The 60948-nt window shown below is 43.7% G+C and overlaps 1 protein-coding gene across 4 annotated transcripts; it reads left to right on the top strand.

The window, feature by feature from the left end:
* Positions 1 to 240: 240 nt before the first annotated feature.
* SLCO4A1 (solute carrier organic anion transporter family member 4A1) lies at positions 241 to 48516 on the top strand. Of its 4 annotated transcripts, XM_034787176.1 has the most exons (14): positions 241 to 484; positions 1547 to 1664; positions 10596 to 10716; positions 23904 to 24841; positions 26718 to 26808; positions 29604 to 29725; positions 30857 to 30968; positions 37102 to 37256; positions 38461 to 38656; positions 39273 to 39435; positions 40799 to 40968; positions 41443 to 41507; positions 42321 to 42469; positions 44360 to 48516. In XM_034787176.1, the coding sequence occupies exons 4-14, from the start codon at positions 24049 to 24051 to the stop codon at positions 44507 to 44509; spliced, it is 2166 nt and encodes a 721-aa protein (XP_034643067.1). In that variant the 5' UTR covers positions 241 to 484; positions 1547 to 1664; positions 10596 to 10716; positions 23904 to 24048; the 3' UTR covers positions 44510 to 48516. The 4 variants fall into 4 exon arrangements, with proteins under 4 accessions (XP_034643067.1, XP_034643065.1, XP_034643069.1 ...); XM_034787174.1 differs by lacking the exon at positions 10596 to 10716; XM_034787178.1 differs by lacking the exons at positions 241 to 484; positions 1547 to 1664; positions 10596 to 10716; positions 23904 to 24841 and adding an exon at positions 25128 to 26366.
* Positions 48517 to 60948: the final 12432 nt, after the last annotated feature.

The following is a 60948-nucleotide window of genomic DNA, read 5'->3' as shown; positions in this document are numbered from 1 at the left end:
CTTTCCCTTGCCCCCAATCCGCCTCTCCTCTCTTCCTTTTCCTCCTGTCCCCCTTCCCTCCCTTCACCAACTTTCTCTTCCCTTTCCCCATCCTCTCTTCCTTCTCCCTTTTCTTCTTCCCTTCCCCATCCTCCTCTCCCCAGGGTGACCCCACCTCACCCCTGCTCACCCACCTTACTGCAGGGCTCTCCCAGGCAGTCACAAGCCCCCAGCCTAGCCCCCACCCCTGGAGGCTTGGCTCGACTTTCCTCTCTCTTTCTCTCGCTGCTACTTTCGGTTTTAAAGTCACCCCTGCGCTGGAGATGCGCTTCTATTGGTCCAGCTGGGATAACGCCACCACCTTAAATCCGCCTGGATTGGTTTGGCTCGTCATCAATCATTTCTAGCAGCCGGGACTCCAGATGGTACTGAATGGGGAAGGAGGGAGGGAGAAATAGAAACTCGTGCACAGAGGGAGAGAGCAGCTGCCAGAGGCCAGGAGGAGGTACATGTGGATGGCTGGCTGGGTGGGGAGGTGGGGAGAATGGGGTATCCAGTACTGTGTGTATAGAATAATGCAGAGAGGCAGTGTAATAGATTGTAAGGTAATAAATTATCTATATAGTGACTATGGAATGATGATTATAGGGATCCAGATTATACTTCCCTGTTTTCATCTAGGTCCCTTTTGTGCTGAGGTTTATTGCAAAACTCAGGGCTCTAAGCATCTGTTCCCTGAGGGCGGTGAATGGTCCAGGTGGGCAGCCTTAGGGAAGTAGGATGGCAGCTAAGGGCTGGCAGGAAATACAGGCTGGGGAGAGGTATGGACTAAGCATTGATGAGTTTATATTTATTCTGCTTTCAATGGCTGACCAAGTGCGTCAGTGCAGAATGAATGGGAACTGTGTGTTCTCATTGTCAGGTTATGCGCAGCAGTTACTTCACAGCATAGTAAGGCCATATAGCACTTAGCTCTGGGGTTACAGACAGACAGACAGCCATCGGCACAGCCTGGGCACCCCGTTTAAATGATGTAGATATAAATAATGTATTAACGTGGCTAGGGAACTGGGGCGGCTGACAAAGTTGTAGTAAAAAACCAAATGAATGAGCACTTGATGTCACGCTACCTCCCTCCCTGTTTTTATGGCAGCATGATTCGGCCACACAATTTGGGCAAAATCCTGGCTTGTTTGGTGTTTATTGATTTTTGTTTTGGTCACTAAATAGCTCAATTTTGCATGTGTCTGGGAGGGAGCACAAAGCACATGGAATGGGCTGAGACCTCAGGGGAGGAGGAGGAGATGTTATGAAAGAGACAGCGGGGAACCCCCCCCCCCACCAGCAGCAGTATTTTGTTATAATTTCTGATCATTGGTTGTGGGTATATGCCGATAGGCATATGTTGGTCTTTTAAGCTTTGCTTCTTTTCAGTTTGCCACTGGCCTGCATGCTGATGGGTCAGTTTTGTGTTCCGCTTGGGGGGCAAAGATGCGGGACGGTGATATTTGAGCTGAATTAATGTTAAGCTGGGTGACCTTATGGTTTGAAATTCACCTCTCCTCAGAAACCTTCACTGAAGCTGGGTGAGGGTGCGTGGGAGACGCAGCACTGCAGCCACATGCTTTGAAAACTGCCTGCTTCTGTAGCGTGCAGCATTGTTCCTCCTACAGCCCATCCATGTGGTAAGTGTACACGCTGCCCAGACCCGGCCCTGGGCCCTGGGGAGGGCTGGGGCTTCAGAGCAGTTTTTCCAGGAGACAAGAGGATGGAGGAGGAGGGGCTGGCGATGGAGGGGCCTAATGGCTTATTTAATTGAGGCAAGGGAGGGAGACTTGCCTGTGCTCCAGCACTCAGCGAGGAGTGTCTGTCGGGTTATTCTCGGTCATGCACCTGCTGTTGCCACAAGGCAATCGCCTGCCTGTGCCTCCATCAGGAAATGAGTCTTTTTTTCTACTACTCTGCAGTTCCCGCCCATCCCCTCCCCCCCTTGAGTTAATGATCAAATTAAACTGAAACACTTCCCATAGAGGACCAGATCCTGCTCTTGCTTAGACCAGCGTACGTTAGGCGTAATTGTGTGGAGCCCAATGGAGTTAACCCAGATACATTAAAATCTTGCCCATAAAGGGGCAGATCCTGATTTCACTTACACCGGAGTAAATCCGGGTATGTCTACACCATAGTGGCACACCTACGGCACTGCGGCTAAGCTGCTGTCGTGCTGCAGTGTAGATGTGTCCTGTCTCGACGGAAGGGGTTTTTCCATAGATGTAAAAAGCGACAAAGAGTCCTGTGGCACCTTATAGACTAACAGACGTATTGGAGCATAAGCTTTCATGGGTGAATACCCACTTCGTCAGACGGATGAGATGCATCTACCCATGAAAGCTCATGCTCCGATACATCTGTTAGTCTATAAGATGCCACCGGACTCTTTGTCGCTTTTTACAGATCCAGACTAACACGGCTACCCCTCTGATACTCCACGGATGTAGTTAATCTACCTCTCAGAGAGGTGGTAGCTAGGCTGATGAAAGAATTCTTCCATCAACATAGGTGCATCTACAGTGGGGGGCTAGGTCAACTTAACCATGTTGCACAGGGAGTGAAATTTTTCACAGCCCTGAGTGAGGTAGCTAGGTCGATCTAATCTTTAAGTGTAGACCAGACCTTAGTTCAGTTCCAGATTAACACTGGTGTAAGTGAGAGCAGCATCCGGCCCTAAATTTAATCCTGTGGCATAAGCAAAAAATCCAGAACATGAATGATCACTGCCCCACTTGGAAACTTTCAGATCTATGATAGGTCACCCAAACCACATTCAAATGTTACGCACCCTTTTCTCTATTTCCTTTAACATTATTGCGGATTGTCAAGTAATATGTGGAAGCTAATGACTCACTAGAGGTCACCTTTCAACTCACACCATTTTGAGCAGCACAGAACATTTTACTACCTCATATGTGGGCTGATACAGTAGCAGGCAAATCAGGCACAATGCATGTCATACCGAAACGTTGTCATGCTTTGAGCTTGGTATTCATCAGATGATATGATCTCCTAGAAAGTAGAAATACTCTAATGCAATAATGAAGGCTTTTTATCTTATTGTAATAATAATAATAATAAATACTTTTCATATAGCTGGTTGACTTTTTTGCATAACATTTTTTAACTTGAAAAATGGCTTCTTTTTTTTTTCAAAAAATTTCTGACAAAAAGAATTGGTCAAAAATCTTGAAATTTTTCAATTTCCATGATGTTTTCTGTGATTTTTGTAAGCAATATTTTTATCAATGCAATGGTATCACAAGGTACCATTGAAATGTTCCAAATTTTAAGTAAACAATAAGTATAGTTAAATAGAGAATAAAATGTGTTACTATTGTTCTTTTATTATTATTATTATCTTTTTTTCCCCTTGTTGTACTTTGTCAGTTAGAGCACAGCACCATTTTTATAATGAGCGTGAATTGGATTATTTACTTTTCTTCCATGGGCGGAGGGGATGCCAATCCAGTGGCTGTCCTGGTGGGCATAAATATAAAACTTCACGGCACCATCCCTTCTTGGGAGCGTGTAGACTCCTGAAGGGGCATGCAGGGACGTAGCTTGATGGGATTTTAGAGCTGCTGGAGGAAGGAGGGAGTGGAATAGTGAACCAACTGCTTTATGCAGTGACATCCCTGGCTGATCCCACAGAAATCTGAGTAGATACCGGATTGAAAATTAGTGCTGTTTCATTGGCTTTAATTCCTTCTTGGCCCCTCTACAGTTGCGATTGACACAAAAAAACTACACTGCCAGGGGAAAATTGGGGCCAGCCTTTCATACAGACACACCATTACACTCTGCTCTGTGTTCCTCTGTCTTGGAACTCAGAATCCATTGGAAGTGGAGGCCACAACTCCTGCCCTTTCATTTCACCCAATACCTTTCTCTTCAAGTATATAATTGACTGTGAACTCCCTGAGCTGAATCCCATAGAGTTCCCGGCCTCAGCCTTTATAATTTTCCCAATGGAAAGGGATAAAATCTGTTGTTATTAGGGCTGGTCATGCAAGAAAAACCTTTTCTCATGAAAAAAAATCAAAAATTTGAAGTTGTTTTTGTTTTAACTATTTTCCAATGTTTTCAGAATGTTTCGCAAATCGAAATCCCCTCCTCCATTTTTATCGAAAACATTCTTGAAATTTTTCTCAGTTCTTTGTAAGTTACTGAAAACAAAATTAAATGCATTTCAATCACATTTTTTATTTTAAAAATGGAAAACAAAATTAAAAAAGCATGATGTTTTTCACAAGAAAAAAGAAAAATGTTGATAATTTTCCACAAAAAAACCTCACTGGATTTTCAAAATAAGGCTCTATTTTCACTAAAATTTTGTCATTTGATATTTTTGACCCACATCAATTATGATGTGTATTGTTGTCTTTTTGCTTAGGGGAATCAGTATGTCATTGTGCTAGGGGCTGTACAAACACCAGAAGAAAAGATGGTCCCTACTCCAAAGAACTTCCAATCTAGGTATAAGATGAGAGACCACAGGTGGGGAAAGGTATTTCAGTGTGATAAGCAGTGATCATAGTACAGCAGCTGCCAAACCATGTTTCCAAATATACTTTGCAAGGCTAGTCTATTTGTTGGGATATTATTAATCATAATTATGTTCATATCATATTTTGCATTCCTGAGATCTCAATGGCATTTAGCATTAGCAAAGTGAGCTCCACATTACTTCCAGTGAGGTAGGTTAGCATTGCTATTATCACCTTTGGACAGATTGTTCATTTTCACCCAGGCATGGGGATATCCCAACATGATCCTCAGCTTTTTTCATGTCTTGTTTCCTGGTGTATACATTGCCGTGTTGGACATGAATTTATGTTAAAAAAAACACCCTTTATTGTGCAGAATCACTCGAGTAGAAAGGGATACAAGTGAGCCCTGTATATATACTGCATATATCTTGGTAATCAGCAATAATGGGAATGGAAGAATGTGTCTGGGGTTTTGGCAAAACATGGTGCTGGGCTGCATGCAGTGAATGTATACGTATACCCAGGGCTCGGTCCCGCAGGCTGCTGAGAACTGCTGAAAGAAGTGCAAAGCCAAAACGTTAGGACTCAGCCCTCAGAAGTGCTGAGTGGCTTCCATGTAGTGTGGGACAATGGGCTTAGCAACCCGAGTTGACACCTGCGTGTGCTCTGAAATGAGAGCTGGTGACTGGGGTGGGGGGGAGTGGGCATGCTGGGGAGGGAAGGTTTAGATGGAAAGCCAGATCTTCAGCTGGTGTAACATAAAGAAGCTTCTTTGTCACTAGAGCTACAGTGATTTACACCAGAAGAGAATCTGGCCCATAGGGTGACCTTGGAAAAGAGGGAGAGTGCAATCCCGTAAGTTCAGTTTCCACGCATAGCAACTAAGATTTTCAATCTCTCCTACTGCCAGCCAGGAGTAGTTGCTACTGCCTCAGAGCTGCATTTAGCAGAGACAGTGTGGGGGTCAGTCACTGATGGAAAAGCACCCCAGGGTGCAAAGAAATTAGCATCCAACCACTCAGTGCTGCGTGGTCTTAGATTGCAAACACACCAAGGCAAGCTCTGTCTTTTTATTATGTGTGTGTACATCAGCTAGCATGATGGGTCACTGGCTTGTAGTTGGGGCCGCTAGGCACTACCGCAGCACCATCAATCAATCAGAATGATTGCTAGAACACAGGGCACTCTTCCCATGCCTAATCCACCCCAACACATCCCCTAGATGAATGAGGGTGGAGTGGATGGCATAGCCATAGCGCTTTAAAATGATCTCAGCTGATCATACTCTTCTTGTCAAGCCAATACGTGGTGGTGATCACTCGATTTAATCATGGATTTCTCCATAAAAGTGCATTCTTGTTGGTTGTTATAACCTTAATACACCTCTACCCCGATATAATGCGACCCGATATAACACGAATTCGGCTATAACGCGGTAAAGCAGCCGCTCCGGGGAGGTGGGGGCCGGGGTGGGGGGGACTCCGGCAGATCAAAGCAAGTTCGATATAACGCGGTTTCACCTATAACGCGGTAAGATTTTTTGGCTCCCGAGGACAGCGTTATATCGGGGTAGATGTGTACATATTCTTCACAACTCAGAGATAGATGAGATAGATGAGACCCAAACTGGGTCTCGTTTATGGCCTGCTGCCATTATAGGTTTTCCCTTCTAGTGAGAGAATGGTATGGTAGGTCTCAAATCAATGAAGGCTACACTCAGAAAGACCTCAAGACTTCTGGAATATGCTGCTCAAATAGTTTCACTTCTGTTTCTACTGCCTGTCCCACCCTTCTCACATTTCTCTCCAGACTTCTTCTCCTTGTCCAGATCTATTTCGTCCCCATCAATCTTCTATTCATTGAACTTTTTGAAACTTTGCACTTTTAGAGATAGGTAAGGGATTGACTCTGTGTACACAAATTTGAAGAGGGACAATAGGGTTGAGGTCTGTTATTTCTCACCTCTATATATCATTTATTTATTTTAAAACATTTTTGCTGTTAACAAGCATGTTGTCTCTGGAGACACAAATCCACAGTTTGAGAACTGCAAAATTAAGCATCTCTGATGGTGTCTTCTAGACTTAGCACTGAGTCCCATTGGGTAGATAGAAAGATTAACCTAAATAATCTATACAGAAGTCCCTGGAACCCCATAACATTGGGTCCCTAATCCATGAACTATTGGAACTCATTTACAAAACTTTTCTTAAACATTACATGAATATATTGTCTCATACTATAGAATTAGAATTTGTAATCCCTACTCCATGATGAGATATCTTTGAGCTATAATGTATCTTTAGATAGGTTTTTTCTTCAAAAAGCATTTTATAAAAAAAAGTCCGATTTAAATAAAAAAAAACCGATTGTTTTGATTTTTTTTTAAAATCATTGATTTTTATCCACCCTGATTATGAGTAACAAAGCCCCATGCTCAGCAACCTCTCGCTCTCTCACAAGACTTCCTCCAAACCCTGCGGGAGTGAGTCTCTACTGTGCAGACACAGTTACTCTAGGCATACAAACTGAGTATTTGGGCGTTGTCTTTGAATTCTGTATCAGTAGCATGAACAGAACACACTGGGGTAGCATTAATAGAACATTGACTTTTCCAGTTTGTTCCTTAACCACTACGCCATCTTCCTGTCAGTGAGGTGTGGAGTAAGATTATTATGCAATGAGAGAGTTTTTCCATCATGCAGAATTCTGGTTAATATAAGAATATAGTAATGCGTAGTGAGATCCTGCTATGCAAATATTTAGCGAAGAGCTGACACTGTATTAATTCTAATCTGAAGAATCACAATGCTTGTATTTAGTTTGTTGCAGGCTTGGTGGTTAGCCAAATAGAGTCTGATATCAAAGGAAAGGTTCCCCTTTTAATGCTGTCTCTCCCTTCATAGCCTGATGCCTCTGCAGCCTTTACCGTATGTAAGATCATGTCCTTCCAGTGGTAGTAGGACCAGGCCAGTCGTGTGCTCCTTTAATATCTTTGAACCACTTTCTCTTTCCTGTTTATTGTTATTCTTGTTGTTATTAAGGCAATTTAGAGCCAAATGCTCAGGTGACATAAATTGTCATAGCTCCATTCTGGCCTTAGTGAATTTAGAGCCCGTGAAAGATGCTGGAGTGACAGCATCAGAATCTTAGTATCGGATCCTCAGAGATATTTAGGCTCCTAACTTCCATTGATTTCAAAGGGAATTAGGCACATAAATGTCTGTGAGGTTCTGGGTCTTAAGTCCTTTATCTTCAGAGTGAGATGTGCAAAAGCAATGACAGTTCAAAGCTCCATACACTGATCTGCCAATGTACCTCAGCTACCATATTGGGCCTAATCCAATGCCCATTAGTGTCCACAGAAGGATATTGGATCAGACCCATTGTTATGATGGTTTCTAGATGTGGACATCTGTCCATTATAAATTAGATGGAGCAACCCCCCGTCCCCAACTCTTTCATGCAGGCCACTGAAGAGCTATTAGCTAGCCATGATATTCAGTCATTACCATATTCATCACCATATGAAACAATGACCTACTAGGAGTCAAAGATTCCATCCCATTACAGCGCCCAACCAAACATGTCCATCCTGCTTTGGCGATCATGATAGGCATTGTAAGGGGGGAGGGATAGCTCAGTGGTTTTAGCATTGGCCTGCTAAACCCAGGGTTGTAGGTTCAATCCTTGAGGGACCCACTTAGGGATTTGGGGCAAAATCAGTTCTTGGTCCTGCTAGTGAAGATAGGGGGCTGGACTTGATGACTTTTCAGGGTCCCTTCCAGCTCTATGAAATAGGTATATCTCCATATATTATATTATTACTGATTTGACATAAGAACTGATTCAAAGACCGCTGAAGTCCATGGAAAGTCTGTAATCGACTTCAATGGGGTTTGCACTATGCCCTTAGTTCCTCAGTGGCCATTGCATTGGAAATACCTAAGAGAGAGGTAAGTAGGTAGACTGTTTAAGCAAAATGTTTAATATTTACACAGAAGAGTTTTTCTGATGTTAAACCTCTGTTTGGACAGAGGCTAGCTAACCTTTTTCACAAGATTTCCATGTTGCTGGTGTCAAAAAGTAATGTCATTATATTTAGCCGTCTCTTAGGGGTTTAATGAAGTTTAAAAACTATTGTGATCCGTAGTTGGAGCGCAATATAAGTGCAAAACATCCTTTTATTCTAATTTGATTGTGTTTTACTTTTCAGTAAGATGGCAAGCATCTAGACTAGTCTTTGAAATTCCCATTGTAATTAAACACATTAGGCCAATTCCATCCTTTGTGTAATGCCACTGATTTACATAGAGCTATCCCAGGGATGACTTGGCCCCTAATTTTAAAATATAATGTATATTTTATATGTGGCTTGAACAACTTTTTACCATGCAAACTTGCAGAATGGCAAATTGAGGGAACTGAATACAGTTTCTTCTGAATGATAACAGGTCTAAGCAGAAATGGGAACTTCTAACACTCGAGGGTTTTTTTAATTGATTTTAAAGGAGGTAGGAGGTAATTGTACATGTTGAGAAAACAAGACCCTATTTTCTTTTTTCAAAGGAGATACATAAGGATTTGTTATGGTCTGTCTGAAGAAATTCCTAGCAAAAATATTTTTCTATGTTTCCAGAGATACAATTTCACATTTGTGAAATACATCTCTCTGGACACACTGTGGCAATGAGATAGGACTTTTATTTTGCTAGCTGTCAAGGATATAGAAAAATAAATACAAACTATAGAGGTCTGATTAATGAGCGTAGCACCTGATAAAGAAATATAGGGGTTCCCAAAAGTGCTTACTTTTCTGTTCCTACATATACCCTTCCCAGAAAACTACCTCAAGTCCAAATTTAAAACATTAAGATATTCTAAATATTGTTGTTTTAAAATTTCTTCCATTTGGGGGGCCACATAGAGACCATGGACTCAACCCTGATTCCTGGTGCAAGTTAGAGCAGGTGCAGGGTTGCTGGAATGGCCCCAGAGGGGTCATTCTGCTGGCCCAGAATTGCTAACGCATAGTGGATTCTTCCCATGCCTAGCACTGCAATACATCCCCTAGATGAATGAGGGTGGAGTGGGTGCCATGGCCCTTTATGCTACCAGGGGATTCCCCTATAACAAGGGAATCCCTAGCAGCCTCCCGAAGGCAGCGTAAGGCCTCTTTGCGCTGCTGAAGTAGATTTACTCTGGAATGAGGATCTGGCTCCTTGAACCCAGATTCTGATTCCATTTACACCAGTGTTGATCCAGAATAACTCCTTTGACATTAGGGTAACCAAGATCAGGGTGTGACCCATTTGGTTGGACTTTTTGTCCCTAAAACCCAAGGGAAAACATTGAAAGAAGTATTTTAGGAGGAGATTTTCAAAGCTACCTAAAAAATCAGAATGACAATGAATGTATATTAGGCAACTGTGTTCACTAGGCAGCTTTGAATATCTCTGCCTTAATTATTTTTTTAAACAATGCAGTTTTTTAAGTGCAAGTTTTTCTCACACTCCATCACATAGGGGGCCAGATTCTTTCTTCCTTGAGTATTATTTACTTACTGTGAGAAGTTGCATTGACCTTGACTGGACTTCTTGTGTGAATAAATCCTACTCAGGGTGAGTAAGGGTGGCAGAATCAGACCCATAGTTTGTTAGGGAGAAGGAGAGTAGATCAAATTTTGCCCTCTGTTACACCCATCCATGTTCATAATTGAGGGCAGAATTTCTTCCATTGTATTCATCTCCTTTAACACTCTAAAGGCTAAGGGGGCTGGCAAGATACAGACTGGCCCTTTGTGGACAACAATAAAATTTTCTTGAATCATAAATGAAAATCACACGATTGTTTCATGGAAGGCAAGAATCCTTTAAAGGCAGATTTCCAAGTAAACGTATCCTCCAACAGCTGCTATGTAATACTATAATTTCCCATGTGTGAGAGAGAGTGGAGACTATGAACTACAGGCTTTCTCACTACCACACACGGACAACAAACCACTCCGAATTCCAGCAGATGTTTCGCTTTGACAATGAGAATATTATACACTCGTTTCTTCCTCTATCTCAGGAAGAAATACCATTTGGCAGCAATTTGCTGGCTGGCCATGGGAACGAATCATAGATCTGATCAATGGCTCCGTGACTTGAAAATGCCCTCTGAGAAGCAGGGAGGTTTACAAGCTATCTGGGTTTGTATCTTTTAAGCCAGCGTTCTAGCCCCTGGAATAAAGTTTATTGTTTGTTTGTTTGTTTAAATCATGGATCTGTGTTTGCATACGGTCACTGGTTTATGTGAATTTTAATTTCTTGGAAAGGTTTAACAACACAGCATCATAATGTGCTGTCTGCTCTCTTCTTTGAAATCAAACGGGAGTTCTGCTACAAAATCGATGGTCTGATTTTTATTAATTTAGACTCAGACGACCATCTGTTAAGAAAGGGCAGCTAGCAGAGGGAGAAAAGGGGCATGCAGGGAAATGAAGACAGGGTACGGCCAAGTCAGAGTGCCTATGTGCAACCCAATGAATGCATAGAGACCACACTTGGGATTTCCAATGTCTCCTGCTTCCAGTCCAGAGTCACTGTAGAAGCCTACAGCTGAGGCAGTCCTGAGGCCAGTCACTGACCAAAAAGCGCCCATTCCTGACCCGCTGTTCAGTGTCTCATGATATGTATTGGCCACACTGTTCTTGTCATCCCACTCCTCTCTTTACTCTACTTCACCCTATGGTATTGTGACCTCCCAAATGTCATGCTCAGTAGTCCCTATTGCTGACTCAGTGCTACTCTGTCACAACTCTCACCCCTAGCTCGGCAGGCTGGAGTTCCTAGTGTCCTTGTGCAATTGCTGCAGCTGTGAATGCAACCTGGGGATTTGATATTTGCATTCGGAGGCTGGAATACACCAGAGGTTCGGATCCTCTCAAAAGCCTAGGGAATAAGACAATTATGCAATATGTAGGGGGGTTTTCAGGATGCAGAATTCTGGTTAATGTAATAATGTGGTGCTGTGCAGCAAGACCGCAGTGTTCAAATTAGCCAAAAGCTGACATAGTATTTCATGTAAGAGGAAGAATCATAAAGCTTATATTTAGTTTGCTTTTGGGGAGAGTCAAGAAGAGAGTGATGAAAGAAGAAACTGTTTCCTTTCTGCACATTGTTTGGAAAGCAGTGTACTTACAGTAAAAACAGTGTTAAAATAATTTTAAGGAACTGATTTAAGCAAAGCACGACTATTTCAGCTGGACAGCCACTCCTTGTGTACCTGGCTCCACTGCATGGCATGTAAAGATCACACCCTTCCGGCGCTGTTTGAAAGTGAGATACACCTGAAGAACCCTGCAATCCGATCATCTGATTAACATAACTCAGGCCGTAGGCTTTCATGCAGTGATTCCGGAGTCTAGCCCAACAACTTGTGGTTGAACTAGAGTATCTCTTTTAGAAAGTCATCTAGTCTTGATTTAAAAACTCTCAGCAATGGAGAGTTCATCACAGCCCTTGGTAGTCTGTTCCAAAGGTTAATTGTCCTTTCTGCTAAAAATGTCCATCTTATTTCTTGGTTGAACTTTGTTAACTTTAACTTCCAGCCATCTTGGAATTTTTGGGGGGAAGGATAGCTCAGTGGTTTGAGCATTGGCCTGCTAAACCCAGGGTTGTGAGTTCAATCCTTGAGGGGGCTATTTGGGGATCTAGGGCAAAATCAGTACTTGGTCCTGCTAGTGAAGGTAGGGGGCTGGACTCAATGACCTTTCAAGGTCCCTTCCAGTTCTAGGAGATGGGATATTTCTATTATTTATTATACATAATCTAGTACCTAAAATGCTTTAATCATCTGCTGTGGCTTTCTGTGGATATTGGGTGAAATTCACCCTACTTAGAACAATTAAATATGACTTAGCATAGGACTTTTATGCACGGGGCAAATTTCCCACACTGTGGTCAGTAGTTCCATAGCTACTAATAAATCCATGTGTATAATTATACATGATTATTGCTCCTGTGAGGCAAACATGCAGAGGCAGTGGACTCCAGCTTGAGAGCCAAGAGACTTGGTCCCTGATCTTGCAATGGACTGGATGTGAGCAGACCTCCACTGACGTTTCACCCGGGCACAGAAGTCCATCCACACAGAGTCTGTTACAGGAATGGGGATTGGGTTCCATCCCTGGCTCAGCCACTGTCTTGCCATGTGACTTTGAGCAGGACACTGAACCTCTCCATGCCTTGGTTTCCTTCTCTGTAAAATGGGGCAATAATGCTTCCCCACCTTTCTAAAGCATGTTGAAATCTACAGATGAAAAGCCACTATCAGTGTGCTATGTATGATCATCAATTAAAGACAATGGGCGCTTTGCCCACATAAGAGTTTCAAAACTAGGGCCTCCCTGCTGCTAAGATTGTCTCCTCCATCTTCCAAACGGGGCACATTCTAGACAATGCTGGGAGGGAGCTTGTGCAGCTGGTGACAGCCCAAGAAGTGGGAGTTCAAGAAAGTGATGAAGGGTTGAATGCTGACCACGTTTCCCAGGCAGCCAGTGGCTGAAACTTGGAGGAAACTGTGGAGGTCCCAAAGTACATAAATCCTGGCTTTGCATGTACTGAGGACCACAGGAGCAAATAATAACAATAGAAGGGGAAAATTAATGTAAAGGAAGAAGACAGAACATGATTCTGCTGTCAGCTATTGTTACCCGGGGTTCGTGCAACGCAAAGCGCTTGGTAACTTTTACTCTGGGCGAGGTGGTGTCAGGAAATAAATCAGGGGAGACAGGGCCATCCGACCAATAGATGGCTGGCACAAACAGGACAACACAAGAGTGCTTTCACTTAAAGCTAAACTTTATTTAGTCTCAAGCACTTACACACGTCCGCAACAGGTTAGTAACACACTCCCAACCCTTGATAATTACCGAAGCTGAGTGTGACTCTCGAGTGGCACAGTGGCTGCCCGTCTTCCGGTGGGGAATACAAGATGCATCCAGAGGGAGAGACCAGTCCTGAAGAGTCCACAGACGAGTCCCACTATCTCAAGCTTTCCCCACTTATTTATACATTAGTAATAGAATGACATGTCCCTTAAAGAAAACTTGTTAAGCAAGCAGTTCCAATGGTCAAGCAAGAGGCTCCTTCTGATTATTGATTAACCAGGTGTGGGTTTTTCCAGAGTTTGCAGCCTTGAGACTCCAATAGACATTCCTGGTGCACATCCTGCTCTTCTAAAATGCATCAGCAACTTCAACACAATTCTTATCAGGAAGGACGCGGGGTCAAGCTGCCCTTTCTGTGGCAGCCAAAACTCCCTCCCCTCCTGCCTTGGTCAAGCTGAGTTTGCTACATGGCCACTTTACAGCTTGCTGACTAGGCCGCCTTTAACAATAAGCCATATTGGTTTCAAGCACTTTACTGATTTGCCAAAGTCTCCCTGTACATTCTAGAAAAATATTGGCAGACCTTGACACAATGTCCAGTTCCACTTATAGTCCTAATTTGTGTCCAGTTTACACATCCTGAAAATATCAGTGTTTCTAAAGATCACTAATGAGCTGTTCCTGGATAATCTTGGATTCAAGAAGGACCTGGATCCCTGCCATCTCCAGCCTTCTCTTTTGATGCATGGCTTAATTAATTTTATATCAGTGGATTTAAAGTCGCTGACCCCAGCCGGTAATTTAACTTTTGATTAGATCCCACATTTAAAAGAAATTTATACAAAAAAAAAAAAAAAATCTTGGACCGTCTTGCAATTAGTTTTCTTCTGAGCTAGCAATAATTGTAATTGATAGAACCCATTGGGCTTAATTCAGTGACACCCACATAAATGAGTCACTCCACTGAAGTCAATGCAACAGTAGCAAGATAGTATAAAACCAGTGGAAGTCATAGAAACGTCTGGCCATGTATTTTTGAACAATGAATAAAGCGAACGAATTTGCTGAATGCTTTCATGGTGAACGTATTTCTGACCTTTTCTCTCCAGTGTTGTTATCTTTCTTTTTTAAAAGGGAAAGTGGATTCCAAGATAGACACTGGAATTTAATCATTTCTTATCAGTGTGAAACTTTGCTGCCCTGGAGGAAAGCAATGGAGGTTAAAGATTTGAAAATATGTAACCTAGTGGGAATGACTATTTGTAAGTTTGCTTTTATCTGAGTCTTGTTAAAGACACAGAACATTAAGTATCCAGCAAAAATAAAAAATCAATAGACTTTATCCCAATATTCTGCTTCCATCAGGTGAGTCCCTGTGCATGGAACTAGTATGCCCACTGTATGGACAAAAAAGGTAATCACTTTTGCCTAAGCCACTAATGCAATTTAATGAGCCAGGCTTGTCAAACCACAGCATTCAGGGGCCTGATCTTACTCCAGGATTGGGCCCTACAGGAGATGGCTAATAAATTGTTACTTGTACAAAAAAGTCCTATTCACAAAGAATTTGAAGAAGACTGAAGTTCTTTATCAGTTGTTGCTAAGGTAGCTATCTGGATTAAACTGATGTTTGTAGATGATCTGCAAAGATGCCTGGTAATGATATTTCATTTTACTAATGTTGAATTTTTTAAAAAATGTAAACAATGCTAGAGTGTCTACTGAATAGATGCGTACTTTCAGAGCAAGAGAGAGAGAGAGAGATTTATCTATTTTCTGCTAATCCATGTTTTTTTTTTAAAGTGGTTGGCATATAGTTTTTGGAGTCAGGTTTCTACTTTGGTTAATGAATGTATAGAAAGGGTACAGAAGTGAGAGATATAGTGGTTGGCTTTATTCACAGTTACACTGTGACAACAGTTTGGAAAAGCTGATTTTGAAAGGGTTTATGCTGCAATTTTATTCTGACCAGTGAACTTATTTAGATATGATTAAAGAACCGAACTGCTTGAAAACAATAATACTTAGCTCTTTTTCAGAAATGCATGTGCACAAAAGTCCATGTGCACTGGAGTGCCTAATTTTGCATGGGCAATTATCTTGCAGTACACTCACTTAACATCCAACTGGCCACATTTGAGCACCATTACTGTACAGGATGGTGAGCACAACAATTGAGCACACACTTTTCCATATATTTGCTCAAATTTTTGGGGAGAAAGGCATTAAAAGAGGAATGGTATTAATGGGAGAAGCTTGGGTATTATAATACTGAAGGCCAAACTTTATTTTTGAGTAATGTTTTCTCTGCCAGAATGAAAGTTATGCTGTTAAATCTCTTCCTTGAATTGAAACGGTGTGTTGTTAGAGTCTGTCTAAGACACCTAGATCCATGCACAGGCACTTGGATAGTTGCATGGATAAACTGAAATAAATAAATACACTCTGAAAATCTGGGTTGATTCATCTTCAACGTGTGTTCAAGTAACTAATTGAAACCCATCAAAACAGCATTATTACATGAAAGTAGTACAAGAAAATAGTATTATTACATGAATGGTGTTAATGATTGCAAAATGCATTGAAGAAGTGCAAAGTGCTCTGTAAGTGCTAAGCTTTATTTATTAATAATATTTTATTTTATTATGGAGCCTTGCTAAAGTGATCATTTAAGATCAGATCCTACTAGTCTTACACTCATTGAGTAGTCCCTGCTCCTCAAGTGGTGCTATAGACTCCAGTGCAACTAATGAGGGAGGAAGGGACCTCACAATATGAAGCAGAAGATGGGACAATTGTGATCATCCTGTCTGGCCTTGGAATGGAGTAAATTACATTCATACAGAGGGCCAAATTTTGCCCTTCATCACACTTGCACAGCCCCAATGAACCACAGTGAGCCTTTGTCAAACTGGGAGGGAGGAAGGAGGTTATCTGAAATATACTATTAGCTTGCAGTTATTAAATGGACTATATTTTCTTGAGGCCAGCTCTTACTCACTGTTTCCCGGACTGATTACGAAGTAAAAGATCTCAGGCCCTTAACCATTTTAGGATAGTGAAATTATTTACAGTGTCACACGTACCAGGGAAGGATCCCAACATAGTCAGTATATTGTACATGTTCTTTTTTCCCCATCTTTTAGCTAAATCAGCACTCTCAGTGCAAAAGCCAGTTCCCAGAAGCATCATGTGGATTTGTGACACTCCTTGGGAGGCTTTGCCGTTCATAAACCAATGAGTGGATTACACTTTATCCATATGGAGTTTATTATCTGTGACAGAAATAATATGGATAATCCTCATAACCCAAGTAATCCATGAAAAATTTAATACATGTTACTAAGATAAATTAACCAGATGGGGCCAGAAGAATTTGGCCTGTTCTTGAGTGATGGATGGGCCTGAGATGCAAAATTTGGGTCAAGATCTGAACTTTCCTAAAGTCTGAGGTGTTTGGGTTTAGGATTTAGGTTGGGCACCATATCGTATCATCAGTTGTTTTAACTGGTTCAGGACACCATGCATAAGAGAACAGGACACAATGACTATCACTCATACACTGTATGAGAAGCACTGAAACCAGTACAGTACCTATTACTCTAATTAACCATATTTTGGGGCTATACATACTCATTGAATGTTTGCTCTATGCATCGTATTTCCCGCTCAGACATATGTTGACTAATACATTTGGAGCCTGCAGCAATGGAGATGTCTATCTCACACAGGAGCAAATACAACTACAGTTTTACTACCTGCGGGAGAACAGGTGAGGGGGAGAGGTTACGGATGTGCAGAACCCATACAGGAGGGGTTGCTACAGAGATCAGCTCTCAGCATGCTGTCATGAAGGTGAATTGACAGCCAGGCAAGGGCAGGCCTGCAGGGGGAAGTAAGTGGTTTTGCAGGTTGGTTGATCCACAGGCCATTATTCCCCCAGGGATAGGCTTTGCTGTTGCTATAAGGCCTGGTCTGACCCACCAAGTAGCTCAGCCACCTGGCTCTGTTTTCCCCAATCTAACCTAAAAGAAAATGATTTGGAGTCATGGGTGCTGCTAGGAAGCCATGGGACCAGGGAGTCATGGATGGACGGTCAGAATCAGTAAGCCTTCCTCACTCATGAAAAAGGGGCTTGGTTTTTATTCAATTACTGAGCAAATATTCCTTACGACACTATGGTGTAACACAATACCTCAGCATCTACCCACATAGCGTAAGCCACTTTCACCAATGGGAAAGCATAAATTGTGAAAGAATGTCATTTGCTACAGTAGGACCCTATAAAAGTCCAACCGCCACAGAGTAAAAAGGAAGGTTAACTATTGTTGGGCATGCTTCAGCAAAGAGGATTATGTCAGATGCCGATTATCAGCTAACTCATTACATTCGTCTAACTGAGGTCTGCAACTGAGTTCCAGAGTATTTTTAATTGGTCCTGTGACTTGTGCTATATTCAATGCTAATCCAATGAAAACCTTTGCCATTTTCACTATTGATATAATGCCAAATATTTTTTGGAGGGGCGTGGGAGGATCTTTTATTAATCTCATAATCAAATGCAAGCCAAATACTTTTGTGGCTTTGGTGCTTTTGCTAAATTGACCATTCAGGCCTGGCTGTACAGAAAGTAAGTTTACAAGAAAGAAAGTTTACAAGCATAGTTTGGCTGTGATCTTTCTGAAAGATGGGTAAATGTATAGTTTACGGATAGTGTAATCAGTATGCAAAGCAATCTGGAAGTATTTAAAATAATCTGGAAATGATCAGCTGAGTCATTAAAAATCGAGATCAGTGAAAAGCGATACTTGTGTGGTGCCTATAAACAGTGACAATTAGGAATTGTATGTAGTTAAATCAAGCTCTCTTTTCTAAAGGCTGTATTCTGTCCTCTGAAGGAGGTGCACTTCCCTATGGAAGCGAACTGCTCCTACTTAATAGCCCTATTTTTAAAATTACTTCCCTAGGTAAAAATTGGTTTGCTGGACATTCTATTCAAGCAGTACGGTTTTCCTTCATGCAGCACGTAGGTGCAAATTGAGTCAGTCAGGATATGACTACAAAGGCAGTTAGTGCTGACAGTTTAAAGAATGACGTTTCTCTGTGTGGGAAAAAAATCAGATAAAACATCCTGTGACGGTCCTCTCTCAGGGGTGGGTCAGTAGGGTAGCATTGCCTAGTGGTCAGGGTGTAGGCCCATGACTTGCAGGGGGGTTGTTGGTAAGGGAGCCCGAGGCCCTCCCATGCCACTAGGCTCCAACCCAAAGCTCTTTGAGGGCTATGCCCCACCCCCACCCACCCCCCGCAATGGTCCCACAGTTGTCATCTGCATTTAGGCGGAGTGAAGGGTGTCCACAAACCACAAGGCAGCTTCAGGCGGCTGTGTGTAGCTCTCTACCGCTCTCGTGCAGCAACTGCAACTTCCTCCTTCAGCGGTATGGCCTACCCACCCTCCTGGGCCAGCTGTGTCCTAGGGCTTTCCCCTGCTGGGGTCATTGAAACAAAATAGAGGGGAATGAACAAAACTCGGAGTGCCTATGAGAGGCAGAGGGAAATGCTTCCCTCTCAAGCTGTCTTAGCAGCAGGGCCTCCCTTTCCTCCGGGAGGGACCTTTGGGCAGTTGTTGTGTGGAGAGATTCTGTCTTGCCCTCAGCTCTCTGCTGCTGGAGCTACAGGGTGCAGGTCTGCTCTCTTCTCTGGTCTGCCCCCAATTGAGCTGCTCCGCTGCCTTTAACTCTTCCCCATTTGGAGCATTTCCTACAGGTGTAGCAGGTGGGGCTGGCTGAGCCCAGAGCAGTTCTTTAACCCCTGCTTGCCCGGGGTGGGGGGTTTGTATACCACGACACACATCCATAGTTTAAGAGTTTATTATCTTTAGATTATTAGGAGCAAGTGTAATGAGAATACCAGAAAAATGAGCTCACAAAAATGATACACTCTGAGAGACTGATTTTTTGTATGGCTTCATGCTAAAATAAACTTCAGTAAAGAAACTGGTGCATAGTATAGACGGTCATCTGAATATATTTTCTAGCGTATAGCCTAGATTCTCTCAAAGCAGTAGCCATGTTTTTACTTTAATGTAGATAGAACGTTGATGCATTTTTATGTATTGCTTCCTGTTCTATATTAAAAGAAGTGAAAATAAATGAAGGGTGATGGCAGTACTAAGGCCACTGGGTAAAAAAAAAAAAATCACAGATCGCTTTATATTTATGACATTACCGTTTTATGATGATACTTTTTTTTAAATTAGGCACTGCACTTATATTTCAAAGTTTCTGTGTTAGCACGTGCTAGCAGTAGCCCGGAGGATTTAGAACTGACAGTTCATGAAGAGTACAAATTTTATCTTGGTGAAAATGACTCATGAAATGTGAATACATTCTTAGATTAGCAGCCTGCTGACAGGAGTTCCACTGAGAAGACAAAAAGAATGATTGTTCTCTATTCTGGTCACAAATCCACACTCCACACTCAGTCCCACAGTAGCTGGACATTCCTGGTAAAGAGCTCAGTACAGAAAGTTGCTAGGCACTTTCTGCTGTGATCCAAAAGCACTTAAATTTAACCGTGTGAGTTCTTGAACTACCGAAGACAGGATTGGGGGCCACAGTGCCTAGCAGCTTGCAGGATCAAGCCCCAAATGATCAGCAGTGAAATAGTTAATAACATTGGCATAAGGTCCATACCTCTCATAGTACCATAGGCCTGAATTTTCCAAGGTCAGCATTTGTTTTGGCAGTGTAAAATTGCACACTCAGTATTTGCACCTGTACTCTGTAGCCACAAACTCCTACTTTGCACACAAGTTGGTCCCAGTGGTTTTCTGGATGTCAAATTCTCACTCACACAGACACACAGAGCTGTGAATCTATACCAAGCTGGTGCAGCCAGTATATATAAAGAAATAATCTGTAAATGTTTCCAGCAAAATGCAGCTTAATACTAATTGGTTTGCCGAGTGCTGCTGCTTTCCTCCTGGGTTAAGGTGATCAGAAAGTGTTTTTGTTTTAAAGGGAAAACAAACAAACAGTTTCGTCTTCTCCTTCACCCCTGTTCTCTGCAAGCCCATGACACTGTTGATACGAGGTTTATTGCAGTCTAAAGGGAAACATTTTTATAGGAGCTTCTTGTGCAAGTGTTGGCAGCATGTCACAGGTTTATCAACAGCCTGACATGCAGGGATTGAAATATGGATGCTTTGAAAATATCCTGCACTAAACAATTCAAATATCTTATTTTCTAATTTATTTAAGACCAGTATTGAATGGGGTTCCTCACTGTCTCCATATATTATAGTTCAACCAGTGTATTTCACAACCAGTTACGGGGGAAACTGGAGCCACCAAGAGTACCCAGCCCAAGAACCACTTTGAGAGTAGGCAATCCTCATCAGTAATCAGTTTATAGTCAGTTATCTGTGCCCTCTGGCTGGCTGTAAAATGGCATGTACAGTCTAATGAACTATAGAGAGGACGTCACAGAATAATTGCAGATATATCTCAGGGCCTGAAATAAAATTGATCCAAGTGTGGAAAGTTCTCGTGATAGTTACAACCTGTTTTTAAACAATATCCAAAAAATGAGCACCTTTTACAATATGAAATTCATGGTTTCCACATAGCAACTGTTAAAAGTTTCTTAATACAGAACAGGGTTTTGCTGAGATCACATCTGCGTTGATTACCAGGATAAACTGTTCCTCTGTTGCTTTACGGCCACTGCAGCTACCAGCAGTTCAAATTATATGCCCTCTTCCGCGTCAGAGTCACGTCTTCGAAAAGGACTTTCCTCCACTGCCACGCCTCTGCTCCTCTCCCCAGAGACGATTAAAGAGTGACTCTCTTCACACATTAAAACAAGTACAAATGGTGGAAATGATCAGACGCATGCTGACTGTCACCTTGCAATCCCTCTGCCTTTGCTGCGTCACTGTTCTTTTCCTGTACATTATCTATCAAGGGGAAGCAACTTGGGCCAGATGCTGATTTCATTTACCCCAGTTGTAAACTTAGGGCTTGTCCACACAAGGGACACTGAGGAAAATGAATCTGAATTAACTAAATATATGGCTTTAAAGTGGATTAGTAAAATTGCATGAAACCTCTGTTCAAACTAAACTGAAGTAAGGCCACTGTAATTCTGACTGAACCCACACAGAGGTTTCATGCAGTTTAACTAATCCACTTTAAAGTCACACCTTTAGTGAATTCAGATTAATTTTCCCGAGTGGACAAGTCCTTAAAGTAATTCCACTGCACGCAATAGAATTAATTCAGATTTACACTGAAGAATCCTGTCCTGTGATTCGGAGCCACTGCAGAGGTGCCCCAATGAGACCCACCACTGGCCTGGAAACCATATTTGTCTTCAATAGAGATGGCACTAGGCCTAAGGAAACCTAACCCCAACCCTCTATTATTGGACTGCCGCCCTTCCCAGGGGCCCAAATAGGAACCACTATTGTTTTACCTTAAATTGCAACCATAGGCTGCTCAAGACAATCTGGTGCCCATAAGCAAAACTTCAGTGTGCTGCCCCCCCGTAATGGTCCCTCGCTCTCCTGCTCGGAGGGAGGCCACTCAGTCCAGTCCTGTCTGGCCAGGACCAGAGTCTGCAGGACAGCCAAGAGCCCACAATAGGGCTGGGCGATCAATAGTCACAGTCAGGCTTTAGCCTGGGTTTGAGCGGCTTTACCTGTCAGCCCTTAAATAGAGTCTATAACTGAGCTGGGGGCTTGAGGAGGCTCGGGCAGCCAGCAAACAAACCGTCTACAGGTGCTGGTAACGATGGCTCCTTCTTCAGGTCTAGAGCTTCCCTGCACAGTGTAGGGAGTCAGCCACCCCGGTGTGGAGTGGCAGGAGGACGTGGGCCCACCCTACTCCACGGCATCCCAGCCCAGGGCCCTAGCAGGGGCAGGATTGGCTGCCCCTGCATTGGTGGGGATCCAGCCGCAACACGCCAACTGAGCCACGCCAGGCTCTGCAGCTGGCTGCTCCGTGGTTGCTCCTGGGCCACTTCCTGCCTCCCCGGGGTTCGGTACCTGTGACCTCCAGGCCTCTTCCGGCTCCTTCGGGGACATGGCAGCAGGCACTCCGGGCCAGTCCTCGTCGGTGTCTGGGGATCGGGAACAGACAGGCGTAGGTTCCCCTCCGGGATGCTGCAGAACAGGCAGAGCGTCCTTCGCCTCCGCAGGCTCTGCCCCAACTGTGCTGCAAGGCCGGCCTTTTATACTTCCAGCCACTCCCCGGTGCTTCTGGCGAGAGGGGTGGGGTGATCTAGGCTCCGCCCTCCAAGGAAAGTGTAATGGTCCCTTGCTCTCCCATTCGGAGGGACGCCACTCAGTCTCACTACACCCCCCCTTCATAGGCCTATGGCAGCATATTTGGTCCTGCCGCCCCTCCATCATGATGGAGAAGTGGCCAGGTCAAATTTGAGTGAGTGGCATTGCGACCTGGTGCACAGGGTCACAGTGCCACTCAAATCTGCCACCCTAAGCAGCTGCCTAGTTTGGCTATAGCTAGAGTGTCTCCCTGATTGCAACTGCTTAAGCCACTGTACTGAGGATATCTGCTATCGTCCCCTTTCTGCCAGTTCTAGTATACCTGTTCACTTTAACCATTAGTGGGACACCTGGGGCTAGTGCTTATATGGCCTAGCAACTGAAGCACCTTTAACACTTGCCTCTAAGTCATGGTACACCTGGTGCACTGCCTTAGAGGTCTGGCATACCACAGCACTGAGCAGCTGTAATACTTGCACCTTGGTGAGGGGGGTTGGCTTGTTATGGCTGGTCCACCTGTCAGGTCTTGCATCATAACGAGTATTATTTATTATCTCTATTATCGTAGTGCCTAGGGACTCTACGATAGGCTCTGGGCCCTATTGTGGTCAGTCCTGTACAGATGAGTAACAAGGAGGACAGTCTCTGACCCAAGGAGCACGCCACCTACATGGCAGACAGGACAAAACAGGTGGACAAAACAGACAAATAGGCTGGGCATGGTCTGAGTTTGGTTCTATACATTGCAGCTTCTGTGCTGAACATTTTCAGAATGACTAGCAGTTGCATTCTGCCCTCAGAGTCCATGGAAATTGCACATGTGTATCTGAGAAGAGAATTTGTCCCAATATCCCCTGGGATGAGACACACTGAGATACACTTTCAGCATAAACTGTTGTAGTAATAAGGGAAGAGGGAGACATTGCTGCTGAATTAACGTAGAATCCCCTCGCTTTTGTAAGAATGTTATGTTGCCTGTGACTATCATTTAATGTACAGTGGGTTTTCTTATTCCTTTTTCAAGGTGATTCTGCATATTTCAGTCCATTGGCGGGATTAGGCTTTGGGTAAATCTGAAGTCCTCACTGCAGCTTGAGTGTTTTGCTAAACTTGGAGGGAGAATTGGTTCAGAAATGAAGGTTTGGTACAGAAATCAGTGAGAATGGTGAACTGCTTGACACATCATGTTTGCTAACTTCTTCTGATGTTCTTGTCACAGAATGAAGTGGTCCGGAACCTGACATTCACCCTCTGCCTGCTTACAACTGGCCACAAATTGCAATAAACTGGGAGCCAAATTGTGTCTGCACCGTGTAAAAGATCCTCAGCCAGAAACAGCCAAACAAGCCTTTGGTTGCCCATTGATGGAAATGTCTTATAATTCGACAGGAGAAAATGAATTCAATTCCCCCCAGAATTTAACTGTACCCAGCGCATCCACTCCAGCTGAGAACAGCATAAAGGAGCCTTGTACCACACCACTGAGCAATGATACTTTATATTCCAACACAAACAGCCCTTCAGATTCTTGTGTGAAACCTCTCTGCGATGCAGCATCCGAAAAGAAAAGCCAGTGCAACGAAGGAGTTAAATATGTCTCCTCCGAAGGAGTCAAGTGTGGGTGGGGGGCTTTCACGCCTGCTTGTTTACAGTTCTTCAACACACCTAAGGGCGTCTTGTTATTCCTCTGTGTGGCTTCTTTTTTGCAAGGGATGATAGTGAACGGCTTCATTAATACAGTCATCACCTCAATAGAACGGCGCTTTGACCTGCACAGCTACCAGAGCGGACTGATTGCAAGCTCTTATGACATAGCGGCATGTGGCTGCTTGACGTTTGTCAGTTACTTTGGGGGCAATGGGCATAAACCGCGGTGGCTGGGATGGGGAGTGCTCATTATGGGAGTCGGCTCCATTGTCTTTGCATTGCCCCACTTCACCACTAGCCAGTATGAAGTACACCTGCCAAAAGAGAACGGCATGTGCTCTTCCAACCAGAGCATGCCATGTGCGGAAAGCGTCTCGATCCTCTCAAACTACAGATTTGTCTTCATGCTCGGGCAGTTCCTGCATGGGATTGGAGCGACACCACTCTACACTCTTGGAGTGACCTATTTAGATGAAAACGTCAAGTCTAATTATTCCCCTGTGTATATTGGTAAGTCAAGTAGCCTACTGAGGAAAAGCCTTCTGTTCTCTTCAGTCATGTTGGCTGAAGAGAAATCAAATGCGTCTGTGCTGGCCCGGAATGTAAAGTGCTGGAGGAGCTCACCAGGGGTAATCCAAGTCATTTGTTCCAAATATCACAAGAGATGAAAATAGGAGAGGGGAAGCAACAGGCTGGAAGATTTTGAGTTTTCCCTCCAGTTATTTACAGGCAAGAAGAATGAGTTGCCTGAATATTACAGCAACTAGATTCATTACTTTAAATCTCCAGGTTCATCCCCCGCCCCTCTCCACCCCCATATATATCTGAACATTGCAGAGCTCTGACATCTGACCAAGTATATGAATTACAGGTCTGACCTCAGCTTGTACACTTAGAACACAATCCACTGGTTCTTTGTCCTTCCCCAAAGCATGCGATAATATCCTCAAGATCGCATTTCTCCTTTTAGTGCTACAGCATGAGAAGGGCATTGATAATAATAAAGATCCTCTTCTATGCATGGCTAATCATATGGCAACGGCAAAAGACCTCTAATATAAATTGGTGTGATAGGGAACATGTTCACTAAGGGCCTAATCTGGAGTCAATTGAAAGACTCCAGTTGGCTTTGGATAGACCTGTGGGCCTGAGCTGTAATACCGGAGGGCTGTGGAGATAGAGGAAGAAACCACAAGGGTCTGTTCAGGTCAGTGGTCCATGTCACTATTCTGATGGCAGTGATGGGTGGAGCAAAATATAGGCTCCAATCATGCAGTCACTACCATGCAAGTTGCTTGCCACGGTCAGTAGTGAGACAACAGGCGTATTCCCAGTTGCAAGCATTATGCCCAGTAGTCCGTGCTAACAGGATCAAGCCCTTGACTGGAAAATAATAAAAAAAGTTGACTCCAAATTACATAGTAGTTTTTCTGCTGAAACCAATTTAGGCTCCCATCTGACAAACACATGCACGTGCATTGCCTCCAAGGGTACTTGGACTAGTCCCAAATACATGATTGTCCATCTGCCTATGTCACAACCATGGGAGGAATAAATGGAAACGGTGTGACTCGGACTATACGCCCATGCAAGTCCGGGCGAACCAGGTCTGCGTGCCTGCTTCCTCTTTTGCTGGAGCATGTGGGGAGGGAGGGTCAGGAAGGAGGCAGACTCACAGTTCCTCCCTCTACTTACGGAGACAGTGTGCGGAGTGTCATGATTTGCTGCTGGTAAAGACGTGCAGGAAATTACTGACTTCCCTGAGTGACAGAAGCAGGGGGTGGATCTTGTTATTCTTTTTACCACCCAGAGAGCTTGTATTTAATAACAACCAATATATGTTCATCTAAATGTTACCTGGCACCGCTGTGAGAACCTGCTCTAAACTACAGCCAGCCAGGCTCTTCTGCCCCCTACAGTCCAGAATCCCGCCTTGCAAAATGAAGGAGGATCTTTGCTGGCTGCAGTCCATAGCCTCCACAGCACTGACCGTTGCCCCACAGCGGAAGGGAGCTGAGACACCAGAGCTGTGTGTGTGAGTCCAGAGCTGTAACTACCCATTTTAGCGCCCAGGGTGAGCAAGCGTATTTGCTGCCACTTTTTTTTTTCAGCATTTGTCCGGTCCATTTTTCCGCCCCTGCGGTTTTGCACCCGGGGCAGCTGTCCTGCTCACCTCACTGTGGTTACGGCCCTGTGTGAGGCACGCTTCCTTCCAGAGCTGCACTTGAGACCCTGGCACTTTCATACCACTCCCTTGCCCAGTGCCTACTGTCACCCTAGGATTTTTTGCACCGTTTCATTTGAGGGCTAGTTTAAAGAAAGAGCAGAGTCAGGGCTTTCAGTGAAATGCAAAGGATTCTGTAACACTGATTGTTTTCTTTTTCAGCTATTTTCTACACTGCTGCAATTCTTGGGCCCGCAGCAGGTTATCTGGTAGGAGGAATGTTTCTAAATATTTATACTCATATAGGCAAACAGTAAGTTGGTAAAAATAATCTTGTTCCTTTTCCTTTACGCTGTGCAGTTCCTTTAAAAAACTGAAATGAAACCTTTGAAGACGATGGGTAGTTTTCCATTTAAGTTGCTAAAGGGGTTTTGTCCAGCAGTGAATTTGTAAGTGGGCTGTGTGTGGGTATGAAACCAGAAAGATGGGTTTTCATTAATGGAAAAGAATGATTCACAAGCCTTATTTTTCTAAATCCATCAGCTTTGTGGTTTGTCATGTGCTGGAGCTGAGCTGTGGTGAGCAAGAGGATTTCTTGAATGAGTTCCCCTGTGTATGAAGCATGTCACCTTTTCCAGTATGCCTCACAATGATTCTGCAGTGCCACCTAGTCACTCTTTGGTTTACTGGGGGGAGTTTCTTTTTCATTTGCAGCAAATGAATGATCCTTGCAAAAGTGTTTTAAGCCTGGCCTGTCATTTTGCTGTGACATTTGGTAGATTAGTGGACAGGGTCATTTTGTTTTGTTGTTTCTTTCGGCAACGAGCCTTGTAGCAAAAGATTGATCTGCTATTGAACGCAGGCCTGGGTGACAAAAATAGAAATGAAAATGGAACCCGGAACGGATGAGAGCTCAGAGATAAATACAGTGTTAAACAACTCTGTTTTCAGGCTCATTGTCATGAATGATCCGTTATAGTTGCCAATAGGGCTGTGGGTCTGAAAGGAAGAATGGTCCAGTGGTTAGGGTGCTGGCCTAGAACTTGGGAAACCTGGAGTCAATTGCCTGCTCTGCCATGGCCTTCCTGTGTGACCTTGGGCACGTCACTTAGTCTCTTTGTGCCTCAGTTTCCCACCCATGGAATGAAGATGATAGTACTCCCCTATCTGACAGGGGTGTGGTCAGGATAAAGACATTAAAGATTATAAAGTGCTGAGATTAGAGTGGCCAGATGTCTCGATACTATCGGGACCATCCCAATATTAGGGGCTTTGTCTTATATAGGAAACTATACCCCCCCAAAGTGTCCTGATTTTTCACACTTGCTATCTGGTCACCCTAGCTGAGGTACTACAGTAGCAGGGGCCATATAAGTACCAATAACAAATTGTGTTGGCCAAGATGGTGGGGTGGCTTACAGTAGCAAGCTCACATTTGAGCATTAGCATAGGTAGCCATGTGTAAAAATATCTTCATATATTCATTCAGAAGCCTGCTTGTATGCACAAATCGTAGGGGCACCACATCAGAGCTCTGGTTGCAATGGTTTCAGTACCTCCAGCTCCCAGTTTTGCACCCAAAAGAAGCAGCCAGATTTTCAGCAGAGCTCAGCTCCCATTTCGGCATCTAAATGAAACAGGCAGATTTTCAGAAGTGCTCCCAGCCGCTCTTGTGGCCAAAGTGGTGGGTTCTCCATAGGTCTCAGTGGGACCTGTAGAGTGCTGGGCACGTTTGGAATTCAGCTCGTTTTGCTCAGCTGCCGAGACAAGAGCTGGGCTCTCTGGCAAATCCGACCTCAACTGCTGAGCGCTTTTGAGTTCATCTGATGTTATATTCTCAGCTACGTTTTGAGCTGTTTCCACACGCATTGATCAGATTTTCAGCTCTTTGGTTACATACAGAAAGGGGTGGAAAATGCTGCAGTACTTCACTTCCCCTTTGATTCCAATCATGAAACCCAAGCACTAAATTTACTCTGCTGCTCTCTCATGTGATAAGACACCCCGCTGGCAAACCGCGTAGGTGTTTGGAACATCTGAGCTTGGAGCGGCTTTGAAGCGGCAGCCCCAGAGGTTGTGTTGCCGATGGAACTCACCTGTGCCAGCCTTTGAATTTGCCTTTAGTTCGGAAGGATGATTTGTGCAGTTTGTTTGCGAATAAAGAGCCCTTTGGCAGAGTTTCTATTGCACAGTTAGATGAGGGTTCTGAATACTCAGGCTTGTTCAGCCTTTTGTACTGGGTTTTGTTATGATTGACTTGCAGGAGAATGCCAAGGGCTGACAGTACTTTTCACACTGCTATTGAGCACTGACTCCAGGCTGGGAACACCCAGCCACATGTCGTTTTTCTTGCCACAGTCCTTACTCAGCCGTACAGGAGAATATGGGGGATAAAGCCCTGTAATTCCCCTGCTCAGCCTTGGCCAGATTGTTATTGCAGGGACAGCAGGGGCTACTCAGCTGCTGGCAGTGAATGAGTAAGAAGCTCCGGGAGTGGGAGGAGCCCTAGTTCTGTTCCCCCCCCCCCCCCACAGAGTAGCTGTCTGGGCACAGGGAGGAGAGAAAGCTGTTCTGGGAAAAGGAGGGAAATATTGTATTCCAAGTTCCCCAGAGGAAGGAAAGCAGGGTGGAGCTGTGACTCTCTGGGTCTGCCCCTGGGACAGCACAGCTCCACACAGCCCCTTACCCAAGGCAGGCTGTAAAGTTAAAATGTAGCCCATAGTGAGGTTTTAATAGTAAAGATAAGTCTTCTCTAGTTCCTTACAGCACAGAGCCCCCTTGGACGGTGGTTTTATTTTTCAGTAAGAAGTAAAATCCAAGGACTAAAATCTGCTCTCAGATGCACCTGTATAAATCTGCTATCTCCATTGCCGCCAGGGGCATTACTTCAGATTTATACTAGTGTCAGGAAGAGCAGAATTTGGCTCCAAGTTTTCAGTTTGTCATGTGCACAAAATATACTTGGGGGCAGATTGCCCTCCGCCTTGTGCCAGTTTTACTTTGCTGACTTCACCTGCTACTCCTGATCCATGCCAGGGTTAGGGTGAAGAAGCCTCTAATGTTCCGTCCCAGTTAGGTAACTGCCTTCCCCCCTTTGTTCTTTTACAGAATGGATCTAACCCCAGATAATACTCTCTGGGTTGGGGCCTGGTGGATAGGATTCCTGGGTGCTGGAGCTGCTGCCCTTCTCACTGCCATTCCCATTCTGGGTTACCCTCGCCGGCTGCCAGGTATACGAAGAATGAAATCCTGAATAACTTCGGGTAAAACACTTGGGGATCTTCTTAATGGCGGACGGCTGCCGTGACTCATTAGCCTGTGTTTCAGTGGAGCTATTGCCTGAGCCTTGCTGCTGCTGTGATACAAACCTTGTTTCTCATTTCAGTGTCACAGAGTTGATACGTCTATGGATGAGGCCATGCAAATTGCTTTAGGTTGGAGCGGAAAGAACTTAATCATTAGATGTTAATTACTCCAGTGGGGCAGAACCCTGTTTCTTTGTTTTGTTACTAGTAGCCTGCTATTTATGCTGTCCTTTATGCCACCAACACTTGCATTCAGGCAGTTATCCTCAGCTTGTAAGCTATACATCTCTGCCTATACACGGGGAAGGAAAAGGATACAATTTCACCCAAGTATTTTGTTCCCCATTAAGGTCTTTTGTTTGCTTCTCTGTCCTCCCCTCCATCTCTGTCTTTTGTCTTTTGTTCTCATTTGCTGAACAGTTGAGATAATGTGACATTTTCTGCCTGTCCCGCAGATGTGCATAATACTTTGATTGTCATTAACACCTACGGGCTGACTCCTCCTATTTTGAGATATGCCTGACTAAATGTTGCCCTTCTGGATGAATGCCAATGAATGAGGAAACAATAGGCTGGGAAAAAAGTTCTTGTATTTTAAAGTGTAATTTATACATTGATTTCACATCTTCCATTTCACAGCCACCTGTCTTCCCAGTGTTTCGTTGTCTTTCTCTGTTCCGCCCCTTTATGCTTCTTATGAACGAGTAGAGAGAAAGTGGGATAAATGTGAGACAAAGGAATTGGAGAGAGGGAGGGCTTCAAAGGAATAAATTGGAGTCAAGCACCCAACTCCCATTAACTTTCCAAGCCTCTCTTTGTTGGGCTGGTTGGGAAATGGTAAAACGTTTGCACAAAAGTGTCCAATGGAAAAAATTTTGCAGGAAAAAAAAATCCTCTTTTACGTGGAAACATTTTTGTTGAGCATTTTCTGACTAGCTGAGTCATATTAGCATCAGGTTTATACTACGGTGCTTTTTTCCCTCATGAATTTGCTACTTGTGTGGCACATAAACCCTCCTCTCATATAGTCTCTATTTCCTACATCAATGTTTTCAGGATCCCAGCGCTACATCATCATGAGAGTCTCTGAGACTCATCAGATGAAAGATGGGAGCCAAGAAATGGCATCGGATCCCGCCTTTGGGAAAACAGTTAAAGACCTTCCACGGTGAGTACCTTTGCGTGTGCATGACATTCAGAGAGCTCTTACCAAAATTAGGGAAATGGCCCCAATTTCATCTGGCTTTCTACAATAATAATTGAAATACTTTGCAATACCTGGGGCTTGATCCTGAAGGATGCTACTGAAATCAGTTTGAGTTGATGACACTCTGCATCTTCCAAGATCAAGCCAATCGTCCCCAAAGCACTTTACAAACATTAATACTATAATGCTCCTGTACAGATCGGTATCATCAACTCCATTTTACAGATTCAATGGTAGAGCCAGGAATAAATCTAGGAACTTTAGTCACCAAATGCAGCTCCATAGTTGACATGGGGACAGTTTACATTCTTGGAACTGTTTGTGTTTCAGCCTTTGAAATAAACCCCAGTTCAACGATGGTCCAGTGCATACAGCATCACAGAGTGTTACAGCAAGTGTTACCTGTAAGATTGTTTTCATAAGCACAATTTTGTGCCCACAGAGACCCACGTACCATCCGGGATATGTGACATGGTGGGTTTTACAGCAGGTGGCTTAATACCAGTCACCACTGTAGGCTAAACCAGTGTTTCTCAACAACCGGTATGTGGACCGACACTGGTCCCTGAGGTCTCCCTGACACAGTTTAGGAAGGAGCAAGCTAGTCCCCGGTACCAAAAAGTTTGAGAAACACTGATCTAAACTACATGCACAGGCACTATCTTTTGATTCTTCCCCTTAAACTTGTATTATTGCTTATAAACTGCTCACTCTGCATCACTGCTCACTTGTTTATTGTCCAGTGTTTCCTCATCTTTGTCTTCTCTGAGCTTTTCTTATTTTCCTCTTATTTTAGTCCCATGTTGGCTTCCTCAGATGTCCCTATAATGTTCATCTTTGTTTCCTTTTCTTGCTCATAGCAAGTCAAATACAGTATCTCTGTTTCAAATCTATTTCCTGTTGTCCTAGTTTTATCTCGGTTTCCTTTCTGTTTTATTCCATTTCCTTTCTCCTCTGTCAATCAGCTTCTTTGTGTTTTTCCCTCTATTCTCTCCTTATGCAAAGTAGCCGGGGCAGAGTGCAGGACCAGGACTAGGACCAGTCTTCAGCTCTCTGTGTAGGCACACACACAGGTTATGTCTATACTATGGCCTAGGGGTGTAATTCCCCTGCTTGTGTACACATATACTCGCACTAGCTCTCATCAAGCTAGTGTGACTATAAAGAGCAGTATGGCCAAGGTAGCATGGGTAGCAGCAGTGGAGGCAGGGCTGAGCTGTGTCTCATCTGCTACTTCCCATGTTACCGCAGCTACACTGCTATTTATAGTCACAGTAGCTTGATGAGAGAATCACACCCTTAGCTCATAGTGTAAACGTAGCCGCACACACACACAGGCCAAAATCCAGTTTAATTGGAAATTGTTTTCTGGAAACGTAAAGCAGAAAATGTCAATGAACAATTGACCTAAATAAGATACAGGTAACATCTGATTACTGAGAGTCAGAATTTCTCTGTGCTGTTTTCAGTTAGCATTTAGCTGGAGGAGTGTGGGAGACAGAAAGGGCCATGATACCAATTGGCAATGTTTGGGAGTTACTGAATGATGCTATTGCACGTGACGTTTGAAGTTCTGTTTTAACTGAATGGACAGGAGTTGGATCTTGGAGAAATGCTCTGTGTTAGTTGTGATGCACTTTTTTTGTAGAAGCTGAGTATAACACCAGCAACTATATGTTTACTTCCTCAACCTCTCCAAGTATCATTCTTAGAGACAACTACAGGCGACAGGTTATACCCACACAATGCAAACCAAAATAATAGCTGCTGCAGAACCATAATCCTGTTGCTAAGGGTCATTTGTGAATTTTAGAATCATTAACTTCCTCTGCACATGAAAAGGAGGATTGAAACAGAGATGCACAGGAGAATTTACCTCATACAATAGCCAACTTTGATTGACTCTAAGCAACTATTCACACAGGGCAACACCAAAGCAGTTCACCAGGGGTTAAGTACGTTTTGTGAAGAATATTGCATTGAACCGATTTCCACCTTGTTATTAAATGAAATTCTTGACCGAGTGCCATTTTTGGAGGTCATGACTCGCCACACGGAAATTACATTCAAAAACTGCATTTAAATAATATTAAGGGAGCTGTATCTAAACTTCAGTGCTTCACACTCCACAGGCCTCACCGAAACAAAACTCTGATTGACCTCAGGGGAGCTTTACCTGAGTGAGGGCTGCAGGATCAGTTCATTGGCCTTGAACATTCCTTAATGTGCCTAGTCCCTGGAGAACATATGGCAAATAATTAGAGGTGGGCAAACCAGATCATATAAAGTAAGAGCCAGTCTAGACCTGAATGTATTTTTATGCATCTTAAAAAATGAGTCAGTTGTCCCTTTTATTAAAAAAAAAAAAACCCAACTGTACATGCTTCTGTGTTTTCTGGTTTGCTTTGAGAGAAGAGGAAATGCCCTAAAGGGAAGTTGTTTTAGAGGAATGGATCACATCTGTAAACGAGGCAGCTTTAGATGAATGGGCTGATGTGTCAGTTACAAGGGCAAAAGGCAGCTTAATTTTATAGGAGCACTGTTCCAGTTTTATGTTAATTAGGGGTGGGACTCTGGCACATTTACTCATGTTCTATAGAGTAAGAGGATTCCATTGAGATATGTGGAATTACCTGTAGAATAAGGTGCCACTCAATGAGGTCCAAGTAGCCTGACTCTGCTCCTGAGAAAGCACGTACTGCTTAATACATGATGCTATTCTCGCAGCCAGCAACCACCAAGAATGAAACCAATATGATGAAACAGTCGATCAGTGAATTGTGGCTTGATTCCTGGTTCAGAAAGGCTTCATAAAAGTAGCATTTTTTTTCTACTTCCCTCTGCCGATTTCTATCGCATATTCCACTTTAGTAGTGCACATGAAAAAGTCCACTGGTGTCAATCCAATAGAGATTTAAACAGAATATACAAGAGACACGCTTGATAAATAGTTTGCTGGGGCTGATCAGAGAAGGGGAGTTTTATACAAAGTTAATAAACATCTGTTTTATGAGGATTGCTCATTGGTATATCAGGCATGCACAATGTACTGATCTCCAAAACAAAGAGCTGAGGTCAATATTACATTCCTGCCTTTTGGATTACCTGCGGGGAGGAAGCGTTGATTTGCATCACAACTTTAACACTGTTTTAGCTTTGGAAAGGGAGGAAGTTCACTGCGTTTCATTTAGTGCTTTTTAACAATAATCCTTTCAAAAGATGAAAAAGTCCCCATGCCACATGCACTAAGATGATGTAAACATAAGTGTACCGTTTTTAAGTAGCATGTTATTGGCTTATTAAAATGTTAGTAGACTGTGAATGCTATGACAACCCATTGTCCCTATTCTGCACAGGTGAGTAGATCCTGCTCGTGGTCTCAGTGAAGTCAACTGACTTTTTGCATGAGTAAGGGCTACCCATATGGGTAAGCGTTGCGGGATCAGACTTTAATATATAGCAGGCCTTATCCCTGGGAAATGGTGAGTTTCCTCAGCTCCCAGTGAATTCAAGAATTGAGGACATCCAGGACTTCTCAGGAGTTGTGCAGCAGCTGCCCTGGATCCAAACCCATTAATATTTTGTATTGGGCACTACCTCTCAGGATCAGTCCCTACATGTGTTAGCAATAGAAGACGGGGTAGATCCTCCGATGGTGTCACTGGAACTACCTTGATTTACACCAGTTGAGGATCTGACGCATACACCTTCACTCTGCAGGCAAAAATAGCTCTCCTGTGATGGAATAACTACTGTCCTACTGTTCTATTTTCTCTTGAGCGTAGAAGATAGGAGCTATCACACAATATACACAATCAGCCATATGTTTTCTAGTCAAGAGATTAGTCATTACGCTTCCAAATAAAATGCAGTCATGCAGATTAATTTCTTCCATGTTACAGTTAAGGGAAATGATTGGGGAAAAAAATAAAAGGTCATCCATGGAAGAATATTCAAGGAATTAAACTGATTCTAACAGTTGGAGAGAACGGTTGCAATAGGGTCCTATGAAATTACATTATAGGAATTTACCATTTTTCTTTCTTTCTTTTCTTGATTGTTTGGGCGTAAAGAAATCATAGACGGCACAGTGGTAGTCACTCATAAATATCTAAATGCCCAAAACGTGTGATGCAGAGACCCCGCATTAGAACTGGCCAGAAAACAGAACTTCCCTCCCACTGAAAATGTTTCAATTTGTTAGGGGGAAAAAAATCTCAATTCAGGGCGAAAAGTGAATAATTTGAAATGTTTCATGGGATGAAAAATTCCATTTCAGGAGAATCAAAATGGAGGCTGAGCAACTCCCTGGTGCCCAACTCCACAGGCAGCCAGCTTTCCGAGGAGTAGGTAGCATGGAGTGGCTGCTGCTCAGGGAACCAGAGCAGACAGCCCTGGGAAGCAGCTGCCCCGGGAGTTCAGAAGCTGCGGAGGCTGGCTCACCTACCTGCCTGCCTGGTTTCCATCAAAAGTTTTGATGGAATCAATACACTCCCACATTGTGATTTCATTTAATCAGCATTTTCCAGCAGAAAAGAGTTCCATCCGAAATGTTTTGACCAGCTCCACTTATGTGACGTCTAGTTCCATGGCAGTAGTTTTGCCCCCATTCCACATTCTCTCCAAAGCAATAAGCAACTGTCAAGTGATTTTGACATAAAACACACATGCACATCATCTGTCTGTATGGAGAGCTCTGATGAGTCCATCACTCGCTGTCATTCCGGAGATAACCAGTATGTTCCAAATTGCTTTTGGCAGGACTTTTCATTACACATAACAGCCTCAGAGGGGAGCAATTGGAGTAGGCTAATAGAGTTACATGACAGAATTTCAAGCCAGTTAACAAAAGAAATCCCAGCCAAGCAGTGTAGATTTCCTAATTCAATATCCCAGATAGAGGAGGAGAACTGAGACTATCAAGCAAGCCTGGGGCTTTTTCTGTATCCAACAGAAGGATCACTGCTGAATCATCTTTCTGCATAAATATGGCACATGGCAAATTGTCCGGAATGTCTGCTTTCCCCTAATAAATTCCAGTTATTTGCTAAACATACTAGTTAAACTTAAATTGTGACCCACTTTGTCTGGCCTGTGGTGATTGCTGCTTTACAGTAGGACGATAAGGTCTTTATGAAAGTACTTAGAGCAGGAAATAAACGTATTAGGTTTGCATTGTAGAATAGTAAATGTGTGACACACAGGAGTGCTGGTATGAGACACAGCTTTATTTCCTGACCCCAGTCACCTGGTCCGGATCAGGGTTACAAAGATTAAGATCACTGCTTACTGGTATAATTCCCATAAACTGTAATGAGAATTGATTGTATTCAGCAGCTAGCAGAATCAGGATCTAACAGGGTATTTATTGATATGTTGTCCTTCAATTCTGACCCAATTCTGAAAGGTGCTGAGCACCCTCAGATTGTATTGCCCTGAATGGGAATTGAGGGCACTCAACGCCTTGTAGACACAAGCCCCGAATTTTCAAAACTCACCATCTAAATTGCACCCACAGGATTTGTGATTTCACCATTTGTGTCTGCAAGACCCACGTTATTTTGTACCTGTGATGTCAATGACTGCACATGCGACACCCGTTGTGCATATGCAGGTCCCTGTTTACTTATGTAAATATCAGCTAGGTGGGCACAACAGATGCATTCGCAAAGTCTGCAGGTGCAATCCAGGTATTCACTTTGGAAAATCATCATTCTACATGGATAGGCAAGTGGAAAAAATATTGAGAGGAGACTGCTGACAGGGGATGCTACCCAACAACGTTCATCCAATAGTCCCCACCCTGAGTAGGTGGAGAGGGAGTGGTCAGAGAGGGGTGCGGCTCCTTCGCGCCATGGCTGAATCAGCATGAGGAGAGAAGCATGCTGCATTTTTAAAGAGCTGCATCAACTATTTCCTTTCTTTTTTCTTCCAATGAAAGGTGGGGCAGCTGGGTACCACCCTTATGCAAGGATGAGCCTAAAGACCCCCCTCTAGCCCTTTAGATTCAGAGAGACAATAACAAAGTAAAACTGCACCACCCAATGCAATTGCATCATATTTGTCTTTTCTGTATGCCTCTTGGACTCGACAGATCATTATTGCTGCTTCTGAAGAACCCTACCTTCATCTTCCTCTGTTTAGCTGGAGCAACTGAAGCCACGCTCATTGCGGGAATGTCTACTTTTGGACCCAAGTTCCTTGAGTCACAGTATAGTTTAAGTGCCTCTGAAGCTGCTACCTTGTTTGGTAAGAAAAGAGATTTTCAATAATGTCCATGTAAATTTTATATTGTCTAAAAATACTAAAATCTCATGATCAAGGAGATGATCTCTTTTATCACAGAGTCAAATGCAATACAGACCCTATGCGGTAATTACACTGTGTGTATCATGTAAAATGTGGCTGCAATCTGAGGCTAGGTCTATACAACCCGCCTGAATCGGCGGCTAGAAATCGACCTCTCGGGGATCGATTTATCACGTCCCATCGGGACACGACAATCGATCCCCAAATCGGCGCTCTTACTCCACCAGCGGAGGTGGGAGTAAGCGCCGCCGACAGAAAGCCGCAGAAGTCGATTTTGCCGCCGTCCTCACAACGGGGTAAGTCGGCTGCGATACGTCGAATTCAGCTACGCTATTCACGTAGCTGAATTTGCGTATCTTAAATCGACTCCCCCCTGTAGTGTAGATGTACCCTTAGATATAAATGGCTCTTTCCGACCCAGCAGACCTGCACCGTGTGTATAGTCAGTGTTATAGCTACTAACTTTAGTGGGAAATGTTTTTCCAACTTTTACACCAGTTGGTCCTGCCAAACCAACACGCACTGAGCTGGGGTTTGTTGCTTTTTGTGCACCATCAAGAGAACTGTCAATAGTGGTATCTAAGTATTTACTCAAGTGCAAATGAGGAGAGCATCTGAGCTGCAGAACCTGTATTACTGGTAACATACAGCTGGAAAGAACCCAGCTTCACTCTCAGACCCCAGGCTGAGTTTGCAGGCCAACCAATTAGAAAAAAAAATATGTGTGTGTATATATATATATATATATATATATACACATATACACATAGGTTAATACCTTTAAATTGGAAAACTGAGCAAATTTGATCTGAATTCAGTGGGATACAATAAACATGCTATTCTTGGAGAGTCATTTTTCAGGGCAGAACTGCACTATATGCAGAAAATATTTCTTTATTTTCTCAGATTTTCCCAGAGCTGCTACTGAAGGCAGAAGGTTTCTTTTCTTTTCTTTTCTTTTCTTTTCTTTTCTTTTCTTTTCTTTTCTTTTCTTTTCTTTTCAAGTCCTATAAATTCCTATCAAGAAACAATCATAGGCCAGTGGCACAGAAGGAGTTACAATTGTGCCAACTCCATAGTGTATTTATTCAGACAAATAGAAACTCCCTTCCTGATATTTATAGGTTTGGTTTTTTCCCCCTAGGTTATCTTGTTGTGCCAGCGGGGGGAGGAGGCACATTCCTGGGAGGATTCATCGTGAATAAGTTTAAGCTTCGCTGTTCCGGAATCATCAAATTGTGTTTACTTTGCACAGTGACAAGTCTCCTGGCTGTTTTCATATTTTTCATTCATTGCCCTAACATGCCTATGGCGGGAGTAACGCATATGTACAACCGAAGGTAATAATAATGATCACAGTTCCTGTCAGTCGTGTGTTGTGATGGTACAGAAACACAAGGATAAACCTGAGTAATCAACACTGAGATTAATATTAATGCACTACAGAATAATGTCGCTGCATGGTTGCAAAGCCAACCTTATAGGCATGTTCCAAGTGTATGACTACACACAGCCTAGCACCTTCCAGCAGCCCACTACCTTAGCATCCCCTCTCACACACCCCTGTGCCCTCCTTCTCCTCTTAGGTCTGATCTACACTTGGGGGTGGGAGGGTTGATCTAAGTTAAGCAACTTCAGCTATGTGAATAAAGTAGCTGAAATCGAGGTACTTAGATCTACTCACTGCAGTGTCTTCACTGTGATGAGTCGACTGCTGCCGCTCCCCCGTCAACTCCGCCCGCGCCTCTCACTCCGGGTGGAGTACTGGAGTCGACAGGAGAGCGCTCGGCGGTCAATTTATCGCGTCTAGGCTAGACGCAATAAATCGTTTCCCGCTGGATCGATCGCTGCCCATCGATCCAGCGGGTAATGTAAACAAGCCCTTATTCCACCCCACCCAGCCCTGGAAGATATGGTTAAAGGAACATCTGCTGACTAATCCACTATTTCCTTTAGCATCTTACTGGAAAGCAGCCTAAACCTGACAGCAGCGTGCAACACTGAATGTGACTGTCTAAGGGAGATCTACAGTCCAGTCTGTGGAAGTGATGACATCATGTATTACTCTGCCTGCTATGCAGGGTGCAAAAAAAAGGCAATCCTCGATAGTGGCAAGACGGTATGGTTTGAAGAACCCAGGTGTTATCAAAGAACATTAGTTAGCACATCCGCCTTCATAAATTCTGGCCAGCATTGATGAAGTTACATTAAGTTTATTCAGGTTTTGAGTTTTGCTTTAAAGCTGATATAAACTGTAGAAGGACCCCCTGTGAATACGTAGCATTTGTGAGCGTTGGGCACCAACTGAGATGCAAGTACTCTGGTTATGCTTCTCTGCTCTGCACTGTCCTAGTCCTGCTGTTCCATTTTGGAGTTTGAAGTTCCAAATGTTATTATTAGGAGTCTAGACTCCATGCAATGGGTCAGATTCTGCTCTCAGCTGCACTGATGTAAATCCTGCATAACTCATAGATTCATAGATTTTACATCCAGAAGGGACCACCATGATCATCTAGTCTGACCTCCTGCACATCGCAGGCCACAGAACCTCCCCCACCCATGCGTGTAATAGACCCCCAACCTATGGCTGAGTTACTGAAGCCCTCACATCATGATTTAAAGAACAGAGAATCCACCATTTACTCTAGTTCAAACCCACTTGTGCCCCGTGCTCCCTCGCTGCAGAGGAAGGCTAAACCCCCCCAGGGTGTCTGCCAATCTGACTTGGGGGAAATTCCTTCCTGACTGCAAATATGGTGATCAGTTAGCTCCTGAACATGTTGGCAAGACCCACCTGGGAAAGAATTCACTGTAGTAACTCAGAACCCTCTCCATCTGGTGTCCCATCTCCTACAGAGGTTGGAGATATTTGCTACTAGCAGTTGCAGATGGACCACATGCCACTGTAGGCAGTTTCATCATACCATCCCCTCCATACATTTATCAAGCTCAGTCTTGAAACCAGTTAAGTTTTTTGCCCCCACTGGTCCCCTTGGAAGGCTGTGCCAGAACTTCATTCCTCTGATGGTCAGAAATCTTCATCTAATTTCAAGCCTATATTTGTTGATAACTGAACTGAGCTCTGAATGTACACGGGTAGAACTGGGAACTGAATTTGTCCCATTGTGTGCACATAATTCCCATTCTCAGAGCAAAGTTTGTCCCATTGTGTGCTCTTAATCCCCTGTTAGTATTTTGTGCACATAGGGGTCAGTATGTGGGAGGGTGTTCACGCTATGCAATAACTAATGTTTCCAGAGTTCAGAGCAGTCTTGTGAAGTTCATTGCCACCCGACCTGATAATATCTGCACTGGAAACTGGCATAATTCTTGACCCTGCTGTGGTTGCCTAATTCTGCTCCAAGAGCAAAACCCAGCTGTAAAAACAGCTGATCTGACCATGTGCAATTCTAGTTATGGCCCAAATGATGCCTATAGAAACACTGTCTCTTTGGGAAATTGACAAGGTGTTTGTTTCCCAGGTTTACTATGAATGTAGCTGTGTCCTGGAGAATGATCCCAGTGGTTCTGCCCAAGCGATTCCAGGGAAATGCACTTCCTCCTGTGAGAGAACTCTCCTGCTGCTTTTCATGTTTTTTGTGATTTTCTTTACATTCCTATGCAGTATTCCGGCGCTGACCGCAACTCTACGGTAAGCAGCGGAACCTTCTCTTTACCGTACAAAGCTCCCGTTTCAGCAGGAAGTAATTGAATGCAAACTTTTTCATTTTATCCTAGTAATTGTGATACAGGGCCTGATGAAAATGGCCCAGTTTTCAGGGTGTTGAAGATATCGAGCGTGATTCTCCATTCAGTCCAGTTGTGAGCACAATTGAGCACTTGCGCCTGTATGTAGTTCATTTGTGCCCTCAGTGAGGTAGTTAGATGTGCAAATATCCAGATTTGCCCTCACAATTCCCAAAAGTGTGGACACAAATTTTGCTGGTGCACATTATGTCCACAAAAAGGGAGAATGAGCCTCATTCTGGCTGAAAATATATCCCTTTATCATCAGAGTACACTGTTTGATGGTATTATGGGGTGTGGAGAGGCTCTTCTCTTTGGTGCTGGTGAGCTGCTACTACTGCATGTCAACATTTTAAAATTCGAACTTTGTGTACTCTAGGTGCGTCTCCGACCAACAGAGATCATTTGCACTAGGAATCCAGTGGATTGTAGTAAGAACTCTAGGTATAGTATGGAGTGAATGTGTATGTCTTTCCTATTGTATTTGTAAAACACTTATCGCAGGAGTGTCCATGGGCCAAATACAGATAGTTTAAGGGCAGGGGAATGGGGATACGTGATGTTTGAGTGGAGGATGTTTTCTCTCACCTACCTACACTATTCATAAACATCCAATCCTGTTTGCATGTAATTTGCAAACAGGAAATAAAAGAGCTAAATTTTGCAGCTAGATTGTTCACTGTGAATAGCTCACCCAGCTCTAGAGATAACTTAATACAGAACAGCAAAGCTTCATACAATATCATACAATAGCTTGAGTTTAGTAAATTCAGGGCGCCAGGCAGGACACCAAAAGTTCCTGGGGGTCCTGGTGGGGATGCAGATTTGAACTCTTACCAAGTGTCATGTGCTGAAGTGAGATCTCTTGTTAACCATGTAAGCTGGCTGTTGGACAGAAAACTAAAACTCCCATAACATGTTTCCAAAGGAGTAAACAATAGCAGTGGGCAACTGCTCATTCCAAGAAGAAAATGGGCTGTGTTGTCCAAGGCCCTGGATAACTACATAAGTCATTGCTGAGTTCATAGGCTGGGGTTTTCAAAGGAGCTGATGGGCATTAGTCACCCAACTCAGTAGGGCTTGGGTGCCTAACTCCTTTAGGCTTTTTTGGAAATTCCAGCCATACAGGTTGCAGTGTAGCTTACTCAGTCATTGTACCTGCAAACCCCGACACATTGTTTCGAAAGTGCTTTGGGCTACCTTGAGGATGATAGATACAAGTTATATCAACTGATGTTCCATTCTGTCTTCATGCAGGAGCCATTCCCGGTCCTATTGCCTTTGGCTCAATGATTGATCTATCATGTCTGGTGTGGCAGGACCAGTGTGGAGAACAAGGTTCTTGCTACGTTTACCAGAACTCCGCCATGAGCCGTTACACTCTGGTTGCTGGAATTGTCTACAAGGTGATGCCCAGTTACTATTTCACTTTCACATCTCCTAGCCTGTGCTTTTTGCTGATGACTGGTTAGATGAGCAGTGCCAACTGTGGCAGAATTTTGGAAACCTCTGGTATGCTGTTCTGATCACAGCACGAATCCTATCTTCATGCAACTTTGGTGTGAAAACACAGCAAAGTGTTTGTCCCTACATGCAAATATTCCATTTATGATTCACAATTTAACAACTCTCTGGGTACCATCATTCTCCTGACTTCATATTATTTTCCAAGCTAAATGTTTTTCCTCTAAAATTTTAGGGGGAAGACTCCACAAAACCCACATTTTATTAAAATCACTCACTCTAGAAGTGGAGTTGAGTATATAAATGCAGTCTGTTAGTTAGTGTGTCTCAGGTCACTCTGCTCATGCTGTAAAGAAGAGTTAATAGCCATTCTCTGATCACTGCTCGAAAATGTCAAGAGGGTGAATGTTTCATTATTTATGAGCAGAAAGCATTGTTTTAGCTCTGTCCAAATTGGCACCTAGCTTGCAGGTCACAATAGGAATCAGCAGCTGTGGTGAGAAGGTATGTGTATAGCAATGCTAGTATACATGGCAAAATACTATAGGTCAGATCCTCAGCTGCTCTAAATCCATGTAGCTCAGAGCAATGTGGTTCCAGGTGTTTTAAATGGCTGGAGCATTCCTCTAAGGTCCCAGTGCCCTACTGTCATGGAGTCAGGTGATCAGAGAATCTAGCCCCTGCTACATGCAGTTCCTGGGCATGCAGGGTTGTACACTCCCCAATCCAGTCTTCCCACAGCTACTCAGCAAACATACCTATTGGTGACAATGAGGCCTTCGAAGCCATGGAATTGCCCCTTGATGTATTCACAATCTCGCAAGCTGGGAACTTGAATCATACATAATTGTCAAGAACAAGGTAAAGAGCAGACCTGCCCCCCCCCCCCATCCAAACAGTCCTTCATTTAAAAACAAATCCCAGCTGCAAGAAAACCAGTTTGTTTCCAAAATAATGGCACGGTTCTAGCCACGGTCCTTTTTACATACAGGGTTTGATGCTATGTGATGATAGGTCATGCCTGCAAAGTTCAGCTTCAGAGCTGAACTTTCCTGAAGCTGCAGTGGTTAAAATGGAGGGTTTGGGGTCAGTCTGTTAGAAAGATGACAATGGGAGGCCATGTGTGAAGTTTATAGGTGATCTTCATCATCGTCAGGGATTGTTTGATGTGGATGAATCCCCCTCCATAATACTAATGGGTAGTCACTACCCCCTACAGCATAGTACAGTGTCGGTCTAAAAAGTATGACCATAAATTGTGTGTGTAATGGCATGAACTTTTACTTGTAATTTGCATCATGCTAAGCACTACTCACCATGGTACCAAGAGCTTCTAAAATAAGGCTTTCGGGCCTCACCCTTATGCAGTCTTGCTTTGCTGCCTCTACATTCAAGGGAACTATGCAGATTAACTGGCTGCTTACTGAGGTTTCATACGCATTTCTAAAAAGTAGGCGTGCACACCTGCTCATAATCAACTGGAGCATATTCCCAGAGCCACATACTAATATATTTTCCCAGCTAATCTCTTCCTTGTCTTTATAATCCAGCCAAATCCTCCTGCACAGCTCACCTGCATGTCAGATTGTCTTTATGACTCCCTCGTAACATATTCAAACTCTTTGAATCTGGATCTGGGAAGCCTGGAGGGAGCTACTCAGCCGCTGTTAATTGACGTAGCTCCATTGGCACTAGCAACACCACTGACTTCACGGTTGCTATGCTGATTTACATCAGTTGAGGATCTGGCCCTGGGTTTTTAAATAAGTTAGAGTCATGCTGGGTATTAAAAGTGGCTCTACCAGTAACAGGGGATGTCTTGATGATTACAGGTGGTTGGAACAGTCTTCTTCCTGCTGGCCTGTTTCCTTTACAAACCGCCTCCCCCAGAATCCCTACCAGGGAGCTCAGCTGCTTCGGAAAATGGGAACTGTGTCCTCCAAGAGAACAAATCATCTCTCCAGACCCAAGCTGCTGACTAGCACTGTAAATACTGCAAGGGACTTTCTCAGCCTCAGACATACCATGTCAAGATATTGTTCTATTCCTGTTTTTATGATTACTATTATTATTACTATTGCTTTACACTTTTGTGTTTCTATTTAAAGAAGGATATTTGAAGTAAGTTCTGGTTTGGCATAACATTTTCTGAATGGCAGAAGCACATGAGAGGATCTGTGCATTGATGCCATATGAGGATCTGTGCATTGGTGCTAGACACTGTTATTTTACTCACTGGTATCTTTATAGCACTTCTATAACAAACCTGAACCACACTAAAGGGTACCACTGTGGGACAAAGTCTCAGCTGGTGTAAACTGTTGGATTATTTGTGGTCCTTGAGCTATTGTGCTGTTTGACACAGAAATACATAAGATATGGATCTATGCAATGTTTTGTTTATTCTGCTCTGTAAAGACATTGTTTTTAAGTACGCAGAAAAATCAGAACTAATTTAATTTTTCTTAGACTGCTAGTTTAAAGAGAAACCTAACATAGCGACAGACTTTATTGTATGAAGCTAATGAAAAGATCACCCAGATTCTCAGCTGATGTAACTAGACATAGCTCTGATTTCAGTGGCGCTATGCTGATTTGCACCAGAGGATGATCTGATCCATTGTTTGCAAATAAACTGGGCCACATTTTCAAAAATGCCCTTTAAATATGCACTGCAGTATTAACCGTATGTTGTTGGCAAGACCAAGCAATGGATTATCGGCATCTAATGGCCAGATTTCTGGGTGGCTGTCTCACCCGCACCCACGAAATCAGGCAGGTGTCAAAATCTTATTTGGCTCTTCAAATGGTTGCACAAGCAAAAAATACAGGTAACAATTCAGCACTTGGATTGAGGCCCCTCTGAAGATGCAGGCCCCTGAAGTCCTTACCCTGCATAAAACTGTAGTGAAGAATTCTAGGACAATCACTAACGAGCTGTTTAATCAACATGTAATGGTCACTACAAAATATTTAGAAAGATTTTGTAGCTACTTTGTATATTTTTTTATATTTATGTTTTTGTAAAAGGGTAAAGAAGGTTGAAAAGCTGTTTATAGTTTTTCGCAAAGGACCAAACTTTCCCGAGCACAGCCGTCACCATTAAACACGGCCATATACCATGCCTGGTGTTTCCCATTCTACTGAGGGTGATACTGTGGTGGAGATACGGGGTTGAAGTAAAATGTCCATTCTTTCCTTGACACTCACTTGGAATGGGCTCTGAATAAGAGTTCCTCTGCCATCCGTGAATCCTCCTCCTCCACCAAGGCCATGGATTTACTATGCAGAAGCAGCCATTAAAAGGCCCATATTTACCAACCGTTGTCACACCGCAGTGTCTAGGGATGTCTACACAGCATTTTGGAGCAAACCTCTCAGCCTCAGGCTAGCCGCACTATTGCTCTACAAATAGCTGTATAGTAAACCACACATTGCAGTTGTGGCACGGGCTGGAGCTTGGGCTCTGAATCCCCCAGCCCCAGCCGCAACTTCAGCAGCTTCAGCCCGAGCTGCAAGTTTAAAGCACTGTCTATACCGCAACTTTTAGAGCCATTGATCTGGGCTGAAAGGCTCACTCCAAAATGCCGTGTACACCTACCGTGAGAGAGAATAGCTAGTATTGGGAAACACTGCAATGTCTCTGGTATCATAGCATGGTAACTACTGCTGAACACCGACATTCTGGAAGGCATCCCTGGTCAGTAGCTCTGGGTAGTCATGGACCCATTGGTAGTGCCTGCCCAGAATAAACCCCTATGCACTGGTGTATACAGAGCCCTTGCAGTATTCTGGGTGTGGTGTCCCTCTCTCTGCTGCTTGACACCCACTCCCCATCTTACACACCTGTGGGGGTTTAAGGGGAATGACTAGGCCCAAAGAGATTAACCTTGACCAATAGTAAATGGTTCTTCATGCCCGTCAACAGTTTTCTCAGGCACTTATGAGCAAGACAACCACTATCTACAGGAGTCTGCCACTCCAGTACACTAGAAACAAGAAACTCTTCCCAATACTTTGGGTACAAGCAGTAGCCTGGTGAGTTGCATGACGTAATTTGGGGAAAATATTTTGTGCATAATGTACTTATGATGTTAGAAGTGTTTATAAATATGATATGCTTTAGTGGTGTTTATAAAATGAAATTTGTTTGAATTTATCATTTCAAGAGCAAAAGAATAGTGGTGTTTTATGATGTTAACGTGGGACTGAAAATCCTTGATTTTAATTAAATAGCAAAAAAAAAACCTGTTCCTATTAGGGCAACATTTGTATATAAAAAATATGTACGTGCACATGGTATCTGAAAGGACATTTCCCCATCTCATGTGAAGTATTGTATTCCTATGATTTCACAGAAATATAAGCAATATTTAACAGGTCCTTTGTGTGTGGCTTGATCAGCTTCATTTAATTCTGAATGGTGCTTTTGAGGCAAATGGAATGAATTAGCTTAGCCATACTATAATGTAGTCACAACTGGAAAAGTTGGGGCATAGACACCTGCACCTCTCAATGAAACCAGTGAGAACTGTGGTGCTAAGCAACTCTCTGGACACAATACTTTTTAGTGCCAGATAGCTCTTTGAATTGTGATTGAAGTTTTGATACACCACCGCTTTGGTTCTCTTTTTAACTACTAACACTTTCTTCCTGCGCTCATGGAGGAAGGTTACACAAGTGGGAGTAAGGGAATGGTTGGGGTTAGGGAATGTGATCCAACACAGATCGAAGACAATGGAAAGCCTCCTGTTGACTTAATTGGGCATTGGACCTGGATCAAGATAAGCAGACACCTAAGAGGAGCTATCTGATTCTGTTTCAGAGAAGGTCCATTCTGCCACTAGACTTCTTCCATCTGTCTAGTACCTTTGGGGAAAAAGAACACTATGAGGCCAGCTCGGGTTAGTGGGCTTTTATGGAGAGAAGACTTGGTGACATGGGAATTGGATTTCCTGAACTTCTTAGGATTCATCTTACAATACTGAGCTCAGAACACAACTAGGTTTCTTGGTACTGCTCATCACTAGTTGAGATAACGTGGAAGGACAACAGCAATTCCTAAAATCAAAATGTATGGAAAAATCTAAGACCCTGGGACAACCTTAGGTCAAGGACAAGGGTGGCAAACAAGAGCCTTGGATCTTTGTGGGAAAAGGAGGATAGGGCAGAGTGTGAGCACAACCAAACGAAACAGAATGTCAGTGTGCTTTTGCTCTGAGGAGAGATTTCTCTTCTGCGCTCAGCCCAGTTGGGACTCATTTCATTTTCTTTTCCTTGTGCCAACCTGAATGCAATGATAGGTTTATTTTTAGAAAACAAAACAGTTTTTTTTCTTGTGCCAAGTGCATTAGTGTCAAATATCGAGGGACACATCATCAGCTGGCGTAAAGTGAGGTAGCACCAGCAGAGTCAATCGAGCTACGGCACTTCTTCATTCTCTGGGGACCCGGCCCTGATTCTGCATAAGCAGGACCAGTCGCCTTGCAAGGGCAAAACAAGAGGTCTTTGGTTATCAGAGAAGAACAAAATGAGCAAGATCAGAACCTCACTTTCCCCCCAGTGAATTGTTTTAGGACCTGATCTTGAAATTGGAGCTGTACACACACAGCTCTGGGTCTACGAGGAGCTGCACTGACGTCAGCAGTGCTCCATGTGAGTGCAAAGGTCATCGAGCATTGATTCAACTGCAGGATCAGGGCCTTCATTAACAATTACCACCTGCTAGGCCGAATTTTGACTCTTGCTCTTTCTTTTGTTCTTCTTGATTACGAGGACAAATAACAGCTTTGTTGGGCTTGACAGCCCTCTCCAGGTTCTTGGATGTTTAAAGCATGGCATTGGTGAACCACAGTGTACAGTACAGCTACATTAAGAGATACAAAGGCAATCAGATTGCAAATGTCTTTACATTCATTATGTATATGTGTAATATAAACGCCTGCATTGTTTTTGTATTGGTGCATTGAAATAAAATATTAAATTAAAATGGCTTTCCATTTATTTTTGAAGATCTAGTGCTGATTTTCTGGCAGGCCTTCAGCTGTTTCCGTATTTTGGCTACCGTTAAATTATGGCACGTTATACTTGGCTCAGCAGGCTCCCAAACTATGGTATTCCATAATTACATTTGTCATGGCTTCAAATGAGACTAACTACATGTCAAGTCCCTTTTATTCTTGTATCAATAAAATATTTTACTAGATCAATCGGGTTTCCTTCTCCAGGCTCTCTCCACTCAGGTTTCATGGGAAAACTAAGAGCAGCTTTTCCAATGGCGCAGATGATTCCTTACAGTGTTTTAGTTAGAGACAGGCCTAAGCTGTAAAATTTGGATCCAAATTTCAATTCTTCCGCACCCCGCACTTCCCCAAACCTAAAGTTAGGGGTGTTTGGATCTGAGATCTTGGCTTGATGCATTACAGAGATACAACCCTAGTATAAATGTCGAATCTGCATATAAGACCAGATTGCAGGACTTATGGGGACAGCTCCATGTTCTACTAGACTTCTCTGATTTCAAGAACACTGCGGTGTTTTAAGGTGTCACAAATGAGTGGAGCCATCTGGCTGGATTTATCAGGCCTAATCCACTGTATCATCATGTCCACTATTACTGGACAGGAAAACAAAGGAGCATGTCAAATTCGCTTCTGGGTTTCTTTATTGTTTCCATAGCACACACGTCCTGGGAGGTAGGGGGAGGAAAGCATGTGTTTTTAATTGGCTCACCATAAAAATAATTATAGAGTTAATTTATGGACAAAGTTTTCACATAGTATTGAGCTTATTATATGAAACCCAGAACATCTGTGGTAATGTCTGTCCATCTCCACTGAGCTCGCCCATCCATAACCTGTCTCTTGAACACATATTTATGGCTTTGTTGTGGCTCTGTGAGCATCTACCACAGTGGGAGTGGATTCAGAGGGGCACAGTTCCACTGGGGGCATTCTGCCTGTGGAATAAACAGGCAGGTAGAATGTCTCTGGTAGCATTGGAGGAAGGCGCCCTGTGAAGATCATAGCATTTACTACCTTTCCTTTTTGGAGGTGTGGTCTGCATTCCTTCTGCACTGTCTGCAGTTTGCTAGCAGGTGCTGTAGAGGTTAAGAGGCTATGGCCTGAGTGCACCTATTTGCGTTTTCCCCATTGTCTTCAATGCATACAAGACCCAGAATTGGAGCTGCTCCTGTCGGATCCGGGAGGGGGGAGGGATGGGGACGGGAAGGTTCTTGTGCTCTCTGACCCTTGCTATCCACACACACTGTACCAGCCATCACCTGCCTGATAGTATTTTGTTGGCTATCTGTGGAATGGATGATTGAAATACATGCCCTAAAAATGTTTTGAGTTTTATTTCTCGATTCACAACATTTGTGTAGTGCTGCCACAGCACCACTAGATGGCAGTACAGACAATGCCTTTGTAAAATTCTATCGTGTCAAGGACCAGGAAAGGTATGCAGTATGGGTAACCACTGAATGTTATTTGATATTATTTACTGTTTGTATTATGGTAAGGCCTAGGGGCCAATGGAGAACGGGGCCCCATAGTGTTAGGCACCATACAAACATAAATTAATAGGCTTTATTCCAGATTTACACTGGTGAACGTGGGAGTTCCTCAGTTTCAAAATAAATAAACCAATCAAAGTTCATGCTAAACCTTTAGCAAATAAAAGTGGAAACCAAAGACATTCCCATGGGGAAAAAGAGATTTCTGTCCATGATTGAGCATATGATCAGAAAAGGGAACTCAGAGAAATTCACTTTATTTTTTTAAAGCCACTTTTGATGAAATTGTATTCTAAAAAACGAAGGGCGGATAGATAAAAAAGAACAAGCCCAGGAGCAAACCCACCCCAGTATTGTAAAACTAAAACTAACCCCCGGTACTGAATCGAAAGGATTTTTAAAGGGCAGGCTCGCCATAACCTATTTTGCCGGAAAATATACAGCTGTTTGTCTCTGCAGCTTGCGACTGTAAGTTGGCCTGTAACTGCAAAATGGCTTTATAATGAAGCTTAATACCATCAGAACAAAGTGTAATAAGAGCTCACTCTTTACTACTGCTTTCCCACAATAACAACTCCTGGGAAAGGAAAGAGGAAGAAAAGAGAATATTAAAACAAACTAACAGAAGGTCCATGCACAAAGCTGCCTTCAGGGTATTTGCTCAGCACTTTCCAAACATCACGCCTCCTTACGGGGTCTTGATTTGGACCTACAAAAGCTGAGGGGAGACCCCAACCACAGTGGCACTCATAGAAGGCCCCTGTATGAGAAGGGGCAGGCTGTGCAGTGAGACCTCACACCCTTGTGTGTTGCAAAGCACAGCTCCGCCATGAGCTATGCAGCAGGTTCAAGGAGCTGTGTGGCCAGCGGATCTTATGACCTCAGATCTGCTAGCCAAAACCTCTGGAGAAAGGTAAAAGAGCAAGCAATGGTTACCCTCTGTACACAGCCCATGAACTCAGACTGTTTGCAGGAAGCAGGATTTGCCCTGCATTGGAGAGTTTGACTGGGGAATTCACAGCCTCCTTTCACACTGTTGTTGGGCCCATCCATCCGCTGAAAATTAGCATCACGGTTTACAATTTATATACCCTGATGCAGTATGTGTCGCATGTGTTACCATCTGCATTCTAGCATGCACAACTCTGGGAACACAGATCTACACAGTGATGCCAGGCAGCCAACGTCCAGCAATGTAGTGGAGAGGGGATATCCGATGCCGGAGTAATACAGCAGCCCTGAACTCCTCTTCTGCTCCTTCAGACACGATCTAGGAACAAAAGAAATCCAGCCCAAAAGCTTGGTTAAAAAAAATCCCGCTGCTATGCCCATCTGTATAGTCATTTAATTAAAACCAGCCACAATATGACTGGGATGAGCTATTCCTAATCAATAGCCCAGCCGAGATCTGATGCTGTGTGCATGGATTTCTGAGGTGCTATTTGACACGTCAGAGTCAGGTAATGCAGTTCTCTAGGGGCAGCTTCCGAGTGATTAACTGACCGTCAAGCTGATTTACTGGGCTTGTTTTGCCCAGACATGTAACAGTTACAGCTCTATCAAACCTCAATTCACATGTAATGTGCTCTTGGTAGCATAGTTGAAATGATAAGCCCCCTTGCCCCTATTTTCTTGCACTCGGAATGGTTTGGAAAAAAATTGATTTTCTGATGATACTTTCCCTGTTTGGTCTCTCTCCAAAGGTCACTATTTTATTTTTTACATTCTTAGCCAAATCCCTTTGGCCCTTTTTGAGTTAGATGAGGTTGAAAATCAAATGCATGATTTTCCTTCCAGAAATTCATCCGGCCCTTCTCTTTGTGGTCTAATCATTGAACATTTCTTCTTGGCACAATCAGAGGAGACATACCAGGTCCATGAGAAGGAATGCAGCACAACCAATGTAACCCCTTGCACCTGTCTAGCTGCTTTGCAGCAATGGAGGGCATCAAATCCAAGTCTTGGTTTTACTCCAGCATCAGGATCAGCTGCAGACAAACCATAATCCTGATCCACCTTTTTTGCATTTGCCCCTGAAAGATTATCTCCATTTGCTTAGACACTACACTACAGCTGAAATTATTAACCCCTCCCCCCGCTTCCTCTGCACTGTATAACCTGATAGTAGATGGGAAATGGAGGGACATTATTTCAAACTCTAATCTGCTCTGCCCACAAGAAGAGACTGCATCTGTATTACCATGAACGTTCCCTGCAGCTTAACAGACTTATCCCTTATAACAGGACTGCGATATAACCGACACCATACTCCAGCTGCGGATACATGGGCTTTGGTTTTCCAAAGTACCCTTTACTGAAGACCGTTAAAGCTCAATATTTATATACACAGAGTCTGACCAGCCATCAACCTGTGAATGGTGAGTTTCGGAATGAAGCCTCAGACACATAACGTATATGTGTCACTTCTCTCTCCCCACCCCATAAATCCATTTACATGGGCCAGGCTGGAATCTGCTCCCTCTAGACTAAAGTATGAACATTACACAGGGATTGTATTAACAACTCATCAACATAATGGGAGATTTGGCTGAAATGGAATGAAAACTTGGATTACAGCAATGACTGGGAGCACTCGGCAAACCTTTTAATTACCGCCGTTGTGCTGGAGCGCCTGAACTGTTTGCTATTTTGGGGGCACCAGTTAAATGTATTAGTGTATTGGGTATGTGTGTGTTCTCAAATGGACTTAACAAGCAAGCTGCTCTATGGTGCTTGTTTCCCTTTTGCTTTTCACCCAAGAAACCTGACAACTAGCAATACTGCTCAAGCCTCCTTCATGCGGGTTGTATTAATATTACATCCTGCTCGGCATTCTTTTTATGTCTATATTAAGTTCAAATGAAATGCTATGGCTGGGATACCCATTTTCCTCCCACAAAGCCGAGACCCCCTCATGTTTTTGCAATGTTCCTCTGAATCCGCCGCTTACTCCTGGAAGGCTGGCTTTGTTGTCGAAGGTGAATAAACCCTGCTTCCATCCCTATGCCTGCACGCTCAGGATTTCAGACACCGTTTACTTGTAGCTATTGGGTCCCACCTCCCTTCCTGAAGTTATCATCTCTGATAGCGTCGTTCGAGAACTGAGAAGGGTTGTGAGTGGAATTGGTTGAAAGGTTGACATTTCAGTGAAAAATGCAGGCGGATCTTGAATTTCAAGGGGAAAAAAAACAACAGGCAAACAATTGGGACACAATTTTCTTCAAACTGTTTTGGATTTTTTTTTAAACCAGCTCTAGTTACAAATTATGCCTGTTGTTAGCACAAGCTACTGGGTACAGCTGAAATCCCCCTTTACATGCTGTTCGCCAGGGCTTCAGCCACGAACTAGAAGATGAATGTACTTTCTGGCCACACAACATTTGGCAATTGCTATGTCAACCTATCCAAAGCAAAACAAACACTGTGTTTTTTCTGCTTTAAGTAGGTTGGCTGTGAAACTTCAACTACAGAAGGCAGCCTGGCTTAATGGACAGCACATTGGCCTGCTACTCAGAAGATGTGGGGTCTAGCCCTGGTTCTGCTGCTGGGTGACCTTTGGTTAGTCATGCTGCTTCTCTATGCCTCAAAAACAACAAGGAGTCTGGTGGCACCTTAAAGGCTAACAGATTTATTTGAGCATAAGCTTTGGTGGGTAAAAACCTCATTTCTTCAGATGCAACCGAAGAAGTGAGGTTTTTACCCACGAAAGTTTATGCCCAAATAAATCTGTTAGCCTTTAAGGTGCCACCAGACTCCTTGTTGTTTTTGTAGATACAGACTAACCCGGCTACCCCCTGATACTTGTCTCTATGCCTCAGTTTGCCCTCTGTTAAATGGGTACTTATCTGCTTGTAAAGCACTTTGAGATCTGCCAATGAAAAGCACTGTATATAGGTGCTATTAATAACCTGTCAATAAGCAGATGCACCATGTGTGAAAAATGGATACAGAATAAAGTGGCCAGGACAGAGTTAGGGGCCACTGAGGTGTGTATAAATAAAGAGCTACTTGCTTTTAAAAATGAGTAACAAGCCCTATGGAACCATTTGATGTTTTCTCTTCTATCATGTTCCAAGTCTGGCGTCTCAGACTGGTTACATGTGCTGCACTCCACCAGGCTCTGAATCAGATTCACCAGATCCAGGGAAATAATCAGAGAAATTGCAGTCTAGGATTTCTCGGGCACTATCAGTGGTGAAGAATGTGCCCGAGTGAAGTGTGATCTAGTGTCAGGCAGATAGAGGACTCCCCATTCCTTTGGAATTATTTATGAGTGAAGCTAGATAATATGGTGATAAGGGGCATGTAAATTCCTAGCTAGACAGAGTCAGGATGTGCTAGTCTCAAGCAAATTTCCCCGCTGGTGTTTCTTGCCTTCATCCTGGTCAAGCCCCTTTAATATTTAGGGGGAAATTGTCAAGAGGGTGTCAGGCCAGTTTCTAGATGTGTGCCTGGACTCGTATGCACACACAATCAATTGCCTGTATTTGCAAAATTCCTGATTTGAGCACACACGGGCACCTTGTATCCACCACAAGTGGGATTTTGCAGCTCCCATAAAATTGCCTGTGCAAAATTAGTTTTCAAAATATAGACCTTAAAATCCTTTTCTGGCCACAGAGGTGCAGCTTCTCTGAGCACATATCTGTAGCGTGCTTTCTAGCTTGCTTTTCCTTGCTAGCCCAACCTCTTCCCCTCCAACACTAATTCCATTCAGAATGACATCATGGGAGAGGCAGGAGAATAGGAAGGAAAAGTTTCCGCTCATTAGATGGTCCTAGTGTTATAGACTGCCTGCCTGGTGTCTCCAAACATGCTAGTCTCCGAGGCTTTCTCTCCTGGGTGAATCAAATTCAGCCAGGGAAGAAGGAGATGATGGCAGAAGACACAAGTTTGGAAGGATGGGTGACGTCAGGAGGCTGATGAGTTAACCAGCTGTTTCCAGTTCTGTTCTCCACAAATACCCCTGTCGGCTTTGTCAACAAATGAATGCCTTGGAACTGCACTTCTTCTGCGCTACGGATAACAATGGCAGAGTGGCTTGTGGTGTTATTTAAACACAAGGCAATTAGAACAAACAATGCTCCTGCGTCCCGGATTCACTCGGTGGAAAATATTTTAATGCAGCAATTAAAATATTGGGGAGGGATAGCTCAGTGGTTTGAACATTGACCTGCTAAACCCAGGGTTGTGAGTTCAATCCTTGAGGGGGCCGCTTAGGGATCTGGGGCAAAATCAGTACTTGGTCCTGCCTAGTGAAGGCAGGGGGCTGGACTCAATGACCTTTCAAGGTCCCTTCTAGTTCTAGGAGATAGAACATCTCCATTAAAAAAAAACTGGTGTATGCTTTTATAATGGCTAGTTACTGACTGTGCAATCAGACTTGTTTAGATTGCAGGTTGGAACCAGAGCTGTTTGTCGCTATCTGGCAGAAGCGATGTGCCCACTCTGCATAGCACAGCCCTACCCTGGCCCTCCGAAAGGGGATTCCCTGCTGGGTATTTGCAGCTGGGTCAGTGCAACCTCATTATGCCATCTGAGGGGTGGGCTGGAACAGTAACCCACCTTGTGTATCTGGCCCGTAGTGGCAAGCTGCAGTGTTCTACTTCAGACCTGGAATGAGACCTGACTCTCATTAACATTCAGGAGTGTTTGAAGGTGGAACTAATTTCTCAACCCCCTGGGTGTGACAGTGTGGGCCGGCCCTTCCAGGGAGTGGGAGGTCAGCCCCACCTGTGCCTAGTTATCTGCCTCTCAGGTGATAGGGCTCAGATGACTCAGCAGGTAACTGACACGACACCTCTCTGGGGGAGTTATAAGGAGCAGCCTGCACTTGGTATGAGTGAGGTGCTGGTGGGAGTAACAGGAGAGAGCAGCTGGAAGGGGCCTGTAGGGAGCAGGAACAGAAGCCATGGCTGCAAAAGGGGTGGGAGACACACTAGGCAGTAAGAAGGCCATCAGGGACTGCTGAGCTGGGACAGAGGGCTAGAAGATCTACCGTGACTTGAGTTGACCTGCTCTGTTTTGCACAATCAAGAGCCTGAAAACCTGCTGCTCCAGGGAGCTTGATGTGACATGCTGGCTATTGAGTTCACACGCTGGCTCATTCTCCTTTTGGACCAGCTCCAGTGGGTGCAAGTGAGAGGGGCGTTAAGCTCTGTGTTGCTAACAAGACGGGGGCCATTTGGTCCACCTGCTGCGGATGAATAACTGTATCTGAAATGTTCCGGGAAGGAATAACAGCCTTGCTCTGTTAGGCTGTAAGTATACTGGGACAGATCCTGCTCCCATCCAGGTCAAGTACAGAGCTCTCCTTGCTATCTGTAGTGGAAGATCAAGTGCGTATTTTAGAGATTGTCCAGATGACACACAAGACAGCTGGTTCTCATCTCGCATTGTTCCTTGTGGTCTAACGCCAGCGGCTTTAGTGGAATTACTCCCAACTTCCGTTATGTAAATGAGGTCAGGCTCACTCTCACAGTCACTGAAACCGTCTTACAACCCTGCCCGTAAAAATAAACTCCCAGCTTTTAAAGCATAGCCGAATTTCTCTCCTTAAATGTATCCAGATTGCATGGCCAACAAGGAGGCTTATTTCTGGAAGCAGTGGCCTGGAAAAATCATGCCCAGGACATGTGATCATTTGACTACTAGACCTGTTTTCAGTGCGTCCCTATCACAAGCTCCTCCTGTTTGTGCTTGCAAATATAAACCGTGTTCTCTGAAAAATTGCCAATGTGCATGCCAAAGACAATGCACAAACCTTAGGGCAGCAGAGCTCCGGCTGTGGCCTGTCCACGTTAGAGCATAAGACTTGCAAATTGCTAATAAATGAAAGGAAACAGGAGCGTGAGGCAGTAATGGGTTGTACCGGGAGAGAGAGAAGCAAGTCTTTACATCGCCATGAGCAGTGAAAGAGCTAGAGCAAACGGGACAATACAAAAAAGGATTTGCAAATGTTTTTTATGAATAAACAGGGCTGTATTAAGACAACCTGGCACCCTAGGCACCCAATATGGGGGGGCCCATGCCCACTACTCAGCTGAACATGGACAGATGGGGGTGGGCTTCTCCCTCCTCCACAGTGGTGGAGGTTACAACTGGGCCCCAAAGCAATGGCAGCATCCCTGACCTACATGGCAGGGGGGCTGATTTGCTCTGCTGGCGCGTGTGGCCCAGGCACCTTCCTCCCTAGCTCTTGTGGCTGGTGCTTCTCCCTCTGCTGGAGGCTGTCTGCAGACTCAGGCAGATGACATCACTGTAATGCTTACACGCTGGTCATGTGTTTAAACATTTCTTCACATCCTGGGTGGTTAGACTATAGTATTTGAAAATGAAAACTGAGATTCTGACTTCATCATGGGGCCCGATGCATGGGTCTAGGCATTAACCTAGTCCTGCAAAGGGGATATGTTTCCCTGTTATCCAAGGAGACCATATTCCAGGAGTATTCAGGCCTAAGGTCCAGCATTTACCCATGGCTTTATCCCTTCTGACACTGACCATGGTTTCTCCGAGTTCTCATATGGAATATAATTTAAGGAAATCTTCACTGTTTCTCCTCTACAAACCAATGTCTAGAGAGAAGCACAGTGGTGTTTCTGAGGGAGAGGCAATTAGAATTCCATGGACAAAGAGCCATTTGGAGCTGGCCTCTGTTCTCAAGAACGAAAGGCATTTTTCTGAGAACACGTGAATCTTAAGAAAATGAGAACCAGAGAAATATTTGATGCTAAATTTGATATTTAGCAACCAGCTAGGTTCAGTCAGAACATCAGCAGATACAGAAAAGAGTCAGGAAGCAAGAAATATCAGAGACAAAATCTTTTCTATTAGATAAGGGGAAAAGCAGGAACAGAGGAGACCCTTTGTCAGGAGATAGAGCACATATAGTGGGAATGGTCTAAGAGATGCACATGACCATGATATATCCGAAGAAGTGAGGTTTTTTACCCATGAAAGCTTATGCCCAAATAAATCTGTTAGTCTTTAAGGTGCCACCAGACTCCTTGTTGTTTTTGTGGATACAGACTAAAATGGCTACCCCTTGATACATGACCATCGATACCACATTTGCACTCAGAATCTGGCAGACTGGGGATATGGCTGTGAACAGGGTTTTCCTAACTGGGCTTCTTACAAATAGGAAAAGTGGTTAACACATACCCATTCCTATATGTGAATACTTAGAGGTCTTTCCTATGTTCTAGTCTGGCTGTCCCATCTAAGCAGGCTTCCTAGAGATTTTTGTATTGACATAAACCTCTATATACAGTGGGGAGGTGGCAACTTATCATTCCACATGTCCTTGTGTTGTGTTCACTGGGATGTGATAGGTTGTGCCAAAGCCCCTGGTGCCCAGTCCCCTTTGCTGCAACCGCACTCTCTCCTCTCCTCCTGTAACATGAGAGCGTCAGATGGAGGATGTCAACTTTGTTTCAACCACAAGAGCTACTCACTGTATTATAACCTCATTTCAGTTTCCAACTTTGGATTTCCCAGTGCTGAACAACTGATCAGACGGGCAAGCTGAGGCCACAGATGACTGTGCACTTAGCTTGGAAGGAGAAGGCTGGAGCACCAATCGGTTTTGACGGCCAAGCTGTTCTGTAGCCGAAGCATAGGACTGAGATGGGGAGCCCAAGTTTGATGCTTGTACTTCTCAGGTCCTATTCTTCTCTCACTTATAAAGGTGGAAATAACTCCACAGAATTCAACTGAGTTATTGGATGTCAAAACTGATGTGAGAGAAGAATTCAGCTGTCAGAAAACAAACCTGTAAATGTCATCAAGATCAACCACTCTTGATTTCTGGTGTGGAACACAGCTGTCACTTTCCTGAGATTATACCAACTATTTCTTTGGGGCATAGAAACAATCATGTGGGGCCAGAACACGTGCCTATGGAATTCAACAGAAAACCTCCCATTGAACTGAGCAGGCTTTGGCTTCAGTCACAAACTTTGGACTGGGTTTAGAATGAGATTTTTAGGAATAACTCTTCTTTTTGGCTTGCTTGAAAACCAAGTGGAGCTAGAGAATTACAGCAGGTTAAAGCAGGTAATTTGGGTGGGTTATTTGGACCAGACAAATTTCACAAACCGATGGTTGTACAGCGATTGTTGTGCTATTGATGTGAATTGTATTATACTTAAAGGGAATTGTACAACAGGATCCAAAAAAGCAGAACACCCTAACTTTTCCTTTGGCCAGAGGCATTGTACTTGGAACAGAATAAATGCCATTATAACGATCTTATCTTCCCTGCAGCTTCAGTGTTGTTTTGCAAATGCCAATGCCGGAGGCTGAAAGCAGTGGACATTTAGGGTTTGTTGTTCAGAGTGTGTATGTTAAAATGCTACATGGAACTGAAATGCGAGCCAAAAAGACGCCAGTCTTCACCAGCCTGAGCATTCCCGGGGCCAGAGGTGACTTAAACCATTTTGCCACCCTCCTCTCAACTGTGCTGGGGGTGAGCTTGCCATAGCTGAAGACCGGGCCCAACGCCCTGGTTTGTACCATGCACCATTTACACTTCAGACGATTTATTCAAGCAGAAAAGTTAAGGGAACAAAATCATATGTTAGCGCAACAAAGTTACTGATCTCCCAGGTTTTCTTTACTGGTAGAGAATGTCACCCTGACAGCAGAGACAGGATTATCCCTTGAAGTTACTGGTGCAGTGTACTAGATCTGCTTAAGACAAGAACACTTCCATACTGAACCAGCTGACTTACCTGACTCGATGTGGTAGCCAATGCACTTGGCATAGGATGAATGATGGCAGAGGAGGCATGCCCCTGAGGCGGGAACACTAGACGCAGTTTGCTGGAAATGTGTAGATGGCCATGCCTGACTCACAGTTCAGGCATGAGTTGCATATATCATTTTCAAGTGACATTGCAACACAATAACCATGTACAGTGTGGCTAGTAGATGGGGCTGAGAAATCTTCTAAAAGTTTGCGCACTGGGGTTGAGATTAGCAGAAGATGTTAGCCATGAGGCCAACAGTTTCTTAGGGCTTGTCTACACTGGGGGGTGAGGGGGTCGATCCAAGATACACAAGTTCAGCTACGCGAAAAGAGTAGCTGAAGTCGAAGTATCTTGGATCAAATTACCTGGGGTCCACACGGCGCGGGATCAGTGGCCGCGGCTCCCCTGTCGACTGCGCTACCGCCGCTCACTCTGGTGGAGTTCCGGAGTCGACGGTGAGCGCGTTCAGGGATCGATATATCGCGTCTTGTTAAGACGCGATATATCGATCCCGGATAAATCGATTGCTACCCACTGATACGGCGGGTAGTGAAGACGTACCCTTAGTGGAGAACATTTTAGATGTTCTGTTATAAAATCCATATTGGATAGCAAGAGCAGTCAGTGCAATAAAAATGCACTGCATAGGAAGTACAGCAACTGCAGCTCTCATAAACTATCAGACATGGTAATCTATCCTGCTTATAACTAACATGATAGACCAAATTTTCTGACTGCTTTAGCAAGTTAGAAAATCTTATGTGATAGGTCTCAAGGATATTTAGGCTCCTAAATTCCATAGAAACCAATAGGAGTTAGGTGCCTAATCACCTTTGAGTATCTTGGCCCATGTATATAACAGGAAGAGTATGACAGTCGAAATAAATGAAGCTTTCAGAAACCCAATCTAAATTCTATCAGCTCACTCCATTTATTTGATTCTATCTTGTGGAAATGTGATGAATTGCAAGAATAGCTTCCCAAACTCTTATCAAACATTTTTCAGTTTAAACACACGTGTTTTTAGGTTGATCAGAATCAGTTAGATGTCTTCTGACTAACTTTTTTTTTTTTAATGGACCTGCAGTTAATGCTGAATAGCTGCTCAGCTGGAACAGTGACAGACATTAATGGTTAGTTTGGTGCATGG

Source organism: Trachemys scripta, chromosome 12, assembly GCF_013100865.1.
Source record: "Trachemys scripta elegans isolate TJP31775 chromosome 12, CAS_Tse_1.0, whole genome shotgun sequence".
Taxonomy (NCBI): domain Eukaryota; kingdom Metazoa; phylum Chordata; order Testudines; family Emydidae; genus Trachemys; species Trachemys scripta.
This window is presented reverse-complemented; position numbering and strand designations above follow the sequence as displayed.

Excerpts from the sequence above, each read along its gene's own strand:
- SLCO4A1 (XM_034787174.1), top strand. The coding sequence starts at position 24,049 with ATGGAAATGTCTTATAATTCGACAGGAGAAAATGAATTCAATTCCCCC. Across the intron at positions 37,257-38,460 it reads TGAAGCTGCTACCTTGTTTG|GTTATCTTGTTGTGCCAGCG; the intron begins GTAAGAAAAGAG and ends TTTTCCCCCTAG. Across the intron at positions 41,508-42,320 it reads GATTGTAGTAAGAACTCTAG|GAGCCATTCCCGGTCCTATT; the intron begins GTATAGTATGGA and ends GTCTTCATGCAG.